The 71607-nt window shown below is 40.8% G+C and overlaps 3 protein-coding genes, 1 long non-coding RNA gene and 2 pseudogenes across 8 annotated transcripts; all 6 read right to left on the bottom strand.

The window, feature by feature from the left end:
• LOC121323445 overlaps nt 1-3184 on the bottom strand; it is a 43600-nt pseudogene extending 40416 nt beyond the window's left edge.
• Nucleotides 3185-3799: 615 nt separating this feature from the next.
• LOC121322630 lies at nt 3800-7034 on the bottom strand. Its single transcript, XR_005951062.1, has 3 exons — nt 6916-7034; nt 6109-6152; nt 3800-3835 (listed from the first exon to the last, which is right to left on the bottom strand). It is a non-coding gene; the product is annotated as an uncharacterized LOC121322630 (long non-coding RNA).
• Nucleotides 7035-8264: 1230 nt separating this feature from the next.
• On the bottom strand, nt 8265-14561 carry LOC121323405 (uncharacterized protein C2orf72-like). 2 transcript variants are annotated; one of them, XM_041264457.1, is made up of 3 exons: nt 12299-13973; nt 10965-11078; nt 8265-10230 (listed from the first exon to the last, which is right to left on the bottom strand). In XM_041264457.1, exons 1-3 carry the CDS (start codon nt 13164-13166, stop codon nt 10127-10129), a joined length of 1086 nt encoding a protein of 361 aa, XP_041120391.1. In that variant the 5' UTR covers nt 13167-13973; the 3' UTR covers nt 8265-10126. The 2 variants fall into 2 exon arrangements, with proteins under 2 accessions (XP_041120391.1, XP_041120392.1); XM_041264458.1 differs by lacking the exons at nt 8265-10230; nt 10965-11078 and adding an exon at nt 11126-11526 and having other exon boundaries at nt 12299-14561.
• Nucleotides 14562-20335: 5774 nt separating this feature from the next.
• Nucleotides 20336-27797, bottom strand: eif2b5 (eukaryotic translation initiation factor 2B, subunit 5 epsilon). The gene is made up of 16 exons (XM_041264594.1): nt 27427-27797; nt 26452-26576; nt 25990-26175; nt 25489-25666; nt 25230-25310; nt 24981-25058; nt 24517-24829; nt 23885-24030; nt 23450-23597; nt 23256-23357; nt 22934-23041; nt 22388-22478; nt 22006-22129; nt 21634-21759; nt 21154-21264; nt 20336-20578 (listed from the first exon to the last, which is right to left on the bottom strand). The coding sequence occupies exons 1-16, from the start codon at nt 27589-27591 to the stop codon at nt 20513-20515; spliced, it is 2148 nt and encodes a 715-aa protein (XP_041120528.1). The 5' UTR covers nt 27592-27797; the 3' UTR covers nt 20336-20512.
• A 4624-nt stretch (nt 27798-32421) lies between these two features.
• LOC121323446 lies at nt 32422-33011 on the bottom strand (annotated as a pseudogene).
• Nucleotides 33012-50965: 17954 nt separating this feature from the next.
• On the bottom strand, nt 50966-57662 carry LOC121322722 (receptor-type tyrosine-protein phosphatase eta-like). Of its 4 annotated transcripts, none has more exons than XR_005951075.1 (8): nt 57540-57662; nt 56628-56768; nt 56267-56347; nt 53646-53903; nt 53056-53372; nt 52269-52526; nt 52055-52143; nt 50972-51623 (listed from the first exon to the last, which is right to left on the bottom strand). XR_005951075.1 is itself a non-coding variant. In XM_041262966.1 (8 exons), exons 1-8 carry the CDS (start codon nt 57595-57597, stop codon nt 51579-51581), a joined length of 1188 nt encoding a protein of 395 aa, XP_041118900.1. In that variant the 5' UTR covers nt 57598-57662; the 3' UTR covers nt 50974-51578. The 4 variants fall into 4 exon arrangements, 3 of the variants coding, with proteins under 3 accessions (XP_041118902.1, XP_041118901.1, XP_041118900.1); XM_041262966.1 differs by having other exon boundaries at nt 50974-51623; nt 53115-53372; XM_041262967.1 differs by lacking the exon at nt 53646-53903 and having other exon boundaries at nt 50968-51623; nt 53115-53372.
• Between the last annotated feature and the right edge of the window lie 13945 nt (nt 57663-71607).

Here is a 71607-nt window from a genome sequence, read left to right on the forward strand (position 1 = left end):
TTGTTATTTCGTCCACCTTCATGCATTTTGCCTTGCTCAATCCAGGTCAAAGTATGTTGACTCACATCCCGAGGTGGGACGGTTTCTCACTAAGCAGGATTGTGACCCAAGGTAGCCAGAACCCGGGTCCAGACCCGGGTAGGAGTGTCAGTGTGAAAGCAGCTATAGAGTGTGTTCTATAGAAAGATGACCTACACCTGTTTTACAGATTTCCTTTAAAAGAGCAGTACGAACCTATTTTGTGTATTAGTGCAACATTCAAATAGAAATGATGGTTCTACTCCTCTTTTGAAGAAAGGAAAAAAGAAAAGATGTGGGCCTATTTGTCATGACATATTCCTGGTTTACACAATTGTATCAAAAGCAAATGGATTATTTATTTATTTTTATTCAACTCTGTTCAAATGTTTATCCACATTGGATCATTAGGCTCTACTTTAATTGCAATAACTGGAAGAGACAGGATTAACCTAGTACTGTGTGACCTTGAGATACACAAACCCTGGGCAGCCACACACTGCTGCACTCACCTGTCCTTGTCTGCAGTGGGCACAGTGCCGGTGTTGGTGGAGCCAGGCACGCTGGGGATAGGCGTGCCGACAGTGCGCAGGTTCTGGATGACAGAGGATAGGAACTGCTGGCTGGCACTCTCATACAGGTCGAAGCAGATCTGATAGGCCATCAGCAGGTTATCCTCCTTCACAAGCTTCTCCAGGATATCACTCACCGCCTGAGGGTCATCCAGGAATATCAGACACTGACCAGGGGAGGCAAGAGGACAGTCAGCGGTCCACAGGGTTCAAACAAATACCTTTCTACAGTTTACCGGAGCAATAACTGCATGGTAAGAATCTACAATGCATGTAATTCTCCATCACTGCAATTACCATAATTTCGGTCTTTATTCTAAACCAAATTCATTATACTACAGGGACAGAAATAACATTCATAATGCATAGCGGTTTTCCCCATTCCAGGTTTTAATACAAGCCTGATTGGCCCAGGGTTATAGGTAACAAGCTCAGATGTGTCTTATTAAACTCACAGTAAAACCAGGAATGGATCACTCTGCTATGCAATGGGAGCCTTACTTCCATCCCTGTACTACACAACTGACCAACGGTATTAGTAGGTATACAAACACTGAAGTCAGCATGCTGAATATTATATGCACTGTTCAGTGCTCCTTCAGGTAGGTGCAGTACATGGCAAACTTTGATGAAGTCTGGCTTCTCCAGGTTCATGTAGAGCTTGACCAGCACTCTGAGCATCTTGTTGCGAAACTGTTTGTTCTGCACCAAAGACATGCAAACCTTCAGGCTGTAGGCCAGCATCCCTCCAACATTGGTCTGGAAAAAACAAAAGTTAAAAAAAATGTATTAAAAAAGAACACATGTTTACACACTATTCAAAAAGATCTTCTAGTAGTGATCTGGTCTAAACAACATACTTTACAGTACTAATTCATTCCAGGACACACTATACTGTTCTAAAATTGACCTTGGCTGTAATGTTCTTACTGCTCACAGTAAAGTGCATTTCCAAGGTAGGACAGTGGCACTTACAGACTCGAGGATGGTCCTCTCAAAGATGTCGAGCCTGCATGTCTCAAGAGCGATGCTGATGGCCTGCTTGTACTTGTAATCTCCTAGGCAGCGCAGGAACATCTTGTTGACAATGCCCTCCAGACGGGGGTCGATGCTCTTCCTCTATGTTCTCAACCCGCTCATTTGTGTAGTGATCGATGCACTTTGCTGCAGGGTGTGGTGGGAAAATTACAATGTTGCTACTGCTATGATTGTTTAGGGTTTCCAAGCTCAGGTTTAAATGCTATCACAGGTTATAAGATTTAGGTATAATATAATAATAATAATAATGTATTATGTACTGGTACTTGTCTTTGAACATACTTCCTCTTTCTTGCTGCAGGGCAAGCGACTCCTATAAGGAATGTAAAAATACTGACTACTAGCAAGAAAGAGGAAGATCTTTTTATTTAGCAACCGCAAGCTGCATCTGTGACAGTTCTCAGAAATGTCACCAGCTTAGTTAGAATAGGTCTAATTATAGGATGCTTGCAATTTAGATAAGTTGTTATTGTTGCATATGATTGGTCTCATCTTAATCTTTCAAGCTGTTGCTATCCAACGCATACTGAGTTAAGCTTCTGTGATTGGCTCGCAATAACTGTAGGTTACAAGGTATATATTATGCTTACTGGCTCTGTGTAGTCAGAGCATAATTTGGTATTCCTAAACACCTACGTGTGTTGAGTGTGCTCTTGGGTTTGCAAACTATTAAACTTGTTTACTCAATCTTGTTTGTTCTACTAAGTCTCTGTCTTACAAGAGTTTGAGGTGTAAACTTCCATGACAAGGGCAGTCAGGGAAACAGGCTTACACTTCAGGATTACAGACTCACAACAGCGTCAATGATTGTCATAGTAAGATTACAGTGGCCTGCTGCACTGTATATCTGCAAATGCTGACCTTGAAAATCCCTTTTGGATTATTCCTCCTTTTTTTTTTTAATCTTCATAATGTTTTATGACTTAAAGATACCTGGCCCTTCAATAAAGAGTTTTACTCACAGATTATCGTCTCCACATATTAAGAGTCATCTGAGACGTTGAACAGATCCCCGGCACCCAGTGCATAGTTCAGGGCTTCCTCGAATGCACCAAGATGATAGAACACTTTGGAGGCCACCAGAGTAGCAAACTCCCGGCTCCGGAAGGTCTCATCTTCATACAGAACCTCGCTGGAAGAGACAGGGCAAACACACACATCAAACATCTTTTCCATACAGTCACAGTGGAAAGGTTATTAAAGAGTACGATTGTTGCTGTTTGCATCGTGACCCCAAAATGACACACATGGTCCTGGCACCTACATGTATCCAACCAACTTATAAAGCATTTCTCCTGGAAAGTCCAACTGAAGGTTGGAGATAGTATTTATTTATTCAATCATTCATTCATTCATTCACTCGCTCGCTTGTTAGTTTTCTTCATTTAAAAATAACTGGGTTTGTTGTGGTATTCTTTACAACTGCAAAGCACAACTCAATATTGTAATTTTAAACTAACTCATGGGGCGCAATAGAATTCTTACATTTTATCAACAGACTCTGAAATCTCAGCCCAGAAATCACTGACCACAGTATCCAGCTTGGGCAGGGCAAACTCCTAAAGTTAAAGAAAGAAACAAGAGTTTAAGAATAAAGCCCATATTTTTGCTACATAAAATCGATTATTTATATATATATAAATTTTATATATATTATATATAATCTATATATATATATATATATATATATATATATATATATATATACACACACACATACATACATACATACATACACACACACATATATATATATATATATATATACACACACACATATATATATATATATATATATATATATATATATATATATATATATATATATATACACACAGTGCCTTGCAAAAGTATTCAGACCCTTGACCATTTCTCTCATATTACTGAATTACAAATGGTACATTGAAATTTCATTCCGTTCGATATTTTTTTTAAAACACTTAAACTCAAAATCAATTATTGTAAGGTGACATTGGTTTTATGTTGGGAAATATTTTTAAGAAAAATAAAAAAACTGCAATATCTTGTTTGCATAAGTATTCAACCCCTGTTCTGTGGAAGCTCCCAGTTTGCACCGATGAAAGAAATTGCCCTAACGAGGACACAATTACCTTACTATTGGCCTCCACCTGTGAACCATTAAAGTTGCTGTCACATTTTCTGGATAAAAACCCCACTGTTGAAGGATCATTGGTAAGGCTGTGAATCTGAAGGAAAATGAAGACCAAAGAGCATTCTACAGAAGTTAGAGATAAAGTAATACAAATGCATAGATTAGGGAAAGGGTACAAAATAATATCCAAGTGTTTGGATATCCCAGTGAGCACAGTTGGATCAATAATCAGGAAGTGGAAGCTGCATCACACCACCCAGGCACTGCCAAGAAAAGGCCTTCCCTCAATATATACACATACACACACACACACACACACACACACACACACACACACACACACACACACACACAGTACTGTGCAAAAGTTTTAGGCAGGTGTGAAAAAATGCTGTAAAGTAAGAATGCTTTCAAAAATAGACATGTTAACAGATTATATTTATCAATTAACTAAATGCAAAGTGAGTGAACAGAAGAAAAATCTAAATCAAATCCATATTTGGTGTGACCACCCTTTGCCTTCAAAACAGCATCAATTCTTCTAGGTACACTTGCACAAAGTCAGGGATTTTGCAGGCATATAGTCAGGTGTATGATTAAACAATTATACCAAACAGGAGCTAATGATCATCAGTTCAATATGTAGGTTGAAACACAATCATTAACTGAAACAGAAACAGCTGTGTAGAAGGAATAAAACTGGGTGAGGAACAGCTAAACTCAGCTGACAAGGCGAGGTTGCTGAAGACAAAAGTTTACTGTCAAAAGTCATCCACCATGGCAAGACTGAGCACAGCAACAAGACACAAGGTAGTTATACTGCATCAGCAAGGTCTCTCCCAGTGGGATCCTGGTACACCCATCTACTGTCCGGAGAAGTCTAGTCAGAAGTGGCCTTCATGGAAGACTTGCGGCCAAAAAGCCATACCTCCGACGTGGAAACAAGGCCAAGCGACTCAACTATGCACAAAAACACAGGAACTGGGGTGCAGAAAAATGGTAGCAGGTGCTCTGGACTGATGAGTCAAAATTTGAAATATTTGGCTTAGCAGAAGTCAGTTTGTTCGCCGAAGGGCTGGACAGCGGTACACGAATGAGTGTCTGCAGGCAACAGTGAAGCATGGTGGAGGTTCCTTGCAAGTTTGGGGATGCATTTCTGCAAATGGAGTTGGGGATTTGGTCAGAATTAATGGTCTCCTCAAAGCTGAGAAGTACAGGCTGATACTTATTCATCATGCAATACCATCAGGGAGGAATTTATTCTGTAGCATGAAAACAACCCCAAACATACAGCGAAAGTCAATAAGAACTATCTTCAGCGTAAAGAAGAACAAGGAGTCCTGGAAATGATTTTATGGCCCTCACAGAGCCCTGATCTCAACATCATCGAGTCTGTCTGGGATTACATGAAGACAGAGAAGCAACTGAGGCTGCCTAAATTCACAGAAGAACTGTGGTTAGTTCTCCAAGATGTTTGGGCCAACCTACCTGTCGATTTTCTTCAAAAACTGTGTGCAAGTGTACCTAGAAGAATTGATGCTATTTTGAAGGAAAAGGGTGGTCACGCCAAATATTGATTTGGTACAAGGTTGTCCTGGAAGAAAACTTGCTTTCTTCTGCTCTGACAATGTTCCCCAACTGAGGATTGGTTTTTCCAGCAGGACAGTGCTCCATGCCACACAGCCAGGTCAATCAAGGTGTGGATGGAGGACCACCAGATCAAGACCCTGTCATGACCAGCCCAATCTCTTCACAAGCCATCAAACAAAGCCGAGCTGCTTGAATTTTTGCGCCAGGAGTGGCATAAAGTCACCCAGCATCGTTGTCAGTAGCTTATAGAATAAAACAAAAATGTTCATTTTACCCAAACACATACCTATAAATAGTAAAACCAGAGAAACTGATAATTTTGCAGTGTTCTCTTAATTTTTTTCAGAGCTCTCTCTCTCTCTCTCCTCTCTCTCTCTCTCTCTCTCTCTCTCTCTCTCTCTCTCTCTCTCTCTCTCTCTATATATATATATATATATATATATATATATATATATATATATATATATATAACAAAAGAAACCTCCAAAGCTGGAAAGACCACATCCCGTCCCAAGCATAAACATTGCTCTACATTTTCAATTCCAACAACCCCATGTCAAGGCAAATAAAATGCAATTGCAAGTACTGTAACTATACAACAGCTGCACAGATTTGCTTTCTCAAGTGACAGTAGGCTGTTAGACTTTCATTGCACAACTCTGATGTGTTGACTAGTCAAATTTAACAACTCAAGTATTTACTAATATGAAGGACACCTGTCCAGTTCCAAAAAGACTTCAAATAAACCCCATCAAGTGCCACTAGGGATAGACTTACCTTGAGATGAGGCTCTTCCTCATCTATGAGAGATATAATTCCAGCTGTAAAAAGAAAAGGGCAATCTTACTGTAGCTTGCAGGAGGAGAAGAATACAATAACTATTGCCTTTCATTCAGGGACAGGCTCAGCAAACAAGACCTAGGCTTCAGTGGTTTAAAATAATGTATGACAAGTAAAAAAATAAAATAGACAGCCATTTACACATGGCTGGAAGAGTAACACACTGCCCCGCTTTACACCACAGACAAGCTGCCAAAATGGGACTATATTCTGAGACGAGAGAAATGAAAAGTAACACTTTATTATCTAGAAACTATCTGTTCTCTTTCTTTTGAGGGAAACGTTCTTACGCCAATTCTAAACAGTGGGAAGTGCCAATATTATGTCTTCCCGATTTATGTGATGTGTGTGACATCTGCTTCAAAACAACGAGGTATGTTTTCAGACCTGAAAACATTTGTGCTACTTGAAATTTAGTACAAATAAACTGCAGAAAAGAACCCCAGATGCGAGGAATACAACACATTCTTCAATTCCAGCATGTGGAGCCGATTAAACCTGAACTCCGCGTTTCTTAACAAAATCCGTAGGCCACTGTTATTGCTAAGAAACGATAATGATGATTGATTTACCATTACACAGTACAGTACAATACAGCATCGCAGTGTGTAGATACAGTATTGGGATATGCAGATACTGAAGCGAAAGACAAAGTTCAAAACACAATGCGTCTCAGATCATCGCTCTGAGTAGCCCAATATTACTGAAGTTAACCATTGAAGTGTCTCTACTTAAAGAACGTACTCATATGTTGTCATCTGCACTTCAGCCGCTGTATAAATACATCTGAAATGAACACCACCACACCAATAAAAACACAAATAATCCTTCCTTCAAAGTTGACTCACAATGAAGCTCACAGGGAAACAGGGGGTCTTCTGCTCGCTAGGCTGCCTGAAGGAACCGCCTGACCACAATATTGCAAAACGACAGGACATGGACTATTTCACGTTGTATTTTTTATTATTAAAAATATAAGCGTATAGATATTTTGCGCCTGAAATCATATTATTATTATTATTATTATTATTATTATTATTATTATTATTATTAATAATAATAATAATAATAATAATAATAATAATAATAATAATAATAATAACAACTAAATCTGTTTTGACATGCAATTTATGAAGCGGCTAAAAAGTGCTTTTGTCTTAGTTGCTCGGCCAGTGGTACTGCGAGATTATTGCGTATTCTGAAGGCAAGAGGGCAATTGTGCACTAAATAAATTTTCAGACGACATTGACACAGTTCTGAAACGTGTTCTGCTGAGTTACTTTATAACTCCTATGCACTATTTACAAACTTTATCCAATGAGTCATTTAAAGAAAGGGATTTTCAAATGTATTTTTCTTTTTAAAGTAAATGTCTAATAATAATAATAATAATAATAATAATAATAATAATAAAATACAAAACTATCTACAACACACAAAATCATAAAGGTGTCTTAATTTTGGATTGGTAATGTCGTTAGGTGCTAAGTGCTTATGATAATTTGGAGAAAAAAAGATTGAAAATTTCACCCCCGAGTGTGGCAGCCCGTGTGCTGCAACTCTCCATGACCACTAGATGGCGGTGTAAACCCTTTTTTGAATGCTATGCCAGACATGTGCCAACTGTGGAGGTGCCGCCTGTAACCTGGGAATTCAACCAAAAATAAATAAATACACAAATAAATAAAAACAACGAACACGGTTAACTACATTGTTTTCCTTACTACAAAATCAATGGTGCTGTGTAAGATTTTGGCAGCTAATTCATTGGGTTTTTTTTTTTAAGTTTGGCTGTGTATGAGGAAATTAGACAAAAACACACATCACTTGACTATTAAATCAGCATTTAATTAAATAATAATTAAAAAAAAAACCTACACTTTAAAACAGAACATATACATTTTACAAATTTTGATAAAACATTAAAAAAAACTATGAGAAATAAAAGCTCTGTATGTTTTATTTTAAAATAAGTAATTCCTAAGGAAAAAAAAACAAAAAAAAACACCTTTATTATTACAAGTGCCTTGGCCAGTACACTGCATGTTGGCAGTGTTTTTTTTTTTTTTTAAATCTATAACTTCAAGAAGTTTAGTCACAGTTCTAAGATAAAACTATCAAAAAATCAAGTCACATAGACAAACGTTTCTGATGCTGGCTTCTAGGACACAGTTAAAGGACACACAGAAAAGAAAAAAAATTGTTCAATTGATTTATTTGATTTACTTATTCACTCTTTAATCAGGAATTCACCAAGCGTGCTGCCTCATTTACAAGGACATCCTCTCCTGATCAGATTTATTCATTGTTTTAGGGAAGGCAGAAAAACAGTATGATGAATCTCCAGGCAATCTCCACAATGTCCTGGTCTATTGTAGCCAAGAACTTTAAACCCATTGCCAAGCTTCACAGTCTACGGCCCACACTCTAACCAACATACTGCTTCCCTAACCTGGTCATGTCAGGCTGCCATTCTCTGCAATCAGACACTGCTTGTTTGTTTAGGATGTTTGTACAAGATAGCATGCCAAGTTCCAAAGATCACATTAAAAAGGTTCATCCTTCAAAGGCAACATAAATAAAGCCAGAACAGCAATAACTTTCTTTCACCTCTTAACCTCCAGTCATATAGGACTCAGAACAGAGCAGTGAGGACTTGTGCATATGGAATCCCCTCCAAACTGTGTCCAATACCTCCGTACTGCATTGGAAACAGAAACAGATCTCAAGAGTTTCAAATCAGGACAAGCAGCTACTGTGTGCGTAGGTCTCACGAATCCAAACTAGCAATAAACATCTCTGTGTGATTTGCTACTGGAATACAAGTTGTTTTTGAGTATTTTTATTTTTAGGTAGAAAATGTTGTAAACCTTAGCGCTGGCCCTCCCTTTGTGTCAGGAAACCTAAGTGAACAGATCAGTCAAAAGCAGGTGGAGGTTGATGTGAATGAACTACAGGAGCATTTGGCACAGTGGTGCCAAAGATCACACAATAGTGAGGCTGAGATTTCTGATCAACAGAGTTCCGATCGATCTTACAGTTTCAAACTGTCTCACAGTTCTTATCCATTTCTTTTTTTTACTTTTAAACCAGACATCTCATAAAAAAAGGACAAAACAGCCCACTACGGGGCAGACATCTCTTTGAAGTGATCAGAGTGTTTTACAATTATGGACACGAGATTCTTTTGACCAGCTAAACATGGTAAAGTCAAATATTGCAACATAACAACAACCTTTACTGTTACCCAAATGTCCGGGACAGAAGAATGCTAGACTCTGTGTAGAGCCGCTATGACAGAAACACAACTCGCTCCTATTGACAGACCTACTTCATATGTAATCATGATCTGCCTGAACTAACATAGTTCATAATTAATTAAACAAAAAGTAGTGCAATACTTTATAGACCTCCTCTATGTCACTATTTGATCTAACATTACTGTTGCTTTTAACAGCATCGCTTTACAATAAATTGCCCGGTTCAGTGCAGTCTAGTAGTGCACAGCAATTCATGTAAGGTAAGGCAATCACGGCCACACCAAACCCCACTATCCATCCCATAAATGGGTGCTCTCTTTATAAAGACATATATGCCTGTTTGAGTTCCCTTGTAAAAGTTTACCCTGGTAAAGCTGCATGGCAAATTTGAAGTTTTCCTATGCTTACAGTACACTATGCATTTACCAAAATTTCCTATGGTTTGTCCTGGTTTTTAATATGCTTAACCATACCTCTCTGGGCTTTACAATCCTTCCCAATACTTTATTATGCATTCATTATATGTTACTACACTTTGCAGCAGGCCACTTTTATAAGGGTTTACTGAGATCTGTGTGATTATCACAGAAAGTTTTAGTACTGCTGCAGGGCTTGGCTCCAGTGGTATTATGACTGTCAGGAGGCTGGATGATGAGGAAGCAGGCGTGAGGGTGGGAGCAGTGTGGTGAGCTCTGTCAGGCCTGGCTCTCCTGCTCGCTCGCGATGCAGGCAGGGCTCATGGGCTGAGCAACAGGGCTGCTGTGCAGGGGGACGGCTTCTTCTCTGCTCTGCTGGACACCTGGACAAAGGGACATGAGACAGGAGAGACATGTTAATGCTGGTTTCACTCTGAGCCGCAGCCTATTCGATTGCTTCGCAAGCATATTTTGTACCCATATTAATAACAGAGTGAAACAAAGTGTAGTTAACTTTCAGTCCTGCAAACAAGAGTTCTAGAACATCGATCGACATACCTACGTTACAGGGATGGCTGTGAACACCATGGTACACGCATATTAACTGAAATGAATACATTTCTGTTCAACCGCATTGACGTTTTGAGCTTTGCAATGAGAATTAATCAACTGAAGATATTTGATTCGATACAATCACAGGCACAAGTATGCTTATAACTTACTAAATACGGGTCCGGAAAGCTTCAAACAATAACCCAGTACCTCTGATCTTTCCATGAAGCATCAGTCATGGTTCCAGTCTAACAGAACCAGAGAATGAAAGTGTAGTTAACCCTTTGTGAAGTGTAAAGGCATACTTGGGACTGGGTGCAGGTCTGCACAGCTCTTCCTAGCTACTGGACTTCTTTACTGTTCGCTCAAGGATATGCATTGTGTTGCATGGAATAAAGGTTGAAAACCACAAGCTTATGCAGAAAATAAAACAACTATAAAAACACATTTATACTAAGCTGTTAGTGTTAAACGTTAATTCAACAAGGAGTGGAGTAAGTGAAAGGGCATGCAGCTCAGCACACACACAGCAGGTTGTCTTTATCCCAGTGGCTGAGAGAAGTACCTTGCCGGCTGGAGCCGGAGCTGCAGTTGGCTTGCCTCCTCCTGTTCTCCCGTGCCTGCCAGGGGAAGCACTGCCGAACCCAGGACATTGTGCCTCCTCTATCTCTGCTGCCCCCTGTGACAGACACACAGAGAGAGAGAGACACACACACACACTGTTTGAATAAACAGCAGTTTAGGCAACTCTAAAGCTTGAGGGAACACAAAGACACTTTTTCAGGATCAGTGGCTTGAAACCTGGTTCCAGGAAACCTAGTATGAGGCCTTTGCTGAATCAAGCCCTGTCTCCCCTGGTATGCCATGAAGTGGCCTGAAACCAAGTTCCAAGCCACAAATTGGCTTTGTGTTCCCTCAGTTTAATAAATCAAGTTCCATGCAAACATTATCAGATTTACATTTATATTTAGACAATCATGTTCCCCAGTAAACGAGCACCCACAACTTGAAGGCTAGAGAGTTTTACAACAACTGTAGTACCTTGTTGGTACTCTGAAACTGGTTCACGGGATACGACAGTTTGCAAGGCCCCCTGCTGAACACACTGTGGGTACTGGAACATGGCCCTAGGGATTCAGAGATCACAGCAAGTCTTGTGACATAGTGGGTGACTTTCATTATCTTAATGTGGTGATGATGATGATTCGGTGAAGTTCTGCATTACTTCCAGAGGTTTGTTTGTGTTCAGGCACATACATATTTGTCACAAATATTTGCTGAGCTGCATATAAAATGGGGACACAACAATGCAAGCTCTCACAATGCAAGCTGGTGCCAAATCTGTGGCAATTATGGAGAATCTGAGAGGCCACTTCTCAACAGGAAATGCTGAGCTTAGGGTGCTGCCAATAAACTTACAATTGTTGGATTATTTTTTAATTGCCAGGAAACTTTCAGTTTCCATGACTACCAATCACAAACAGTCTAGTCTGCTCAGTACACTAATTGCATTATTAAGGGCATGTCGATTTACAATTTGTGCTTTTTTCTTCCCAGTCCAATTAATTATTTTGTTATAACTGAATGTTTTTTTCTCATATACTGTTATATTCTTTACTTTACACAACTACACTACACTGTACAGATGTATTAAATTGCCTGTTTTTTCGTCCTGTCATTTCAGTCTAGAATTTCCAGGACTTTAGTTATGCAGTCTGTAAAACATGTTGCATAACAATTGATAATTGGCCTACTACTGTACATTTTCATTTATAACTAACTTCAGTTGCACACATCTTTAATTTTGGTACATATGTTTTTCACTGGTAGCATGAACAATACATTTAATTAAATATAAAACAAAATTTTTGGGAGACTACTTATTTTAAATCACTGTACCTGTTTCTGCGCAAAGCGAGGCTCGGATGGCTTTGCAGGCATTTTTCTTAATTTCGAGTATACACTCCCGCTTCTTCGGTATGAAGTGACCAACCCACGTCGCCTCGTCGGGGTGCCCCTTGAAAACTGTCTTCAGCAGCTGTTCTAGCAGCCGGACTGACTGCCAGCTGTCCCTGCTTTCGCTTGTCGAGTGCACCAGCCCAAGCAGAGCCGGCTGGACACCCGCAGTCCGACTGCGACTCCTCACGTCCTTGAGAATCTCCTTCAGGCAAACCCTGTTCCGAGGATGAAGCAGAAACTCGTGCCTGAATACAAAAACGATTAACGGGCTGTGTATAGCTCGCTGTGTACCTTTGCATGCTTTGCCATACGCCCTGCGCGTTTCGACCGCCCGTTGTTGCTGTGAGCACTTAACCAGACCGGTCGCCGGCGTGGCAGCACTACATCTGGCGTTGTCGGTGGAACATTGATCTGCTTCGTCTTTTACACCTGGTTGTATTTCCTCGCCAGGAATACCGACACAGTTGCTTGCATTGACGTTGCCGATGACACTTGGAGTCCCGTCACCACCGCCTCCTGCTGAAATTGAACCGTTTTTTATCTCAACGCAAGTTTCATCATCACTAGTACCTGTTGTGGTTTTTAATCCAGATGGGAACATCTCATTGACGAACTCTTCCATCGAGCCGCGTTCGCTCCCGTCGCCTTTCTCCAAAACATCGCTAACTAAGAAAATCCTTTCCCTGCCACCGATGTCTTTTAAAGCCTGCTGGAATTCCTCCTCTGTCGAGTCATAGTCTCGCTGAGATTCACCTAAGATCTCCGAGTCCGAGCAGTGAATCTCGCTCTCTTTCTCCTCCACCCCCATGAAGCAAATGCGGCTTTATTGCTTAGTTTTATACTGCAGAACCACCGCTACTCTCTATCCAGTGCTGCGCCTCCTGTCTGGTTCTTGAAAAATGATCGCCTCAGGGAGACTTGATTCACGAAATCCTAGTTCCCTTGTTCGCGGAGTACCATACACGTCGCTGGACATGGCATACCTTTTGAAAACACACACACAAAATACACGAATCACTGACAATTCAGTTCAGGGGGTGGGTTAGCAGAGGATTCGTGGCAATTGGTTTGGCTGTGATTTTGAATGGCGGCCAGAGAGGCGGATACGATTATGTTACAGGCTGGAAAACACACGATGACGTTTAGGGGCTGTCACGTAGAGAAATGCAAGTTATAACATTTATTTGCAATTAAACTTTCATCTTTCGGTGTTGGATTGTTACACAAGCCGGGCTGTCCACATCATGTTTCAAAGTTATTTACATGACAACAACACTTTTTTTTTTTTTTTTTTTTGACAAATTAAATTAGAAATGCGAGACAAATCTGGAAACCACCGCTGCAAATGATGAGCATGCACGCTGCTACACGCGTTGTTGAGGTTTACTAAGTTACAGCAATACAAAATGCATTCATAACAACCAAACAAATCCTATAACTCGACCCCCAGCCCATACCAGTAAAGTGACCGTTCCGGCTGCTCTTTCAGTGTATGTTCTGTTGTGTGAATGAAAACCAGCCACTGTCCTCCACGAGTCTTTTTTTTTAATTTTTTTAATTTTATTTGTATTTATTTTATACTAGTGAAATATTGGTTTAAATAGTAAACTACCGTGATTGTTAAATCTCTCAGATGTATACGATCTCTATCTTTGTTTACGAGTGGTAGAGTATTAGTCAGCAGTTAATCATTTAGAGTCTAGGTGGTTCAAGGGCAGAGTGCTGAACTACTTGTCACAAAACAACCTTAGATTGGTTGGATGTCCCTTGTCCCAGGACACTGCGCAGCACTGGAACAAGGACCGTGTATGAGTTGTAACGTTTTAGCTTGCACTCTCTCGCGAGAAATGTACCTGTGGGGGGCGTGGCACTTAGCTCTCCAGGCGTCTGGTTCGTAGCCATTTGATAGAATATTTGCGATATGAAGGCTATGGGCTCAGGGAAGAGTTTAAACTTAAAAAGAGTTAGAAAATAAAGTTGTAATTGTTATTAGTACTGTATTGGTTTCAGGCTTTCCATAAATACACCTTTAGATAGGCGATGAAGGTGCAAGAGCATTATGCACAGTTTTCAAGATTAATCTCAGTACTGTTTTTTTTTTTTTTAAACGTGTGTATGTACCCGTGGATGAGTACAAGTTTTACAGATGAGCCAAATTCACTTGAATCGTTGCATTATATTGTGGCGATCTCGGTTAACGCAGGCAGGCGCATCACACAGGTCGAGGCAATCCACACACAGGCAGAGGGCGAGAGTGAACCTGGGACCCCTCGCTCTAAAGTATAGCGTCTGCCTGCGTTAACCGATATCGCTACATAGGTGTCAGTAGACGCAGGTACCCCGGCACGCACTCGTCGGACTGTAGCCTGAGCAAGTCTGGGGCAGACTTGAGGCTGGCAGGGGAGAGTGTAGCGTGCATGGGGAAGGCAGCAGCAGGATTGGTATAGCGGTATCTGCGCTATAGTGTGAGAGGTACTGGGTTCGCGCCCGCCCTCTGTCTGTGTGTTGCACCGTCCTGTTTGAGGCGCCTGTCTGCGTTAACCTAAATTGCTACAATATGATTTACAGCGACCCCTAGAGGTGAAATGTACGCAATCCTAACAGGCAAGTTTTTTTTTTTTTTTTTTTTTTTTATATAACTTTTTTTTCAAACCCGAAAGGAGGAAATGCGAGAGCGGTGTCACAAGGGTTATTTAACCTTTTGTTTCAGATTCTGTTCGGGAAGCGTTGTGGTTTTGTTGAGTGTAGTTTTTCTGTATTTAGAGCACGAAAAATAATTTGCACATTAGTAAATGAAAAACATTAGCTTTTCCCTTCTGTAGAGGTGATAATCCATATTTACTGAATATGCTTGTGTAGTGGAAGGCGTGATGATGGCATGCAGAGGGAACGCCTCCCATAAGCATGTAAACATGACGTAGAGCGAGACTTCATTTGTACTGAATCTGCTTAATGAAACAATCCTGTTTGTGCATATTTAGTAAACATAGTATAACCCATTATTAAAACAAGTCAAACAGCTGTTTTGTGATTTTCACTGCTAGGATGAGTGATCGCCCGGCTAGTCCCCTGACTGATCAGTGTCGGATCCAGCTTTGTATTCTCTGGGCTGTTTTACCCTTTGTACCAATAGAAGGGACAAGAAATACACAAACTGGAGGTACATACAGCAGTTTGAATCTTGTCTCCCCATCCCCAAGCCTCTCTGAGCCATTACCATTGATTAAACTTCCACGAGCTATATTTTGCATAAAGAATAAAATAAAAATATATTGTTCTTTTTTTCCATGGAATGGAAATCCCGAAGGTTCAGCTGATAAAGATATTGGCTGCGTCGCGCTGGAAAAGGCTCGGATATGCTGTCGTGGAAGGTTATTTACTTACTAATGTTGGCAACATATTTATAAAGGAGATTTCTACACTGAGGTTCCTAGTGTTCACAGCAACCCTCGTGGACAGCAGCAGTACCCAGGATACAGTATATACACAAAACCCCGTTTAACAGGCACATGCAATACTGTTAAAGGTGTGCTGGTTCTTTGTATTTTGTCTTTGGATTCTGAATATTAAGAGATCTCAAAGACAACTCTACAGTAAATACAATAATTCCTTTTTAAAATTCTCAATTCCAGTGCCTTCAAATGAATTGATATTTTCGAGATGTAATTGTTCAAATGCTTTCATTCGAAGCCAATTTAATCGACTTAACAGTGACTTAAATGTAAGTAATTTGCTGTCACTGTGAGAAGACAATATTGACAGAATACAGCTAATTGTAATTTCGATCAATGATGTGTTGGAAACTATTAAAATGGAATTGGAAATTGATTTTTAAAAGGAATTAGAAATGGAATTGATAAACAGAACTTGACTGACTGAAGACGACACTCGCTGCTGCTCCATGGTGGCCAATTGCTTCACCTGTTGTAGTTGAAACACCCTTCAATGTTGGATCTGCAATCAGACCATGTAACCTACAGGTAAAAGTGTGCGATAGATTCTCTATATGTGCATATCCTTCAGTAATGTAAAAAATAACTGCGATATTTAGCACAGCACAGTAAAGATGTTGAAAAAGCTAATAGGGGTTAACAAAATGGATTGTATTTCTTTTAATCTGTCAGTGTGGCGCATCCCCATACAGAAAATGGATGCTAGTGTGGTCTTGCCATGGGTTATTTACACCCCCTCCAAGCACCCACTGTGGGGAAACTGCTTGTGTTGCTGGGTTGCCCTGGGTAAGATGGTTAGCTTATCTTTCCTTTACCATCCCTTCCAAGAATAGTTCAGCCAGAGGGGGAGACCCTGGACAGCCAGTATGTGCCCAGGTGCTTCAGAGTCATTCCAAACGTCATTGTTCAGGAGAACAAGGCGGCCTGGAGCAGCATCACAAACACATGGTCAGCGTGTGTGTATGTGTGTTGGGGGCGGCAGGGTATATAATGTGTAGACATTCCATCCATAACTGTTGACATTCGACAGTTTTACACTTTGAAATACAGAAGCTTAATAAATGAAACGACAATTTATGAAACAGATTATAAAAGGAACAAAAGTGAAAATCCTGCAGTGAACGGCATTCTATGTTTTTGTCCCCTCCCCTTCCTTCAAGAATGCAGAATAGCAAGGACAGCACTGACACAGTCCCCTTCAGCCTGGTCCCCAGTGGATGTGATGGAGGTGACGGGGTCTCTGTTCGGGTGGTCTCCCTGCTGGAGAATTCAAACCTGTGCCTCGAACCACCCATGTACTAGCGCCAGCGCAAGGCCCAGGAGGGCTTCACGGGCTACATAGCGCAGGGGCTGAGTGGAGAGATGCTGCAGGTTGGGGCCACCCTGACCGGATTTGCGGAACTGGTCCTGGAGCCTGGGAAAGTCCTGAAGCTGTAGCGCCCCAGGGACGGACAGGAGCATCTCCTGCTCCTCTCTGACTACAAGAGCTTTCTGCAGCAGAATTAAGCATCCCTCACCATGTGGAAGGTTCTGACAGCTCTCTTTGGGCTCACAGGAGCCTATCTGCTGGCCTACATTCTTTACAGGAAGTATCGAAGGCAGAGAGGCAACAGCCAAGCCTGAACCCACTGGCCTGTATTTTCCTATCTGTGCACACTGCAGGCAGATTACCTCTCCATACTGAATGTATGATGTGGACAGTTTGCACACAGTGGAAAATTAGATCCATCAACTATATTGGGTCAATTACAATGGACTTGAGAATTCTGACCTTGGTTCTGTACTAAGGTGGGTGCTGGCTGGTAGAGTACTTAGTGCATTACAATTGGTAGTTCTGCAGACTGTCATGGGTATATACAATTGTTACTGAAAATCAATTGCAAAATAATGTGATCAGTAATTTCTGAACAGAATATTAGTTCTTTTTTTCCCTCCAATGTTAAAATTGCTGTTAGAATGGCAGATAATTTCACAAAACTTGGCAGCATTTTACTCATTTATTTTTTACAGCACCATTAGCAGTGGTGATCACATTGCTGATCACACCCTACTGTACTGTGATAAGGAATGCAGTCAGAGTGACAGTGCATGCTAGTATGGAATTCCCTCATGCATTGTACTGCAAGATGTATATGTACTGTCAAAGTATGCACTGTACCATATTTTCATTAACACTGCCATCTCCTTTAGTATGATAGTAGCATGTATGTTTTGTTTCCGCATCACTCTGATGACAACATTAATTCCAGGGTAGCTAGCCAGCTGTGTGGATAAAAGGGATACGACAGGAGACATGCAGTATCATCCGACTGTGTTAGTGAATCTGTATGGTCTTACCAAGCCATCTGGGATCGCTGATTTACTTTGCAAAGAAACCAAAAGTAAATTAAGTTGGGGGATGGGAATCTATCTATCTATAGTGCCATGAAAAAGTATTTGCCCAGTCTGATTTTCAGCGTTTTTGCCCATGTTTCACCTTGAATTTGGTCAGATCTTTTTGTTGACTGTAGTAGTATACACAGGGAGGCTGAGAGAAAAAAATGACACCAAAGTTTTGTGCTTCTTTCATTTGTTTGGTGTGCTAGGTAATCACCCCCCCCCCCCCCCCCCCCCCACAATCAGGCCTGATTTGGACCAGCCCTGCCCAATACAAATCTGACTAACTTAGGCCCTTACCATCAGAGTGAAGTTGTCAACACACAGGTTCTAGAGGCATCATGCCACGATCAAAAGAAATTCCTGAACACCTCCGGGGGGAAAAAAAAAAAAAAGTCTGGAAAGGGTTACCAAGCCATTTCTAAGGCTCTTGGGCTCCACCAAACCAAAGTCTGATCCATATTGTCCAAATGGAGAAAGTTTGGGACAGTAGTGAATCTTCTCAGGAGTGGCCGTCCTCCTAAAATCTCTCCAAGAGCAAGGCGTAAAATCATCCAGGAAGTCACAAAGAATCCTAGAACAACATCCAGGGATCTGTAGGCCTCTCACGCCTCGGCTAAGGTCAGTGTTCATGACTCCACCATCAGAAAGACACTGGGCAAAAGTGGGTTTCATGGCAGAGTAGCAAGGCGGACACCACAGCTCAATAAGAACATGAACGCTCGTCTCAAGTTTGCCAAAATGAACCTGGATGATCTTCAAAAGCTCTGGAGCAACGGTCTATGAACAGATGAGGCAAAAGTGGAAATTTTTGGCCCACATGGGCCCCGTTATGTCTGCTGAAAACCAAACACTGCATTCCACAGTAAGAACCTCATACCAACGGTCAAACATGGTGGTGGTGTCATGATTTGGGGATGCTTTGCTTCATCAGGACCTGGACAACTTGCCATCATTGAAGGAACCATGAATTCTGCTCTGTATCACAGAATTCTACAGGAGAATGTCAGGTCATCCATCCGCGAGTTGAAGGTGAAGTGCAGCTAGGTCATGCAGCAAGACAATGATCCGAAGCAAACAAGCAAGTCTACATCAGAATGGTTGAAGAACAAGAAATTTAAAGTTTTGAAATGGCCTAGTCAAAGTCCAGACCTAAACCCCATTGAGATGTTGTGGCAGGACCTAAAACGAGCAGTTTATGCTCAAACCCACAAATGTCACCGAGTTGAAGCAGTTCTGCATGAAGGAGTGGGCCAAAATTCCTCCACGGAGCTATGAGATACTGATCAATAACTGCAGGAAGTGTTTGGTTGCAGTTATTGCTGCTAAAGGTGGCATAACTAGTTATTAAGTCTAAGGGGGCGATTACTTTTTCAGATGGGGGCATTGGGTGTTGCATAACTTTCTTTAATAAATAAATGAAATCAGTATCAATTTTGTGTTACTTGTTCACTCAGGGTCCCTTTTAACTAATATTAGATTTTGGTTGAAGAGCTGATAACATTCTGTGTCAGAAATATGCAAAAATGCAGCAAATAAGACAAGGGGCAAATACTTTTTCATGGCACTATCTATTTATCTATTTATTTATAGGAAGCCTTATTTCAATGCTGTGGCAGAAAACAAATATTCCAATGAGTTGATCAAAGTTAGATGTCACTTATATATATATAGATAATATATATAAATATATATATATATATAATATATATATATATATTATATATATATATATGAAATTATTATATATATTTAACTGTATAAATTGACTACTGATTTAACTTTGATCAACTCACTGGAATATTTGTTTTCTGCCACAGCACTGAAATAAGGCTTCCTGTAAATAATGCAATTCAAACATAGTCTCAAATAACATGGTATGCTATAAATATACTAGCACACTGTATTAAAGGCGTTCTTACATGGCTGAGCTGTGATATTTACTCCCCATTTTCTCTGCAGGCTTATTTAATTTTTCATATTATTGAAACTTTATTTTTATCTTGTGCATGTCTTTGTTGCAGAAAACAAATCTGGTTCACTGCAGAATTTGCAGCAGTTTATATCTCCAAACATTTTTTTTTTAATTTCCTTATTTAAAAGCAAATGCCTCGGAAATATGTTGTTTTACAAACTGAAAAAAAACGACTGTCCAGTACACAGAGAATGATGCTGCTCAGCACCACATACCAAGTATTCCTTTAACTGAGTCGGATCTCCTCGTAAAATGCTCACAGCTTCTCAAGAGCTAGTCAGACGCATCTACAGATTGGGAGGGTGTCCCTTTAAGCGCCGGGAAACACCTACACCCTCTTTAGAAAAGCTTTTACTTTCCGTCTTCTTCAGAAGATTCATCCTCTGCTTCTTCCAACCACTGGATAAATTTCTGGATCTGGTAAGTGGATAAAAAAAAAAAAAAAAAAAAAAAAAAAAAAAAAAAGCAGAGACATGTCAGCTACGGGGAGAGTTATTTCATGTGTAGGCAATGGAATAGACACTTGCTTCCCTTAGAGCACAGAATGAGTAAAGATCTAAATTGGTAGTACTTCAGATTATGGGACATACATAACCATGTAATAACTGGATAACTACCATGGTTTCTTATCTTACCTACTAACCACTAATGAAATGTGTGTCATTAGTGTACCATGCTGACACCAAGTAATTACATCGGGTAAAACGTTAAATGCTACTACCACGTGATTACACAGCAGTTCTCATGTAACAGCAGTTATTGACAGTTAATCACCCAGTTATTACAGTGCAATTACCCGGCACCAATACATGGTGGTATTCAGTGGGTTTGAGTTGCAATTGCCTTCTTTGTAGACGTGGTTCGACATGCCCTTCACTGTACCTTACTGTGACAGGATCAGGACCCTCACTCCAACTCAGCGCTGACTTACCCCCGGTTTTGAACCTTATAGTGAGGATCTGGACCTTCTCTCCCACCCAGCGCTGACTTACCCCCTGGTTTTTGCGCAGCAATTTGCTCTTATCTGATGTCACCCCCTGGGAAAACCATCGGAGGATAGCTTCTTCTGCTAAAATTTCCTGCTGGTAGAAAGCCATCAAGACCTTGGAAAAGAAAAAAAAAGAAAGCAATAAATCAATCAATCAAAACCTTTATCCAGATGAGTCAATTGAGAATTCTCATTGACAACTACAACCTGACAAAAGGCTCAGTACACAGTCACAGGAAACAACATCAAACACAACAAATAGAGTATAAAAAACAAACACATAATCAATCATAAAACACAGCAGGGACAGAGCAATGAGTCGAACCTGTGGCTAAAAGCAACTTCAGATATGAATTGTACTAATTTTAATTGCAAATAATTCTTCTGGGACCTCTGCACCTATGCAGTACTTATAAGAAAAACAAGTAAAACAACTGCTTCAGCCAAGACCCATGAGTAAAAAGAAATAGAAAGTAGGGCTCACTTTGACCATAGCTGCCCACAGTGCATCTCGCTCCAGGAAAAACTCTTCAATGGCAGCCAGGCAGTCCATGTGGTCCTGTGCTCTCTTAACATAGTTTTTAAACACAGGGGTCCATCTCTTCAACAGCTGAAGGGATAAAAAGAACCAATCGAATTAAAACATGTACACACGATTGGTTCACAGCATTTAAGTCTTCCAAGTGCATATTGTGTACATTTTTAATACGTCAACTTAAGACTGCAGGTTAGAATCAATTGCATATGTTTCTATACAAATTAAGGAGTTGAAGTGCTCGGTTTTGTGTTCTGACTCAAGTTTGAACTGTAGGGGTGGGGACCTCACACTCCTCTCTCCAGTCTCGTGGATACGTACAGGAAAGAGGAGGGGGTTGTACTGAGAGGATGTCAGTTCCTGTCCTTGCTGCTGTATCGGAAACTCCAAAACCACTTTAGTGAGGATCTGCATCACCTCCTTCAAAGTGATGTTGTAGGCGTACCTAAGATCAAAACAAATACATATATTTGCAGGCATACTATAAATATGATTACAATATTTTCATTGTTGCTGAAATACTTTTGCAAGGGTGTTATTTTGTCTGTGTGAAGCTTGCCAGTTAAACTCTCTTGAATATAAGCTGCTGTTTCATAAGCCTGTTCACATTCAAGGACAAGACAGAAGAGCTGGGGGTATTAAAATGGACAGTTCTTTTCAGATTATAGGAATGAAGAAGCCCTGGGACAGGGGTATGGCTTACTTCAGGGAGTTTATCTCCAGTACTAGATTGTCACAGCCAATGCTCTCCTCCATGCCCCTCTGTAACGTCCCCATCACCTCCACCTGGAAAACTGCAGAGACACACACAAACAAGTTTCATTGTTTTCCTTTCCCGTTTTCAAGTCAGGTGTTCTTGTGCATTTAAGTAGTGGTGGTTGTGCTGTTCAGCAGACTGATTCCGTGCGAGATCCAATACTTATATTATCTGATCTGGCTCCAACAATCACGCGAATACACACACACCAAAAAGAGATGCCACCGGATGTAGTATTAAATTAGTTTTCCATGTAAATCACTATGCCATCTTCTTAAGGACAAATCGAAAAGGTTTTTTCCAGCTTCTGGTTTCTGTGGACGTTAGGACATGTGAATTTCTTTTCATAATTTTATATAGGCTAGACATGTACCAAAAAAAGTTATGTTAAAATCCAAAATATCTTAACTTGTAACTGTTGAAATTTGTACTTTTTGAAATGCTAGCCTCAGTAATGGTAAAGGAGCCTCTGGGATCACTTGGCCCTCTCACCGTTGATATCATCAAGCTCGGGAGATGCGGTCCTGCTGTCCTGCTCCTGGGAGCCCTCGCTCACTTCACTTTCGCTCTCACTCTCTGGGTCTGGGTTCACTGTCAGACCTGTCAGGACAAGACGCAGCCACAGGACAAAACGTTATCTGCTCCAGATCAACGAGGGGAATTACAGGACAGAAAGCTGCAGTACATATTGCAACAGCGGTCAAGGCATTAGCATAGAAATATATTTACTCTGCAGAGACATTAATAAGACTGTAGAACCGTTTGAGCAATTCCAGGTTTTACTGGGAGTTTAACTAGAGATGTCGGAACGTACCCCACAGACCCTGCGATAACTCGTCTTCTTCTGCCTCCGACACATTGACTGTTCTCCAGATGTAACCTTTGCCCTCCGACCCCACCTCAGCAGAACTGTAACCTGGCAACAAACACAAGACCTCAATGTACAGGCTTAAAAAACAAACCCACAGGGCCAAAGACAGTGTTCTGCTTAAGAGTCCAGGCCTATACCTTTAGTTTTTGTTTTTAACGGGTCATTGTTGACCCCAGCGTCATCACTAAGGAACTCATCTTCGTCGTCATCCTCGTCCTCTTCATCGGGATGGTGCATTGAAACTACAGTCCCTTCTGGGAGAGTCAGATTTGGCCCGACTGCCACCTATCAACGGGGGAAACAAACACACATATCCAGAACTGTTCCTATAACCACTGGGCTCTCTCAAATACAAGGTTACCATAATCATATCAGAGCAAAGTGGAATAAAGCATAGGCACGCATTGTAAAGAACAGCGAGGTATGGAAAAGCATATTAATAAGCATGGCACGGTGAACTGTGGTCAATGCACAGTATGACCATGGGAAAACGCATGGGGAAAATACTAACATACCATGAAACTTTTGCAAGGACTGCACTCACATGTATACGAGAGTATGCAAAGACTCACATTAAATGCAAGGACGCAGTGCTGCTTCAGGGTGACCCCCTGCTTCACCTCCACATGGTCACAAAGCACGCACTGTGTGACGTTAGAGTTGTTGGCGATGCACACATTATTCCAGATGTAAGCCCTGTCCAGGATTACATTGTCCCCTGTAAAAGAAGTCAGGAACTGAGCATATATTCACAACAAAAAAACAGTGGCTGACAGAAAAAGTTCAATCACCTGATGAATCATAAAAAAATAAAATGTTAATTCACTAATGTTTCTTAATGAACTGATTTTTATCCACTGATGTCAAAATGATCAGATATACCAGCATGGTTAGAGAACATGATTTTTTTTTTTTTTTTAATCTTATTAAAATTGAAGCTGGAAACAGATGGCAAGATAATTCAATATCAGAACAATGTTCTTTTTATAACCTGGAAGCAGGGAAATTAAGTTAAATGCAAAGGCAAATGCATAGCAGCAAGTCATGGGATCCAACTTGGTTAACTGTGCTGGCTAGAAAGCTATTGGTAACCCAAAGAAGCTTGTGCATGCCATCCCAACACTAACTCAACTCAATGTTCTGTATTATACAGCCAAAGGATTTATTGGAATTGCATGTTTATGTTTCGAGTGTTTCGGTATACCGATGGTACAGTTGTTGCCGATGACACTGTTGGAGATTTGGCAATTGGAGCCAATGATGGTTCCCCGGCCAATCAGCACGTTCTCCACCATCTGGCTGCCGTGACCCAGGCTGACGTCGGCCCCGCGGTACACATTGCGCCGGGAGTGGGTGCAGGCCTGCCCTTCCTCGTCTGTGAAGTTCATCTCCGGGGTGAGAGGGTACACCCAGCGGCGCACGACATCCGAGGAGACGGCATCGTACATGAGCAGGTTAGACACCCTGGCGCCGTACTGCTCTCCCGTCACGTGGAGGTGGATCTGGTTCCCTAGAATCTGAAGCCCCAGAGAGAGGCAATGAATTGCACTTCAAACAAAAATGCATTACGCTAATGTACCTACACACTTAAACAAGAGTCAATCTGGAATAAAAGGCCTAGCACAGGTTACTGTCATGACAACTTTGAAAGCAAGTTAAAAGGAGTACCTCTTCATTAACAAGAAGCCCCCGGACAAAGTCATTTCTTGTCTGGTAGTCGAAATTGTCTGTGAATAACTCTGCAACCTGAAAATAAATAATTAAGTAAATAATAAATCATTTAGCCCCTTTTTGGAAATTAGCCCAGTATTTTTTGTAGCTTAAGAGGGTTTATTTTGCATTCATACAGTGAGCTTCTGTTTCAAGCATCTCTGGTCCTATAATGGAGAGTTCAGCCACTTGAAGAGGCAGATTTACCTGCGGTGAACAGATGCTAATGTGGCAGTCGAGCAGGTCGTAGCGAATTTCAATCTCGTTACTTCCATTATGAAAAATATTCTGCAAAAAAGCGGAGGAAAAAAGTGTGTCATGACTGATTTGAAGAGAAGACAACAGTGAAGCTCACTCTACAGTATGAATATAATGCCTCATGCTCCTGTACAGTCAGGCATTTAAAAAGCCCTAAATGCACCCTAAAGAAGACTGGGCCGCACCCAAGCCCTAAAAGCATGCCTACCATTGGGAACTGGAGTTTTTTCAGCCCAAGAGTTTTCTGGTAGTGGAGAACCCGATTGGTCTTGCTTTCTATGGCAACGATGATGTCATCCTCCTGACAACGAGACCTGTGGCCTGGAGTGGACTCTTTGAAAATCATGGTCATCACGGAAATGTTTTTTTCCTTCTTGCGACGGTTCCTTGGCGAGAATAATAATAACACAATAATAATAATAAAGTATAAATACAACCCTGCAGGTTGGACAGAGCTGCCTGGGGAGTGTGTGCAACAGGGATGAACACAGCCATTCCCATCTGCTGTGACCTCAATTGGCCAATATGCACAGTATAGGAAAAAAATGTCAGTTGTGCCTAAAGACAAAAAAAAGGTCTTAATAGAAACCTAGAACTGACTAGGTAACACTCCGGTGTGTCTGATTATACTCACAGTACTGCTATGCAATGGGAGTTTCTATGACACCTGTGGTCCGGTGCTGGGTGGTGCGTTGTGATTCACACTCACCTGTGCTCCTGAAGGGCTGGCGTGATGTCAATGTTGGACACGACATCCCCGCAGACAAGGAGGAAGTCAGAGCGGACGAGTGTTTTGGCGTCGACGTCCCGCAGCACATCCCCCAGGGAGCGGTACAGCTCTGAGGTGATGATGTGCACAGTGTTAGAGGAGGTGGGCCGGCACCACTTCGATTTCCTGTACAAAAACAAAACACATCTGAGGTTTGTTTGTGAAGGACAGATACATAGAATCAATCATATCCTCCCTCCAGTGACATCTCAACATGATGTCTTCATTGACAGACTCTTGTAAACAAGGCCTCGTCTTTATGCGTGAATCTCCTGGTTGAATAATCCTGATGTATTATTTTTAATATATGAAGCCTATGATGCATTAATGTGGATGGCTTTTCAATAAGAGCCAACTTGCTTAAAGAGGCTCATGGATGAGCGATAAAGCAGAGCTGCATACTGGAGGTGCTCTTTGATTTTATTGGACATCCAGCAGAGGAAGATAAAGGTTTCCTGGACGCCGGCGGCTGTGAGGAACTCCAAGGTGTAGTCGATCATCGCCACGTTGGCCAGTGGAAGCAGAGCCTGGGGGTGCGAAACAAGACATCGGTTTAACTATTCAACTGTTCATACTGTCCAGGGATGGAACTCCCATTGCAGCTGTTTGCGCCCTTCCTGGTTTTACTAGGAGTTTAATAAAATACACCAGAGATTGTTACCTACACACACTGTGGCTAATCAAGCTTGTAATAAAACCTGGAATGGGTGAAACTGCTATGTAATAGGAATCTTAATCCCTGCCCTGCAGTGTCACAGACAGAAATTAGAAGCTTGGGAGGGCTAAATGAAGTGGATAGTAAAATCCTGGGATGGCTCAAGCTGCTTGAGTCTCATTTCCATCCCATTTTTACTTTTTTTTAGATGATGCGGTCATGCTCCTTAAGCCAAACAAGCCAGCAATGGAGGCCATTGCACGCTGATATAGATGCACAACTTAAGTGTATAAACACGCTGGTGACGAGTGTGCTGTGATCCACATACAAACTAGAACTACTGGTATATAACACCGCTGAAAACTGAGGGGAAAATGTAACTTTATCAAATGACAATACATAGCGGGAGGTAGTATGTAGTAAAAACACAAATGATCCTGTCAGATGACGGCACAGTGTGCACAAACACTGTATGATATACGATAAACCACCACTACAAGTACTTCAGTGTCTAGTGCAACTCGGTAAGTCACTGAAATGATGAAACAACGTCAAATAGTAAACGCAGGGGTCCGGTTTTTGCAATACAGAGGGTTGCGTGTACAGTGTGAAATGTGCTAAAGCAATAATAACGAAGTGCTGAATGACAGCTCGACCGCTTCAGATTACAGTACAATCTGTTGCAAATCCAAGCACGATACAGCAACCATATGTTTACTGACCCTAGGCTGGTCCTTGGAGATCGGGAAAAACCTCCTGTTGAAGCTGTCAGCAATCAGAACTGCCTGCAGCGGCTGCTCCTCTTCATCCTGCCCGACAGGACCCCTCTTGCCCGGATTAGCAGTGTTGGGATTTGACCGGCCCTGCTTTGCAGCTCTGCCTGCCATCTTTCTTTGCTCGTATTCCTCGCTCTTTCTGTGCAGTGTGATAACTTCCGTGTGCGCCTTTTAATGACGTAATATTCCTCGATGATGCGTGTTCAGCGCTGCAGCGGGGTTGGTGAAGTGAATGAATGTAAACGCTTTTTCTGGACTAAGTGGCGACTAAAGTTGTTTTATTTGGGTTACAGCAGCGAGATATATGACGAGGCTGCTAAAGTCGCACTGATAGCAGAGAAAGTGAGATGAAAGGAAAGGAGAGGGAGAGGGAGAGGGTATTTGTGGTGTTGTACCGCAAAAGGCCAGTAGATGTCACTATGTATCGATACTACACAGGAAGTGAAAGAGAAAGGAAACGTGTGTTACTGACCTCATCGTTCATGCTGCTGGCTCCTGTGTTGTTGAATTAAACCTGTTGGATTAAGTTACGTTTCCTCAGTTCTCACAACACAACATTATTACAAAATTAACCAGGGTAAAACAGAAGAGAAGAAGTTATTCTAAGTAGGTTAATTATAGGTCATTGCAATTAAAATGACTTCAATGGACTTGTACAGTGAAGGAACTAAGGGCTGCCTATAAATGGTCAGAATTTCCAGAAAGCGTACAAACACGTGCATTTTTATTTATTTATTTTTTTTATCAAACGAAATATTCACTTGCCTTCCCGAACTAGTATTGCAGTCACTTGAAATGTCACCACGACACTGTACTTCCCAGACAGCAAGCTCTCATTGAATCAACGTTGAAACGACATTGACAGTTACATTGATTCAACTTAGTTTTTGTTCATCGAGTTAATTCTGTATCAACTTGGTCTGTATAAATCATTTTCAACATTGAAACAACATTATTACTATGCAATATTAAAAAAAATGTGGTGCTGTTAGATTTAAATTTTTAACTTTTTTTTTTACAGTTAACTTTTTAAAAAATAAAAATTGCTCAATTTTACAACCATGCAGATATGAAATATAAATAATAATAATAATAATAATAATAATAATAAATAATAATAATAATAATAATAATGCAACACTGAACAAATTAATAAAGAACTTAAACAAGTGGACCACCATCGCAAAGAGTTTTACAAGATACAAGACTAGTGTGTGTGTGAACTATGCATCAGCTGCAGAGTCACTTACAACAGTGTCTCACCTGAAAGACAGTACAAAGAGGTTAAGTGACTTGCTCAGGGTCACACAATGAGGCAGTGGCTGAGCTGAGATATGAACTGGGTACTTCCTGGTTACATGGCTGTTTCTTTAACCACAGGACCACACAGCAATAGATAATGACACAGATAATGCCCTGATTTCAATTCACTCTATATACAGAAAGAAAGATACAAGGTGCCTGGACAAACAAAACTAATTTCAACTGCCTTGCTTAATAAAAATAAACAGACCTGCACACAGAAGTCATTCACTGCACAGCTTCAAACGAATGTATTCAGTCTGGTCTGACGTTTTTGAGATAGATAGATGCCTCCATGTTAATGTTTCAACATGAATTATATTATTATATTAAAAATAGAAATGAAAGTGAACACTTTGAAAACATAGAGTAGGGGATACATAAAATTGTCCATGTGTATTTTCTTGGCATTCGTTTCTGATAGTGAAGTGATGGTTTTCCTGAGAAGACTTGTAGTGAATCAGAGTTGTTTTCTTCAGTACGAGTTTAAATTAAACCTGTTGTCTGCAAGATACTGCTCAATATACTTTTTAAAAATCTGCAATAAAAGTAAAAACATCTTTGAAACAGGTTTGTTTATGGCTAGACTTTGTTGTTCATTTCATATGTGTAACCCATTCAAAAATCAAGCATGCTGTAGACATTCTATTGCATTGAAATAACCATCATTTGTAAAATGAGAACTTCCATGTATTTGTCACGGTTCACATACCTTTATCCAGGGTATTTGATATAACTGACACTGACTGACATGCACAAAGCTACATACATATTTCTACTTAAATCTCAGCCCATTCAGAAATAATGAAATACAATTAAGCTGTGTGTGTTTTTTTAATTTTATATATATATATATATATATATATATATATATATATATATATATATATATATATATATATATATATATATTCTTTGTTTAAATGATGAAGTCTGTTGTGACAGGTACAATTATGCCACTGAAATAACCGCCTACAGTACCTCTGGTAAAATAATGCTTTCCAGTTCCTTTTCTTGTTTTATGGCTGATGCAGAAACAGATAATTTCATTCTCAGAGTAACATTCAGCCCACCTGCAGAAATCATAAAACAAACATCTTAAAGTGGAACAAAATCTTTTACTGACTTACTGTAAAATAGTGAAATGTTGCAAAGGATGTCTCTTTAGTAGAAATTTTTTATCACCAAACTTGTAAATGTCACTATTGCTACTGCATCTCCTCCTGTTACCCTATCTGCAGCCAGAGCGATGACCCAATTGCTAATTGCTAGCAGGGTGCAGACAATGATATTTGTGACTAAAGTGTTCACGGTTAAACGTTTGATTCCTGATCGATTTAATTGAAATATCTACCTTTTTTTTTAAATTTAGTAGTCGCCAATTATTTTTTATAATTTTCTCCCAATTTAAGTTATCCAATTATTATTTAAGCTTGGCTCACTGCTACCACCCCTGTGCTGACTGTGAACAGAATTAGTGGAGTTGAGTATCTTGGTGTAATAATACAGAATATCTCTGATGTAAGTGTATTGCTAGAAAACAGCTTAAGTGTGTACAGGTACATTGCCACAGTATCGGTCTTGTACCGGAGTTGAAAAGTGAGTTAGGACAGAAAATGTAATCATATCGGTATATACTAAACCAAAACGTATTGTATCAGTATCGTTAGTCTGTTACCTGTTGTTGTTAATATTGTAGTTGGTGCAGATGCTGATGTAGTTGTTTCAGGTGGTGTTGTAGTTGGTACAGGTGTTGAGGTAGTAGTTTTAGGTGTTGTTGATAAAGGTGCTGTTGTTGTTGATACTGGTGCTTTTGGTACAGGTGCTGTAGTTAGTGCAGGTGTTGTTGATGAAGTTGCTGTTGTAGTTGATACTGGTGCTTTTGGTACAGGTGTTGATGTAGTTGTTTCAGGAGTTGTAGTTGGTGCAGGTGTTGTTGATGACGGTGTTGTTGTAGTTGATACTGGTGCTGTTGGTACAGGTGTTGATGTAGTTGTTTCAGGAGTTGTAGATGGTGCAGGTGTTGTTGATGAAGGTGTTGTTGTAGTTGATACTGGTGCTGTTGGTACAGGTGTTGATGTAGTTGTTTCAGGTGTTGTAGTTGGTGCAGGTGTTGTTGATGAAGGTGTTGTTGTAGTTGATACTGGTGCTGTTGGTACAGGTGTTGATGTAGTTGTTTCAGGTTGTTGTAGTTGGTGCAGGTGTTGTTGATGAAGGTGTTGTTGTAGTTGATACTGGTGCTGTTGGTACAGGTGTTGATGTAGTTGTTTCAGGAGTTGTAGTTGGTGCAGGTGTTGTTGATGAAGGTGTTGTTGTAGTTGATACTGGTGCTGTTGGTACAGGTGTTGATGTAGTTGTTTCAGGTGTTGTAGTTAGTGCAGGTGTTGTTGATGAAGGTGTTGTTGTAGTTGATACTGGTGCTGTTGGTGCAGGTGTTGATGTAGTTGTTTCAGGGTTGTAGTTGTGCAGGTGTTGTTGGTGAAGGTGTTGTTGTAGTTGATGCAGGTGTTGGTGTAGTTGGTGCAGGTGTTGTTGTAGTTGGTTCAGGTGTTGTTGTAGTTGGTGCAGGTGTGTTGTTGGTGAAGTTGTTGTTGTAGTTGGTGTTGTTGTTGTAGTTGGTGCAGGTGTTGTTGTAGTTGGTTCAGGTTGTTGTAGTTGGTGCAGGTGTTGTTGATGCAGGTGTTGTTGTAGTTGATACTGGTGCTGTTGGTGCAGGTGTTGATGTAGTTGTTTCAGGTTGTTGTAGTTGGTGTAGGTGTTGTTGATGAAGGTGTTGTTGTAGTTGATACTGGTGCTGTTGGTGCAGGTGTTGATGTAGTTGTTTCAGTTGTTGTTGTAGTTGGTGCAGGTGTTGTTGATGAAGGTGTTGTTGTAGTTGATACTGGTGCTGTTGGTGCAGGTGTTGATGTAGTTGTTTCAGGTTGTTGTAGTTGGTGCAGGTGTTGTTGATGAAGGTGTTGTTGTAGTTGATACTGGTGCTGTTGGTACAGGTGTTGATGTAGTTGTTTCAGGTGTTGTAGTTGGTGCAGGTGTTGTTGATGAAGGTGTTGTTGTAGTTGATACTGGTGCTGTTGGTACAGGTGTTGATGTAGTTGTTTCAGGTGTTGTAGTTGGTGCAGGTGTTGTTGATGAAGGTGTTGTTGTAGTTGATACTGGTGCTGTTGGTACAGGTGTTGATGTAGTTGTTTCAGGTGTTGTAGTTAGTGCAGGTGTTGTTGATGAAGGTGTTGTTGTAGTTGATACTGGTGCTGTTGGTACAGGTGTTGATGTAGTTGTTTCAGGAGTTGTTGTAGTTGATGCAGGTGCTGTTGTAGTTGATGCAGGTGCTGTTGTAGTTGATGCAGGTGCTGTTTAGTTGTGTAGGTGCTGTTGTAGTTGATGCAGGTTGCAGTTGATGCAGGTGCTATTGTAGTTGATGCAGATGTTGTTCTAGTTGATGCAAATGTTGTAGTTGATGCAGGTGTTGTAATTGATGCAGGTGTTGTAGTTGGTGCAGGTGTTGTTGATGATGGTGCTGTTGTAGTTGTACTGGTGCTGTTGGTACAGTTGGTGTTGATGTAGTTGTTGCAGGTGTTGTAGTTGGTGCAGGGTGTTTAGTTGATGCAGGTGTTGTTGTAGTTGATACTGGTGCTAGTTGGTGCAGGTGTTGATGTAGTTGTTTCAGGTGTTGTAGTTGGTGCAGGTGTTGTTGATGAAGGTGTTGTTGTAGTTGATACTGGTGCTGTTGGTACAGGTGTTGATGTAGTTGTTTCAGGTAGTTGTAGTTAGTGCAGGTGTTGTTGATGAAGGTGTTGCTGTAGTTGATACTGGTGCTGTTGGTTCAGGTGTTGCTGTAGTTGGTTTCAGGTGTTGTAGTTGGTGCAGGTGTTGTTGTAGTTGGTGCAGGTTGTTGTAGTTGGTGCAGGTGTTGTTGTAGTTGGTGCAGATGTTGTTGTAGTTGGTGCAGTTGTTGTAGTTGGTGCAGTTGTTGTAGTTGGTGCAGGTGTTGTTGTAGTTGGTGCAGGTGTTGTTGTTGTTGTTGGTTCAGGTGTTGTTGTAGTTGGTTCAGGTGTTGTAGTTGGTTCAGTTGTTGTAGTTGGTTCAGGTGTTGTAGTTGGTGCAGGTGTTGTTGTTGGTTCTGGTGTTGCAGTTGGTTGAGTTGTTGTAGTTGGTGCAGTTGTTGTTGTAGTTGGTTCAGATGTTGTTGTAGTTGGTGCAGGTTGTTGTTGTAGTTGGTGCAGGTGTTGTTGTAGTTGGTTCAGATGTTGTTGTAGTTGGTTCAGGGTTGTTGTAGTTGGTTCAGGTGTTGTAGTTGGTTCAGGTGTTGTTGTAGTTGGTTCAGATGTTGTTGTAGTTGGTTCTGGTGTTGGTGTTGTGCAGTTGTTAGTTGTTCAGTGTTGTTGTAGTTGGTTCAGATGCTGTTGTAGTTGGTTCAGATGTTGTTGTAGTTGGTTCAGTTGTTGTAGTTGGTTCAGGTGTTGTTGTAGTTGTTTCAGGTGTTGTAGTTGGTTCAGTTGTAGTTGTTTCAGTTGTTGTAGTTGGTTCAGTTTTTGTAGTTGGTTCAGATGTTGTTGTAGTTGGTTCAGGTGTTGTATTTGGTGCAGCTGTTGCTGTAGTTGTTGCAGCTGTTGTTGTGGTTGATGTAGTTGTTGCTGTAGTTGCCGTTGTTGGCAAATCTTTTGTTGTTGCTGTCAAAGGAGAAAGACTGAAATGTAACATTTTTAATTAATGCTGGTTATTTTGTAGTTAACCTTTATTGCATTGACAGGTGATATACAGTAAAGGGAAACTGTTTGGCCCTGCTGTAAAATGTGTTTGTTTTGTATTGTTTTTATTATATATCAAATATGACGACGAAAAGCACTTTTTATTTATTTAAAAATACAATGTGTTTGCTTTGTTATTGTTATGAGGTTTAAATGGGGTGTGGCAGATGTGATGATAGCAGCTCGTATCTGCCAGACAGTTTGTGAGAATGTGGCTGGTGCTGTTTATTTAATTATTGCTTGAGTGTTTATAATTATTTGTCAGGGTCACATGTATAAAAGCTTGTACCTTTCACCGTTCGGGGTGGGTGTGGCACAACCGTGCTTTTACCTGAGTTTGTGGTTTCATTTCCCTGGTCTGACATCATCCACCAGCCATCACTCTCACAGTAGGATTTAGGTATTGTCTTATCATGGAGATGAATGTAAAATATATATTGTTTCTGTGACATTGGGCTAAAAGAGTTAAACTTTTATTGTGCCTCCTATTAGTAGTTTTTAAAATGCAACTGCATTACAAACTAAAATTTTTGGGGGGCAAAAAGTGTTGGCAATTTACCTGCCTTTCTTTTCATGATAAACTGCTATACAGGTATGAAAGTTATGGATAATCCCATGAGTCAAACTTGAGAAAGTAGGGCCCCTTTTCTGGCAGACTGAACTGTGTGACCATTGAACTGGGTGACATCTGGACTGGATTAGGCAATGAGAGGACAGTTGACTTATGTACAGATAAATCACAACTGAAACAAAAAGCTGACGGCAAGGAAAACATAAAGCAAGTATGTCCGAGGTGGGAGAAGACATTAAAAATCAAAGGAACATGAATAATCAGACACAAATCTACAAATGACCTCGTGGGGAGAGCTAGTATAAGAGAAAAGTGTCACCCTGCTAAGCAAAGCTGCAACTCCGGTACTCCGACCAAGGACAGATTCAAGGGAGAGGAATAGAGTTTCATATGAGTCAGCTACCAAAGGCAAAGAAACCAAGGCCTGGTTGGAGAACTACTGCCATAGTCTGCTGTAAGCCACAGTAATCATAAGAGACTGTGCCCAGCTGGCTACCTGCGTAGCTAACGATTCAGTGTAGAGAACAGAATGGATGAGTACGGGTTGTTGATCCTATCAGGGATTGAAGACTTTGTTGCAAGAGAGAAGAATCTTTCACTGTACACGTTAACAGTTTAGTTCCAAACCAGCCTACCAAGAGTCTAAGCTTCAAGGAACCATTGAGTATAATTCCAGTTGCATTTTCCTCTTATGGAACTAAATGAATTAATTGTAACACATTCACATATAATTTAACTATTAATTGTTTAATTAGCACACCTTGCATGTGAAATAAGTTTTTAGTGAACTGAGTGTACAAAACATTAGGAACACCTTCCGAATATTGAGTTGCACCCCCTTTTGCCCTCAGAACAGCCTCAATTCAATGGGGCATGGACTCTACCAGGTGTCGAAAGCGTTCCACAGGGATGCTGGCCCATTCTGACTCCAGTGCTTCCCACAGTTGTGTCAAGTTGGCTGGTAGTGGATCTCTACTCCGAATAGCTCGTTCCATCTCATCCCACAGATGCTCAATTGGATTGAGATCTGGTGACTGGGCAGGCCACTGCAGTAAGCTGAATTCACTGTCATGTTCATGGAACCATTCCTGGACAATCCTAGTCTTGTGGCATGGGGCATTATCCTGCTGAAAAAATCTATTAGCAGATGGATACATTGCTGCCATGAAGGGATGCACCTGATTGGCAATGATGTTCAGATATCCTGTGGCATTCACATGTTGCTCCATTTTTATCAAGGGGCCCAATGTGTGCCATGAAAACACACCCCACACCATCACACCACCACCACCAGCCAGCAATGTTGACATGCAGCATGATGGATGCATGTACTCATGTGGTTTTCTCCATACCCTAGTCCTCCCATCAGTGTGAAACAGCAGGAACCGGGATTTATCAGACCAGGCAATATTTTTCCAATCCTCCAGTGTCCAGTGTTTCCGTTCCTTAGCCCACTGCAACCACAGTTTCTTGTGTTTTGCTGAAAGAAGTGGAACTCTGTTAGGTCATCGGCTGCCATACCCCATTTGTGTCAAAGTACGATGAGTTGTGCATTCTTTTATGGGTCTTTCGGGTACCAATGTTGTACTGGACTCAGTTGACTAATTGTAGCCCGTCTGTTGCTCTGCACAATTTGTGTCAGCCTCCTTTGGCCTCTTTCATCAATGAGCCGTTTTCGACCACTGGCCTGCCGTTGGCTGGATGTCCTTTGGGTGGTGGACCATCCTTTATACACACAGGAAACTGCTGAGCGTGAAAAACCCAGCAGCGTTGCAGTTCTTGACATGCTCAAACCGGCGCGTCTGGCACCTTCTACCATACTACCCCATTCAAAGGCACTTAAATCTTTTGTCTTGCCCATTTACCCTCTGAATGGCACACATACACAATCTGTGTCTCAATTGTGTCAAGGCTTAAAAATCCTTCTTTAACCTGTCTCCCCTTCATCTACACTGATTGAAGTGGAGATGAAGCTTTCACCTGGATTCACCTTGTCAGTCTATTTCATGGAAAGAGCATATATATATATATATATATATATATATATATATATATATAAGAAAAAGAGAGAATTGTGCCAGTCACATCTAAAATCCAGACCTCCTGCAGACTCATGTCACTAAGTTATTCAAACAGCTGCAAGCTAAAGTACAGAAGTATAATTATTATTATTTTTTGGTTTCTCCATCAACCGTGTGTGTGTGTGTGTGTGTGTGTGTGTGTGTGTGTGTGTGTGTGTGTAAACAATACAGTATAGTACTACCTATACATTACGGCAACGTTGGGCCGTATCGAAGAATTTGATAGTGAGGGTCTCCTGAGTGATGCATCCAGAAAAGTGCTCTGCGTAGAGTACAGGATGCGCCCTATAGCCTGGAGATCGCAGGTTCGAATCCAGGCTATGTCATTGTCGACCATGACAGGGGGTCCCTAGGGTTCCTACTGTGATATCAAATCCTGCGACGGAACCAGAAGTTGGGGTGGGAAAATGTGTACGGTGGGAACTATTGTTTACAACACCCGCACTGAAGCGCTGTAGTGGGCGTGGATTGAAAGTCAACATCCCACGTGACTGTATACCAGACCTGGGCCCTGTTCCTCATAGCTGGCTAGCTGAGTTAGCTGGATAACTCTCAGGATAACTTGACAGAAGTCTGGCTTTTTCTGTTCCTCGCAGTAAGCTTAAAGTCTAGCCGACTTAATCTTAAACCTGCTCCAGCGCAGGGTAACATAAAGTTAGCCGGATCTGTGTATAAAAACTTGTACTTCTACCCAACGAAAGCACTTGACACACCCCTCTAAAATGGCAGCGCCCTTCCTTAGAGATCCCATAGATCAAGGAGTAATTTTAATTAGATTAGCTTTTTGTAGGGAAAGAATATTGAGAGATCGCCATGATCCTTTGCATCATTCAGATGTTTTGTATTTGAGAGCTATAGATTTGGTTGGCAAGGTATCATTTACCTACTAAATCTACTTGAGCCATTGCCCATACCACCTGGTGCTTTTTTGCTAGTGGCGCATTCCTATACTCAGGCGGCGATGCTGAAAATATCGGCAAAGCCGCTGCATGCCGTGCAGTCCGAAGAGTCTATCTCGACCTAAAGAGATTTCTTAATGTGTTCATCACATTTCCGGGACATACAAGGGGAAACGCCATCAAAGAGGGTTTCAATGCAGTCGCAGGTAATTTACTAGGTAATATGCAATTTAATGAATAGGTAAACCCATCATTATTGTTTATTAAGTAGGCTACATTATTATGCATTTGTTCCCCAACGTCACTGGTGATGTGGACTGCAGTCAGATCCCCATCAAGGCACCCTGAGGACCAAATAAGGTATTTTGTGAACAGGAAATCCTTTCACAGCATTAATGTACAGGTACTTATGACGTTATCACTTACATGAAATTAAAAATGAGCTACAATTCAGCAACTGATGCAAATAATCCAGCATTTTAATGACAATTATACAATGCCAGTGCTAGACAGTAGGTGTTAGACTTTGGATAATACTGTACATCATCCATGACTTGACCTCAATTATTCTCAGATGATCTGTGACAGATAATGCGACATCACTGTTACATGTTCGGTGCTCCATAAATTAAAAAAAAAAAAAAACTTACGCATTTACAGTAGCTTATCTGCAATTTTTTTCCATGCTTCCTCTCAGCAGCAGGAGTGTTGCATTTAGTTGTGATAATGCTTTTATATTCCTCAAAACTTTTCATTATAAGCTCTTGCTCAGTCAGGCTGAAAAAAGTTGCTCACTCTTTTGACGTTATCTTTCGTGAAGACCATTGTTTCAGTGCTCTGAGATTCTCCCCTTGAAGAGCACGAGCACGCGCAATTACCCGGATTTCTTAAGTCGGAATCGAGTTAACGAGACACTTTTAGCCTGTACTTGCCGAGGAACGGAGATAGTCTGACTTCAATTATTGGGTTAATCGAATCATGCTAATGTTAGGTTATTACCATAACCCTGGTTCCCTGAAAGAGAATGACAACCATTACCGAATGTGAAGTGCCTCTCTGACCATCAATCTCTGAGCAAATATACAAAAGCTGCCCTATCAGGGCCCTGCTGTGAGGGGAATGTCCCGCCCACCTCCTGCTGCAGAGGGACGTCCTCACTGTAGCACATCGCCATTTTCTTTTGAAATCAGAGGTCAGCTGGGGACACGACCTCGAAGGGTAATGGTTGTCATTCTCTTTCAGGGAACCAAGGTTATGGTAATAACCTAACGTTCCCTTTCAATTAGAATGACAACCATTACCAAATGGGAAAGCTGTACCAAAGCTGTCGTGGCTCTAGATTACCGACAGTACAGCCCCACGGCGATAGCAACAGAGCCCACATGATGCCTAAGGGCATGCCGTCTGCAAAACTCTAGAGCCCAAAGAGGGTCTCGTTCGGTTTGTCACATCAAGGCGGTAAAAACGCACAAATGTCTGACTACCTGTCCATGTAGCACCATTGCATAACTCATCTAAGGAGGCGCCATGAAGGGAAGCCCACAAAGTTGCCTGGCCCCTGGTAGAATGGGCCATAATGTCCCCCGGTAACGGGGAGTCTGTCTATTCATACGCCAAGCATATCGCATCTGTCACCCAGTGCGCTAGACGTTGCTTCGATAGGGCCTGACCTCTAGAGCGGGACCCGTAGCAGACAAACAGCTGGTTGGACTGTCTCCAGGATGCTGTCCTATCCAAATAACACCGCAGAGCCCGAACTGGGCATAGCGTATGTTGTCTACGGTCTTCCTCTGACTCGTGCATGGGAGGTCTGAAAGTTTCCAAAACCAATAATTGGTTAATATGGAATGAGGATACCACCTTTGGCAAAAAGGATGGATTTGCTCTAAATGTTTCCCGCGAGTCATTTCCAGTGAAAGCCATACATGTGTCATCGATGGACAAAGCAAGAAGCTCACTTACTCGTCTGGCAGATGTAATGGCTATTAAAAATGCCACTTTTAATGAAACAGGGCACAGTTCTGCTGACGCCATGGGCTTTCACTTACTCGTCTGGCAGATGTAATGGCTATTAAAAATGCCACTTTTAATGAAACAGGGCACAGTTCTGCTGACGCCATGGGTTCAAATGGAGGACCCATAAGGGCCCGCAGTACCAGTTCTAGATCCCACTTGGGGACCATACTTTTCATGGGAGGACGAAGCCTCCGAGCCCCTTTAAGAAATTGCACTGCCAGGAAATGTGCCTCAGGGGACACCGAGTCAATTTGGTCATGGCCCACTGATATTGCTGCCAGGTATACCTTCAAAGTGGATGCTGATTTTCCTGCGTCAAACAGGTGTTGTAAGAAGGTTAATATCATCTCAATCGAGCAAGTCACCGGATCTTGACCTTCAGCAAGGCACCAGTCTTGGAAAACTTTCCATTTATATGAGTACTGGGCTCTAGTGCTCGGCGCCCTAGCAGATGGTAGTGTTTCTACTACTGCATCTGGCAAACTTCGTCTGAATAGACAGCTCCGTTCAACAGCTAGACCCAGAGTTGGAGCTGGGCTGGGCTGGGTTCGGGTGCCATAATACCCCCTCCGCTTGGCTCAGGAGCTCCTTGCGCAGCGGGAGCTGCCACGGCTGATCCGACAACATGTCGGAGAGGAGAACAAACCAGGGGCGCCTCGGCCATCTGGGTGCAACCAGCAAAACCTGTGCTTTCTCCACCCTGATCCTCTCTAGTGTCAGGGGTATCGGAGGGTGTCAATGGTAGCGGAGGGAACGCATACAAGAGCCCCTGTGTCCAGGGGTGAGCTAGCGCATCTACTCCCAGGGGACCCCCGTGTCTCTCCCCTTGGAGAACCATAGGGGGCAATGAGTGGACTCGGCTGTGGCAAAGAGGTCGACTCATGCTGGCCGAAACCTCTCCCAAATCTGTTCCACCACTTGAGGATGCAGCCTCCACTCCGAGCTGTCTGGAGCTCCTCTGGACAGGAGGTCTGCTGCCTTGTTGTCCACACCAGGGAGGTGAACTGCCCTGATGGAACCCAAGTTTCTGTGCGTCCAGGACAGGAATCTGTGCGCTGCGTGGTGAAGGCCCAGTGAGTGCAGGCTGCCTTGGTGATTTATGTAGGCTACCACTGTGATGTTGTCCGTCCAGATCAGCACATGTTTGTGCGCCAATAGCTGGTGAAAATGTAATAATGCCAGACTCATTGCTTGCAGCTCTTGCGCATTTATTTGTGCTTGCTGCCAATGTCCCTTCCACTGACCTCTTATTCCTCTCCCGTTCCAGATCGCTCCCCAGGCCAGACTGGAAGCGTCTGTAGTGATCACTTCCCTTCTGTGAGGGTATCTGAAGTGAGATCCAAGGCGCAGATTGCCAGGACGGAGCCACCACTCCAGTGTCTTCCAGCATTGTCTGGACACTCGCACCAGCCGGTACCGATCTCAGACCGGGTGCACCTTGAGCTTATTCACCCAGGCTTGAAGTGGGCGCATTCCCAGCAGCCCTAGTGGAAGGATTCTTGAGACGGCTGCCATCAGCCCCAACAACCTTTGATATAGTTTGACCAGTAGGAGAGCGTCCTCTCTGAATAAGGAGAGTGTGGTCTCCAGAGACCGAATCCTGTCTTCCAACAGTGAGGCAAGCATGCTCACAGAGTTCAGTTTGATCCCCAGGAACACTGTGGACTGAGATGGTACGAAGTTGCTCTTCTGTTGATGTATTGAGAGCCCCAACTATGCCACATGATCTATGACCTGTTTTTTGTGCGCCTCTGTGCGTGCTTTTGACTGCGCGCAAATCAACCAATCGTCCAGATAGTTTAGGATCCGAATACCCCATAGCCTGAGTGGAGCCAGTGCTGCATCCATGCACTCTGAAAATGTGCGGGGCGCCAGCGAGAGGCCAAATTGCAGCACGCAGAATTCGTACACGTTCTGGTGGACCTATGTGGAATTGTAGAGCGCATCCGTGTCTCATAGTCGATAGCACCCAGGAGTCCTGGGTGCAGCCTTGCCATGGGTCATTGCCATTGGTCAGTCCAGATGTGGGGGGGTTTGGTGGTGGTCTCCCTTGGGCTTGGGAGGGAGTGGGTCTTTCTTAGTTCCTGGCCTTGGTCTTCAGTCGGGGAACCGGTTACCCCTGGCCTGCGGTGGTCCCCTGCCGCTGGCGCTACCTCTGCCTTTACCTGATTGTCTACTCTGGGGTGGAGGGCGATGTTCAGACCCTTTTACCCCAGTAGGCTGTGCATGCCACCTTGGGCGCTGGCTGTAAGCTGGAAGGCGTGAGAACTTTGAGGCGACCTCTGTGGACTTGTAGGATCTCTCAAAGCTCAAATCAATGGTCGTCCCGAAAGTCTGCCCCGGTGTAATGGGGGCATCCAGCAGCGCCACCTTCTCGGTCTCCACGACCTTGGCTTGCGTCAGCCACAAATGCCGGTGCGCGGCCACCATTGCCACCAGCGACCTCCCTGATGCCTGACCTAACTCCTCTATTAGGTCAGTCATCGCCTTAGCCACCGCCTGGAGCTCCCCTGTGTCTGCCTCCGTGGCTCTGTCCTGCAGCCTCGCCGACAACTGGACAGCACCAGTATGGCCATGACGTTTGCTGCTCGCACGGACAGCGCTGCCAGTGCGTATGCCTTTTTTAGCATTGAGTCCGTTGTTCTGCAGGGCTTTGACGAGCATGTTGGGACCTTATCCCCCTTGGTAAAGGTGGAACCTTGCACCAGCATCGTAACCGTGTCGCCGATGGTGGGGAATGCGCCTAGGCCCGCTTCTTGAGCTCCTGCGGTGTGCAGCAGAGACTCCGCTGTTCTGGAGGCCGAGGGTGCAGGTGCTGGGTTGCCCCAGGAGGAGCGTACCAAATCCAGGAAATCCTGGCATAAGGGGAGGGCCTACTGTTTATGTCCTCTCTACTGGAGGAAGCGGTACCCCTTTCCCTCCTGTTCCGCCGGCCATGGGACGTCCGTGGCTGCAGCTGCCCGCTGCATTAGCGCCCGGAACTCCTCACTCTGGGACACATGTGGCAAGGGCGGTAGTGTGCTCCCCACTGTGGCTTGCCTGATGGAGGTGGCGGGGTCCGACACATCCGACCTGGACGCTGTGAAAGACAGCTCACCTGGGCTAGGTGATCTCGGCAGAGGGGATGGGGAACGAGTCTTTGAGGGCTGGGGCTGCCCAGTGGTAGGGGGCAGCCTGCCCTGGGGTTTTAATAGGGTCTCCAGCATAATTTGCTGAGCCCTGACAGTCTCCGCCAGCTCGGCGAAGCGCCGCTCAGCCGAGCTTGAGCGCATCCGAGGCGATAGCAATGGAGAACGTCTGCGCCTGCATGGAGAAGGTGAGCAGCGCCTGCGTGGCAACCTCCTGCCCTCTAGAGAAGGGGAGCCGTACCTGCGCGGTGACCGTTTGTCCCCTGGTGAGCGTCCCCTTGAGTGGTACCACCTCGGTGGTGACCATCTCACCTCCCCTGAGAGGTGCCTGCGCCTCTGTACCAGTGGTGGGGAAGGGGAGGGTGACCCGGTTGTGCGGGAGAGTTCCCTGGTCACTGTAGCAGGGGGGGTTCCTGAATGACCTCTGCGAGGCCCTTGGACCACTGATCTCATTCTCCCCTGGCTTGAGGAGAGAGATTCTGCTGGAGATAGGGCTGCTCTCCGTCTCTTTGTTCTCCTTGAGAACTTCCTACAGGGAGAGCAGTCCAGCTCTCCTGCCAGTGCCTTGGCCGCGTGTTCTGGCCCGAGGCAGCTGGCGCAGGATCAACCTGCCTGGCGTGTTCATCCTGCCTGGGCAGCTTGGCTGAGCACCAGTCACACTGATGGATGCCCGCTGATCCAGTTGACTGCACCGACATGCTTTTTATATGATTCACCGGTGCTGAATCAGTCGGTACCGGGATCGGCGTCGAGGCGAGCGCTGTCAGTGCCGAGGTAGGCATCGAGATGTGCATGGTCGGCGTCGAGGTAGATGCCGACGTGTAGCGCGGTCGGTGCCGGGATGTAAACGGCCTTGAAGCTACTTCCCGGTGCCGAATCAGGATCGGTCGGAATCAGGGTTGAGAGAACGCGCTGTCGATGCCGAGACAGTCTGTGCCGGGTGGACCTGTTCCAAGATAGGTGCCGATGGCAGGCACGATTGGTGCCGAGCTGTAGACGGCGCCGAAGATGTTCACGCCAACTCTGGGTCAACCGGTGCCGGTTGGCCGCTGTTTCTCTCAGCCTCGCAAGACGGCGGGAAACCGCGGTCGGTGCCGAGGTAAGCAGCCGATTCAATTGCCGTGGTCGTCGAGGGCAAGCGCAGCCGCGCTAGGAGAGCCCGAGGCTTGAGAGGGGCGCTAGGCCCTAGCTTACCTCACCACAACAGCTCTCACATGGTGTATCAGCTACACAAAGCCTCGTGTAGTGACAGTAATGCCGCTCACTAAACCGTGAAGAGGGGTCGAAACCAGCTCTAGCCAGAAAACTGATGGGGGACTATAGCGAGAGCAGTGTTACTTGAAAGCGTGATACTGTGGTTTAGAATTTATTTAGAGCACCAAATAAACCAGCCAAATTCGGATGTAAACACTGAAGCAATTCACGATCTGTCTCAGAGATATGAAAGAGAAAATGCCGATGTGCTACTGTGAGGACGTCCCTCTTCAGCAGGAGGTGGGCGGGACTTCCCCCTCACAGCAGGGCAGCTTTTGTATATTTGCTCAGAGACTGATGGTCAGAGAGGCTCTTCCCATTCAGTAATGGTTGTCATTCGAATTGAAAGGGAACCTCTGATTAGCCTGAATTAGTTAAAACAGCTACGAGGAATAGGGCCATGTTGGGTATTTTTATTGTCGGTGTTACGCGCTTTCATTTTTTTCAAATACCATGGCTGGTCAAGAACGAGGTAGTAATTGGAGACCTGAAGAAGTTAAGGAATTGTTATTTTACAATTCTAGGAATGTTTATCTATCTATCTATCTATCTATCTATCTATCTATCTATCTATCTATCTATCTATATCGATTGTGTGTATGGGTGTTTTAAAGGCTCTTTGAAACGTCTCTGAGACGGCACGGTGGCGGTATTTGTGTGTGAAAGCGGTATTATTTTGTAAAGATTTTGTGTGAAAATGTTTGTTTACTGCACTGAAGTAGGTCTGTCTTACAGCACAGTAATATTACAAAACACTCACAGCCGTCTCCTTACATGGTCCAATACCGGAAACACACAAGTATGACCTTGTTTTAAAGCTCTGATTCTCCTGTTTCTATGTGGTATTGCAAGCAGGGCTACCTGCTCTCACAGTGGAAGAGTAAAAATATTTAAAGGGCCAGGTCGCAGGTGCGATATTTAACATTAGGCAGACCCTATAGAGTTAATAAAATACTCAATTAAATATTTTTATAACAGAACTAATCAACCTGGATAATACTCTAAACTGTCAATTAAAGAATTGTTCTTACAGTACACGGTTTAACTGTGCTTGTCAGCACTTGCAAAATGTTACATCTTTTCATTGCACTTTCATTCACTTCACAAATAATAATAATAATAATAATAATAAAATAATAATAATAATAATAATAATAATAATAATAATAATAATAATAATTGGATTCTTACCTGGAATCTGCGCAGCAGAAAATGAAATTAAAAACAAAATCAAATAAAGAATCTTCATGTTGTTAAATGATAAGTACATCTCTGCGTTACAGAACATACACCTAGAACATTGTGGCGCTGCTTCATGCAGACAGCAGTGACCTCATGCCTGTCAATGAAACCTGAAATATTACTTGTATTTAAAGACCTTTTACTTCCTTGTTTGAAAAAAACAATTCATATGGCCTTAGTCAGGCTTCATTAAAATAGGCGATACACATTTCTGGGGCGTTTGACATGATGAATATCATTTCGAACAAGCCTAGTTTTATTGTTCCTCCTTTAATGGGACAGTGTATATAACCTGACCCAAACACACTGTAATGGGGCTGTGTACAGTGGATCTCAAAAGTATTCACCCCCCCCCTTGGACTTTTCCACTTTTTATTGTGTTACAACATGGAATCAAAGTGGATTTAATTAGGACCTTTGGTGAACAGCAATTTGCAAGTGTTTCCACATATTGTCAATTAGTTTGAGGTCCGGGTTTTGACTGGGCCACTCCAGGGCATTGACCTTTTTGTTTTTAAGTCACTCCAGTGTGGCTTTGGCTGTATGTTTGGGGTCATTGTCCTGCTGGAATATGAATCTTCTTCCAAGTCCCAGGTCTCTTGCAGACTTCAACAAGTTTTCCTCCAGGATTTCTCTGTACTTTGCTGCATCCATTTTGCCCTCTATCTTCACAAGCTTTCCAGGCCCTGACACAGAGAAGCATCCCCATAGCATGATGCTGCCACCACCATGGTTCATGGTAGGGATGGGATGTTAGGCTTGCACCAAACATAGCACTTAGTGTTGAGGCCAAAAAGCTCTATTTTAGCCTCATCAGAATAGAATCTTCTTCCACTTGGTCTCAGAGTCTCCCACATGCCTTCTGGCAAACTCTAGACGAGATTTGATGCGAGTTATTTTCAACAATGGCTTTCTTTTTTCCACTCTCCCATAAAGGCCAGTTTTGTGAAGCATCCGGGCTATTGTTGCCGTATGCACGGTGTCTCCCAGCTCAGCCGTGGAAGACTGTAACTCCATTAGAGTTGCCATAGGCCTCTTGGTGGCCTCCCTGACTAGCGCCCTTCTCGCCCGGATACTCAGTTTTTGAGAACGGCCTGTTCTAGACAGATTCACAGTTGTGCCATATTCTCTCCATTTCTTAATAATGGACTTTACTGTGCTCAGGGAGATATTCAATGCCTTGGAAATGTTCTTATATCCTACCCCTGATTGGTGCTTTTGAAGAACCTTATTCCGGATTTGCTTTGAATGTTCCTTCGTCTTCATAATGTAGTTTTGTAGGAAATGTACTAACCAATTGTGGGACCTCCCAGAGACAGATGTATTTAACCTGAAATCATGTGAAACACCTTAATTGCACACAGATGGACTCCATTCAACTAATTATGTGACTTCTAAAGGCAACTGATTGCAACAGAGCTTATTTAGGTGTGTCATAACAAAGGGGATGCAAAGGCAATCAATTATTTTCTGTTTTATATTTGTAATTAATTTAGAACAATTTGTAGATTTTATTTTTCACTTGGACTTTTTTGGTGTTGATCAGTGGCAAAAACTCCTAATTAAATCCATTTTGATTCCATGCTGTAACACAATAAAATGTGAAAAAGTCTAGGGGGGGGTCTAGGAGTGCCACAGTATATAACCTGACCCAAACACAGAAATACAAAATTTGCAAACACAGTGGCCAATAAGGTCAATAAAAAATAAAAAAAATAAAAAAAATAAAACTAGAACCTGATTTCAGCACAAACATGATTTGAAAATGTTAAAAAGTATTAACAAAGTCACTTAACCAACAATCAAAACCAGCACACTGGATCCTATTCCAACAGAACCACAAAAGACACATGAGAGATCAATCAAAGTGTTCAAACACCATGACACTAGCTAGAAACAAAACACTGCTTCACTGCTCCTTCCTGCTTTCTCAAGCACCAGGTTGACAATGACAAGCGTGTGTTGTGTCTTTTAAATACAAATATTTTGACATGAAGTGTATGTACTGTTGCTGCTCTCTTCATTGGACTTTTGTCTCCTCTGTAAACATATACATCTAACATATCATTTTAGAACCACTGAGGTGAAAGAAAGTGGGCTGAACACGAAGGGGTTCGGGTTTATTCTTATTGTTCCTCATCAAATCTAATACCTGAATTTACAAAACAGCTGTCTCTAAATCATTCTCAACGCTCCCTATTCTTTAAAGGTACAGTGGAGGGCTCAGCTTTTCCCAGATAGATTGTGCCCTGCTCTCAGCAACACTCCCTGCTTATTTCTGTCCACTCATATGTTCATTGGCAGGCATCATTCAATTATTGAAACAAGTTTAACCAGCTGGTGACACAATGGAAATTTCCTGTAATTTAAATAGTACAGGAGCAGCTTAAAGCAAGCTGGGTTTTACATTTCTTCTCTGTAACTTTTCTTCTGAGATTATTTGATGTTGAAAAAAGTGAAAGTTTATTTTCAAACGACTATATTGTGCAATGCCTTGAATTGAGAGTATGCATGTGAAAGATGCCGTTCTATTACATGTACAGTGTATGCATGTATGTAGAATATTTACACAGAGAAAACTTTCTGAGATATAACACATTTCAGGATTGGTAATCCAGTAAAAAAGATGTAACACAGAAGCGTGTCCATGGAGATTAGAACAGAAGACAGCACTGTAGACTTGGTAGAGCGTCTCTGATTGGAATCTCTTTGCATTCTAGAATGAAGCAGAAGTCTAATTGTGGTGTGCTGGCACAGGTATTTTGGTACATTGCAACAGTACTTCAGGCAACCAGGCTGTTACTTCAAATTAACCAGGGCAAAACCGAATTGAAGAAGTTATCCTAAGTAGGTTAGTTATATGTAATTACAATTTCAATTATTCAGTAGCCTTGCACAGTGGGAAGGAACTAAGGGCTGCCTAAACATGATCAGCATTTTCAGAAAACGTGCACTTTGTATCAAAAACGATACCACTTTTAGAAGCTGGAAATATTCACTTGCCTTCCCGAACTAATACTGCAGTCACATGAGATGTTACTCCCACGATACTGCACTTGTGTTTGAGAAAACGTTTCCTGTCAGCACACGTTTCCATTTCACACAGCGCACAGGAGAGTGAATCATTTGAAAGGCAATGCAGAGTTAACAAGCCCCGGTTATTTCTCTCAGTATAATTTTTTTAACTTTTCTTGGCCGGTCAAGTTCCTTTCTGATGAAATGTGTTTGTCAATAAAACGTAATAGTGTATACAGTAGCGAGCAGTGGGTTTTCCCGGTAGGTAATGTAGCAAGACTATATGAATGTAACATTAGATACAGGTCGGCACTGGTAACCAAAAACTGGGTACCCGTCGAGTTTTAAATTACCCAACACAACCCGGGTCCAATTTTACTACCCAGGTATCGATTTATTAATTTGAGAAAATATGTCATTGATTATTTATTTATTTTTCTCAGTACTTTATTCGTATACCACAACCCAGGAAAGGGAGGCACTAGGATCCAGTGAAAAGGCTAGCCTGTCTGCCTTGGTTGCAGCGTAAAGGAATATCCGCTAGAAAGTGTCCTGAGGGCATCAGATGATTCTAGGGCAGGGGTCTCAAACTCAATTTACATGCGGGCCTATGTCGACCCTGAAACCCTAATGTAGGGCCAATGACATCACCCAAGATGGTATTTGTTAAAAAAAACTTCTTTCATGAAGTATTACACTGAATTGTCATAGAACTTTTTTTACAATTTGGGTTTGCCAAAGATTTTTTAGTGTTTGCCAGACACCTGGCAACGCTTCAGTTCTGCGAGTCTGTTGATGTTTGGCCTCAGTGACTGAGCAGTTGAAACCTTCAGGATTGCAGCAAGGTGTGTATCAGATCATTTTGTTCTGTATTTTGACTTGTTTATATTCATACTGGAAAAAAGTTTCTCACAAATTTATGTGCTGCCGAACAGAGCCATGGTTTTTCTGAAGCTTTTGCAAAGCTGTGGGAAAGATAGTGGTAGCTGCTTGAAGAACTGTGTGGCATCTTATTCTTCAAAGGTGTTTTGCACTGAAGATCAATGAGCTCCACCCGTAAATCACTTGATGATGTTTTCACATCAATTAAAAATGGATCAGCAAACAACTGGAAGCTTACTCTTTGCTTTCTGAAATCTGCAAACCGCTGATCAAATTCTTCCAAAAGCAGGTCAAGTTTAGCAGCGTATTCAGCACCACTGAACTGCATTTCAATGTCCAGCTCTTCCAGAAGTGACTTGCATGATGGGAAATGAGTGAGATTACTCTGATCAAATCTGATTTTGTTCCACAGTTTCAGTTTAGTTGTGAATGCTTTCACATCATCACTGTTGTCACAAGCTGACCAGGACCTTCTAGCTTCAGGTTCAGGTTATTCAACTCTTGGGTGATATCAACAAGGAAAACAAGATCCATCATCCATTTTGTGTCTTCAAACTCTGACAGAGGCATATTAATCTCCTCCATGAACCTTTTCACCTCTGTTTTTAACTCAAACAATCTCTTTAAAACAGTGCCCCTGCTCAGCCAATGCACCTCCAGGAGTACAGCAAGTCACCATATTTGGATTCAATTTCCTCCAAGAAAGCACAAAACTGTCTGTGCTGCAAGCCCCTGAAGCAAATGTAGTTCACACATTTCACAACAACAGGCACAATGTTATTGAGCTTCAAAGATTTACTGCACAGTGCCTGCTGGTGAATGATGCAGTGTAATGCTACTGGTTTCTCTGCGTTTTGTTCTTCCATCTTTTTTTGCACAAGTGCTACCAACCCGTTCTTTTTCCCAATCATTGCTGGGGCTCCATCTGCTGTTAAGCCAGCTAAAGAATGCCACTGCAGACCAGCGTGTTCTAGTGCGTCTTTAAGGTTTTGAAAGATCTCACTTGCTGTTGTTCTACCGCGCATTGTAGAAATGCTTAGCTGTTCTTCCATGACTTGAAAGTTATCATCAACACCTCTCACAAATATCGTCAGCTGTGCACTATCAACCAAATTGGTGCTCTCATCAAGCGCCACAGAATATGTACTAAATGCAGAGCTGCTCCTGGTGTATGCCTGGTGTATAAGATCTTTAGAAAGCTCAACAACATACTCTGCTACTGTATTTGCAGACAGTCTAATATTGCTCAAAACGTTTCTCTTGTCAGGACATACGACCTCAGACAGTTTGATTATACAGTCTTTAATAAATCCACCATCACTGAACGGCTTCCCAATCATTTCACTCACAACATAACTTACCAAATCTGCTGCCTCTGAAAAACTATTTCTGAAAAAGCTGTTTCTGCAACACTAATCTGCGCCCTGGTTGGTGCGCAGTGCATTATGGGGCGCTCCAAAGGCACAAACAATAAAATCTCTGTTTTAAGTGTCAGACTAGTCAAGCAAAGCTTTTATGCACAAAAAAAGATTATATAAAGACAGAAAGACACATTTTATATTGTAGTATTATCACAACATTCTTGGTTTCCTGATTGGCCATCCGATGTAAACTTTTATTTATTTATAAATTATCTTACAAGTTTTCAAAATTGTACTTTCAGATACAATGTATGTTGAAAACTTGTATTATAAATGTAACATTTAAAACCAATTTATAAATCTTTTTTAAAACTTGTTAATCTGAGTTTCCAACAAATAAATCTTTTTTGTTTTTACACTTGGTGAGTCAACATTTACATAACAGATACATCTGAAAAACATTATCGGTCAGCAATTAAATCTGAAAAATTAAATCCGGGTTTTCACAAAAAAAAAAACAGTTAAAATATAAATAAATGGAAGTCGCCATTTGAGCTCTGTTCAATGTAGTTTCACGGACACTCGCCACTTCAAACATAATGTCTCCGGTTCTAGAGTGGCCGTCAATGGCTCATTTGAAAGGTAATAACTTCGAATAATTAGCTGTCATTTACAAAAACAAAAAAAATTCACAGAACAGAACTGCCTCTAGTCATAGTCACGCCTCTCTTGCTGACTTGCACGCAAGTCACTTTGCGCACCACGGCTGAACGCTAAAATTAAAAGATTGAAGTTTTCTTGTTTCTCCACAAGGGGGAGCAAGAAAGCTAACACAATTAGCGGTTCAATAGCAGGCATGGATGAAACAATCTAACGAGCTAGACAGACAAACAATGAGGCCACAGGAAGAGTGTAAATAATGTTTTATTAGAAACCAAATTAAAAACAGCAACAACAACAAACAACAACAATAATAATAATAATAATAATAATAATAATAATAATAATAATAATAATAATAATAATAATAAACTAGCGTCAGTGTTAGAGAGAGATCTTCAGTATTCACAATCCCATACCCACACCACAAATAAACAAACACAATGTAAATATTATAATATATACAAAACAGATTAACAAATATGAAAGAATATACAAGAACAGTGTAATTAAATAAAAGCAGAATAAACCACTAAAACACACCGATATAAAAACAGGGTCAGAGACAGGCCCCTTCTTATTATTTCATTGTCATCCACCCATATCCCTAACAAACATAAACATGAGTACAATTATGTACATATGAGAAGGGATCAGGACCAGTCAGTTTACCAATGAGAAAGGATCAGAGCCAGTCAGTTTACCAATGAGAAAGGATCAGGACCAGTCAGTTTACCAATGAGAACGGATCAGTGCCAGTCAGCTTAGAAATGAAACTGAACAGTTTGAAAACATAACGTAGGAGATAAATAAAATAAATTGTATATGTGTATTTTCATGGTACTCATTTCTGATAGTGACGTAATGGTTTCTGAGGAGTCCAGTGCGGTAATGTTTGTTGTGGCTGAAGGATTTGTACTTCTTTGTTCTTTCCGAGTTAAATTAAAACCTGTTGTCTTCAAGATACTGCTCAATATACTTTATTAACTGCAATAAAAGAAAACATCAGTTATTAGACATGTTTCTTATGGCTAGACTTTGCTGTTCATTTCATATGTGTAACCCATTCAAAAATCAAGCTTGCTGTAGACATTATAGTGCATTGAAATGACCATCATTTGTAAACTCAGAACTTCCATGTATTTGTTGCAGTTCACATACCTTTATCCAGGGTATTTGATTTAAACGGCACTGACTGATATGCACAAATCTACATACATAGTTCTACTTAAATCTCAGCCCCTGCTTTCAATGAGAAATAATTAAATACAATTAAGCAGTGTGTGTGTGTGTGTGTGTGTGTGTGTGTGTGCGTTTTAATTATCTATTTTTTTCTTTGTTTAAATGATGAAGTCTGTTGTGACAGGTACAATTATGCTACTGAAATTAATTAGGTCAAGAATAACCGCCTGCAGTACCTCTGGCAAAATAATGCTTTCCAGTTCCTTTTCTTTTGTGGCTGATGCAGAAACAGATAATTTCATTCTCAGAGTAGTATCCAGCCCACCTGCAGAAATCATAAAACAAACATCTTAAAGTCTAACAAAGTCTTTTACTCACTTACTTTACTGTAAAATAGTCAAATGTTGCAATGGATGTCTCTTTAGTGCAAGTTTTTATAACCAAACTCACTTGTAAATGTCACTATTGCTACTGCGTCTCCTCCTGTTACCCTGTCTGCAGCCAGAGCGACGACCTGCAGGGTGTAATTGCTAGCAGGGAGAAGCCCAGTAATATTAGTGAATAAAGTGTCCACTGTAACAGTTTTGTTTGGAGTTCCTATTGCTTCAACCCTGTATCCATGTGCATGTCCTTGGGGTGCACTCCACATGAGGGTTATGGATGTTCTGGTGATGTTTTTAGCAATCAAGTTGGTAACAATATCAGGCTCTGTAAGACAACACATAATGTGAAGAGGTTTAGATGAACTACACATGTTGGGTTTAGATGAACACAAAAGCTTTTCATAGTGGACCACCATCACAAAGTGTTTTACAGAGGCAGGCTGTGAACTGCGAATTCACTTACAATAGGACATTGATTTAACATGTCAGGAGGTTAAGTGACTTGCTCAGGGTCACACAATGAGTCAGTCAATGGCATAGGTGGGGTTTGAACCAGTGACCTTCTGGTTACAAGCCCCTAGACTTTAACCACTGGACTTCCTGTCTCCTTATGAACAATAAAGCAAAATTACATTGTAGTAGCCTCTGACAAGACAACAGTTACTCAACGTACTTTATGCCCCCTTTTTAAAAAAGATCTTCAGCTTTTATGTGATCATTTCACAACCCAAACTCAGCTTTCAAAACCTTTGAAACACAGTAACAAGTGAACATTGTTCTTTTATAAGTATTCACTTGTTCATCATTAACAATAATTTTCACTGAAAATACAGTATCCAAAAAAAAAAAACAACCTGTTTTCTCTATTCATTTTTATCTGGTTTTAATAATAAAATGTATTTTCCAAACATACTTGTAAATCTAGAGATTGTCACTGCATCCCCTTCTGTAACATTATCTGCAGCGAGGGTGATAACCCGCAGTGTGTAATTGCTACCAGGTACCAGTCCAGTTATATCAGTGAATAAAGTGTTCACAGTTAGATTTTTGGATGGGTTGCCTACTGCTTCAACCCTGTAGCCAGCGGCATTGCCATTTGGTGCACTCCAGCTAAGGGCTATGGATGTTGTGGTGATGGTACTGATAATCAAACTAGCAACGACAGCAGGCTCTGTAGAAAAATAACAGAGATGCAGATATTTCAATCAAACAGATCCAAACTAAAGACATACGTTTATTTTCAAAATGTAATTAGCTGAGATATCTTTCAAAATACACTTTTTAATTATACATAAGAAAATGTTTTATTTATATATTATATATATATATATATATATATATATATATATATATATATATATATATATTTAGTCATGTAGCAGTTTTTAAAATTATTTAAAAAAAACAAAATGGCTGTAAAGAAACAGATGTTTTTCAAACTTACTTGTAAATCTTGAGATTGTCACTGCATCTCCTTCTGTAACATTATCTGCAGCCAGAGCAAAAACCTGCAGTGTGTAATTGCTACCAGGTACCAGTCCAATTATATCAGTGAATAAAGTGTTCACAGTTAGATTTTTGGATGGGTTGCCTACTGCTTCAACCCTGTAGCCAGCGGCATTGCCATTTGGTGCACTCCAGCTAAGGGCTATGGATGTTGTGGTGATGGTAGTGGTAGTCAAATTGGCAACAGTATTAGGCTCTGTAGAAAAATATCAGAGATAAAGGTACAAATATATGTAAACTACAGTACCATGAAAAGTACTTGCCCAATGCCTGATTTTCTGCATTTGTTCATATTTTGACATTGAATGTTATCAGATCTTCAACCAAAATCTAATATTAGATAAAAGGGACCCTGAGTGAAAAAATAACACAACATTTTGACAGTTATTTAATTTATTTATTAAAGAAAGTTATGCAGCACCCAATGCCCCCGTGTGAAAAAGTAAGCTCCCCCTTAGACTCAATAACTGGTTACGCCACCTTTAGCAGCAATAACTGCAACCAAACGCTTCCTGTAGTTATTGATCAGTCTCTCACAGCGCCGTGGAGGAATTTTGGACCACCCCTTCATGCAGAACAGCTTCAACTCAGTGACATTTGTGGGTTTTCAAGCATAAACTGCTCGTTTCAGGTCCTGCCACAACATCTCAATGTGGTTTAGGTCTGGACTTTGACTAGGCCATTCGAAAACTTTAAATTTCTTTTTCTTCAACTTGCTTGTTTGTTTCGCATCATTGTCTTGCTGCATGACCCAGCTGCGCTTCAGCTTCAGCTGACAGACGGATGGCCTGACATTCTTCTGTAGAATTCTCTGATACAGAGCAGAATTCATGGTACCTTCAATGATGGTTAGTCGTCCAGGATGGCCACTCCTGGGAAGATTCACTACTGTCCCAAACTTTCTCCATTTGGACAATATGGCTCTGGCTGTAGTTTGTTGGAGCCCCAGAGCCTTAGAAATGGCTTTGTAACCCTTTCCAGACTGATAGGCATCAACAACTTTTTTCCAGAGGTCTCCAGGGATTTCTTTTAATCGTGGCATGATGTGCCTCTACAACCTGTGTGCTGACAACTTCACTCTGATGGTAAGGGCCAAAGTTAATCAGATTTATATTGGGCAGGGCTGGCCCAAATCAGGCCTGATTGTTAACCAGAGTATTCAAACAGCTGACCCTAATTATCCATTTAATTGGGTTGAGCTAACTAGGGGGACAATAACTTTTTCACACCTGAAGATTGCATGTTTGATTACCTTGCACACCAAACAAATGAAAGAAGTACCAAACTTTGGTGTCATTTTTTTCTCTGACTTCCTCTATATACTACTACAACCCACAAAAAGATCTGACCAAATTCAATGTGAAAAATGTGCAAAAATGCAGACAATCAGACAACAGGCAAATACATTTTCATGGCACTGTATGTATAACTATGCAAGAAGGAATAGTGTTATTTATTTTGTAGAACAATAAATTATAAAATGTTGCCAGATTAGTGAAGATAAGAGTTTTCAATTACATTTTTAAAATATTAGCCTTAATTCAAAATTCGGGGGGTGGTAGCTAGGCTGATTCATGAATTAACATCTGTCATCATTAACCTCCTATTTAAACCCCAATCTCACACTCCTTCTGTCTAGTGTTTTGCTTTCTTGCAATCGTTGCGACCCGTTCTCTGCACAAAATTTAAAGCATTTAATTTTCAGCATGAAGCAACTCCAGTTCAGATCAGGAAACCTCCCTGTCGGATTCTCCTCAACAATATCTCATTCATTCTCAGTTGGAAACTCAGTACCGGCTACTTCTAATGCAGACTTCTCCCAGCAACCAGACCTGCTGCCCCGGCACTATGGAGGTCAAAACGCCCCTGCCAGCAGGCTCAGCCTCCGGAACAGCTGTTTTACAAGGATTGGCCACTTGCCTAACTTTTAAAAAACTCTGCATGACAACAACATCAACCTCCTGGCTGGAATAGTATGGCGTTGTTCAATACTTATTGTACCTGTTATATGCACTACACCATGCTGCCTGCTTCTCAAGTGCACTTCCGCAAACTTGCTCGCCCAGAGCTTCAGGATAGCAGTGTAAAGGAATATCCACTAAAAACAGTCCTGATGGCATCAGATGATTCAAGGGCATTTGCCAAGCACTCCCACCTTTCACTTCCATAGCTAGGCAACTCTATGAAATCAACCTACCATGACCTTAACCCAACCCCAACCCTAACCTTAAGCAACCCCTGCTCTAAAACCTAACCCTAACCAGAATACCTAACCCTAAACCTAACCATTAAAAATCATCGATACCCTCAGGACACTTTCTAGTGGATATTCCTTTGTGCTGCTTCAGGAACAGATTTATTCGACATTATCATCGTTTACTTCCTCAGAGCTCTGTGTTGCTCAGCAGATCACACCCACTACTCTTAATCGCTCTTCACTTCAGCAGATCTCGGCTCCCTCTTCAGATCTGTGTACTGTTGCAGCAGGCAAAAGTTGCTTTAGCTTACTGCTTAAATCTACAACTGTCCTCCTCCAAAGCTCCCAACTCTTAAGCTTACCTCCAAATATCGGATCGTGGCAGCCATTTCCACTTGACTCATTCAGCAGTCTAGTCATATTTTCGATCTTCCTCTCAGGTACTACAAACATTAATACATGGTGAGAAATGTGGTACGAGACTGGAAATCTGTCTTGATTATGAGTTAATGGGACCTTTTTATTTTATTGTATTACATGTTCCCATGTGTTGCTACAACTGTTTACGTAAGGTGTGTGTATTGTTTTTTTCTTTACATTTTGACCACATTTTAAAACTTTTAAATTGCATTCCCTGCTTCACATGTACCTTTTTCCACTGCAAGCAGGTAGTAACAAACCTCTGATCAATCCTATACTAACTGACATATAGGATAGTCTCACCACTCTCGTCTCCAGAACCAGCTTCCTCCCCAATCAGTTGAGCAGCTACTTCCGCTGACAGAGCCAACATCGATTTCCATCCGATCGAGGAGCATGGGGCATGCTGCTCTGCAGCAGTTGATTCATACATCCGTTCATCCCCTAAAGACATAGCAACAGCCATTAAAAACTAGCTAGCATGCCCAGAGTGGGGGGGCTCCCTGACTGCTGGGGCCACCAGAGGTTTTCCCCTTCTAGGAAAGTTTTTTTCCACTCCACTGAGTGTAATAATAACACTGAAAACATGTTGATTATGCCATTCTTAAAAATGAAAGTGGGCACATTATTAAAAAAAAAAATAATCTTGCATATATTTTTGTACTTTAGTTTTTTCTTTAAATAATATACCTAGCTGATTTAAACCGAAGGGGTGCTTCAGCTGCCTCAGTGTACATTACACCCAGTGTAGTCCAAAATCCATAAGTACTGGAGCGCCAACAAAATATAGATTTCGCATGCAACTTTTATAGGCTACTCCCCTACTCCCCTAAGTTTCCAGGCAAATTTGTTTTGTTTTGAAGGCGGCTTGTGGGTAAATACTGCTTTTGATCGTTTAGTTCAATTATTATTATTATCTTTTTTTACCATGTTTTGCATCGTTAGGGTTAGATTGCAACATTAGACTCTACTCTGACACAAAACTAATTACTGCCATTAGCTGTTAGCGTGAACATCTTCACTTTACAGAACAAACCTTCAAAATAGCAGAAAACACACATCTTCAGGCAGCAATACTGCACTGTTAGTGACTGCAGGACTGCCTTTGCTGGTACACTGTGTAACTGAGCTTGTCAGCACGGGCAACAATTTACATTTGAAATGTCTTTCATTCCACTTGTCGCTTTATAGAGAGAACAAAAAAAGCGTTCTTACCTGAAGTCTGCTCAGCAGAAAATATCAGTAAAAACAAAATCAAATAAATAATTTTCATTTTTTGGAATGGTAGGCACAACTGTGCTTTACAGAACAACACACCCCATTACAGAGCTCCTTGATTTAAACCACAGTGTTACCTCCTGCCTTTTAATGTAGGGGGTGGGAATCTCTCAGGTTTCCTGTCAACCGACTGTAAACATTTCTGGTAAGTTTGGTTAGAGGAATGTTGTTTCATATTTGCTTTTCTTTCTTTAACAAGGAAGTCAAATGTCTTTAAATACAAGTAGTATTTCATATCTTTTTTATTTATTTTTTTGTGTTCAATGTACTCTTATGCAATACTATCTGTGCAAATATAAAAACAGTTTAATTTTAATTCTGGGGGCTACACAAATCAAGAGGTTAATCTATTTAGTATATATTTAAAAAATAAAGGTGGGACAATACAAAATTGAAGTTTGTGTCCTGACTTGACCCAAACACACTGTAATGGGACAGTGTATATAACCTGACCCAAACATAGAAAAACAAAATTTGCAAACACAGTGACCAATAAGGTCAATAAATTAAAAAAAAAAAAAAAAAATTAAACTAGAACCTGATTTCAAATTGTTAAATCAAAACCAGCACACTGGATCCTATTCCAACAGAACCACAAAAGACACATGAAAGATCAATCAAAGTGTTCAAACACCATGACACTAGCTAGAAACAAAGCACTGCTTCACTGCTCCTTCCTGCTTTCTCAAGCACCAGGTTGACAATGACAAGCGTATGTTGTGTCTTTTAAATACAAATATTTTGACATGAAGTGTGTGTACTCTTGCTGCTCTTTTTTGTAAATCAAGTGATTTAAATCGACTTGATTTAAATCAGTCAACCCTGGGCTGGACAAAGCCCTGCTGTAAATAAAGTATTAGTGTCGTAGGTTTTGGTAGTGGTTAGCAGGGATGGGATTCATTCCGATCCCTGACAAATACATGTGAGAATGTGACTGTTCACAAATAAGATAATTGGTTTCAATTGGGAACAGCCACAAAGTATAAAAAGAGTACTTGAAGCTCCATTAGGGAGGAGACTACCAGGGAGCTAGGAAAGAGAGAAATGTATAGTGTTTGGTTAAATGTGTTAACTGCGTGTGAGACAAGTGGTTTTGGTTGGTAAATGGGTTAGCAGTCCAGTGTTTAGAACTCCACGTGGGAGTTAGGTGTTCCGTGTCTGGGTCTGCTGTGTAATGGTATTAACAAGCCGAGAAGAGAGAGGTTACATTACTATATGTACAGTGTATGCATGTATGTATAATATTACACAGAGAAAACTTTCTGAGATATAACACCTTTCAGGATTGGTAATCCAGTAAAGAAGATGTAACACAGAAGCATGTCCATGGACATTATAACAGAAGACTGCACTGTAAACTTGGTAGAGTGTCTCTGATTGGAATCTCTTTGCATTCTAGAATGAAGCAGAAGTCTAACTGAGGCATAGCGTCCAAAGGTAGTGCCTCTTTTTTTGTCACATTGTGACCGTACTTCAGGCAACCAGGCTGTCACTTCAAATGTACCAGACTACATTTCTTTGATATATTTTGCCAGCAGTGTTGCCTCTTTGAGAGATTAAAATGTATTTACTGCTGCAGTGCAGTCAACAAGAAAAAAAAAAAACACATATGCGAAAGAAAGTTATTACTGAGTCTGCAGGAATGTAGAATTATGTAAAAAAAATGGGATTTACTTTATTGCATCGCAAATTCATCATACTAGAAATTTTAGCATTTTCTAGACTTGCAGGCCCTGTGAACAAGATGGCTTGAGCAGTGACCTCAGACCTGGAAGAACACAGGACACAGACAGGACTGGTGAGCGATGAAATTGTGCTAATGCTCCGGTTTATTGTAAAATAAAAAGGTTTAACAAAACACAAAACACTGAACAAAACAAACAGCATGTTGGCCAAAGAGACAGACAAACAAACAATGGACGAAACAAATAGATACAGAGCAGGTACCATCCTGGCTCCTCTCCCAGCATGCATAGCAATTGTTATGATTATGATTATAATAATTTACTTCTCTCCTCTCTCTCTCCTGTTCTCCACTGAGAACACGAGTGAGTGAAACACTGCCTCTTGTATGCAGCTGTACCGAGACTTGATTGCTAATCAATCATTAAATTGGAATCTCGGTACATCTGCACGTGAACTAAATGTGCTTCCAAACTAATACCCACTTAAACTGCACATGAAGTGATTGTGCAATCTTTGTGCCAAAATACAATTCTACATTTTACATCACCCGTGCTACATAACCCGCACTCTGTGCACCACTATATGCACATATAAAAGACAACATGAAACACACCACATACAACATAAAACACAAAATACACACAGGGGCTAGGACACCCTGCCTTTTTCACAAGGGCATGATTTTCAAGAAACAGCCACACACTTTCTTAAGGGTTAAACGTTATTATTACCATCTGCTACAGATCACAACCCAGTCACATGTTTTGCATAATCAGGGGCCTGTTGCACACAAGTGGTTTAAAGAGTTATCCTGATAATTTCCAGGTTTAATTGTGAAAGTCAGGCTTAGCCTATTGCACAAAACAAGATAATAATAACTCAGGCTTAAGTCCATGGTAATACATCATGCTTAAATAATCCTGACTTTTAAAACTGAAAAAAATAAATAAATAAATGGTGTCACCTTTTATACTGAGAGTGGTAGATGTTGGTGCTATAATTATAAGAAGGGCTTTTCGTGGGGAGAGGGTGTTCAGCGATCTGCAGAATCCGATTAATAATCAAAATTCTACCCTGTATGATACCGCTTCTCTAGGGATAGTATCCTGTATCTGTCGGATCTCCTAAGACCCTCCCTTGAGCAACCAACCCGGCTGAGCAGAGCCCTTACTCATATACAGGTACTCTGCATAGCTCTAGGATTTATGGCCTGTAGAACATTTTTTGTATACAGTCGGCGATGCCGAAAATCTTAATAAGGCAATGATATGCAGAGCTATAAGGAAAGTGTACCTTGTACTGAAGAAGTTGCTGCCAGTCTTCGTGAAATTTCCCAGACATTGTCCAGTGAAGCGGAACAAGGAGACGTTCTATGCTGTTGCAGATATTATTATAACATATATTTAATGTTTTTGTCCATATAAATAAGGCAAAAACATCTATATAGTACCTATTTCTTTTTCATTACTCAAAATACAGTGTGATATAAATACTGTATATATACAAATAATAAAGCCCGGGGATTTGTGCTTGTGTACACGGAATACGACTATATTCTTATGGATTAACAGCAGTAGCAGTTTTTTTTTTTCTTTTTTGATTTATCATACATTGAAACTAAAATGTGTTGCTCTGAAGCAGTAAAAAAAAAAAAAAAGTTGCCCTTTTGTTTTCTCCATTTTATCAGATGACTGTTAATAAAGATTACCATGACAACACACTCAAACATTTGGCTCCAGGTGCATAGATAGAAACATTAACCTGGCTGGCTAGACTAATTTAAACTCTTGCAACAGAGTTAGCCAGCTAAGTTATATCCTGTTAACTCAAACCAGATAACGTAAACTAAACCTGGCTTTTTTAAACCACTTTTGTGCAATAGGCTCCAGGTCTGGGAGAGGCACCATATATTGTTATTATCAGTATTATTGTTGTTATAGAAGTGAGCCTTTAGCATAGGCTTGGTTCACCCTGGCTGCAGGGCTGGATTAACCTATACCCAAAATGGGCCCACAAATGTACAGAAGCATGCTTTTGGTTATTTTTGTTATTTTATGACGGCTAGGTATCTCTTTCTCGATTTACAGCATACCTTGTCTCTGTGTCTCTCACGCAAGCAGATTCCTGCTAATGTACAAAACCAAATGCACCATGCCCTCTACCTCCTGGGAAAGAGCCATCCCTAGTCCTATTAAAAAGATGTATCTTTGCAGTGGAACAAAAAATGTGTCTGTTTTAAGTATAATATTACTATTACTTACCTCGCTGTGACAGAAATAGAATGAACCTTGATTGTAAATCTCCCTCCCGACCTGTGAGAGTACTAAGCAAGGACAGAATTTTTTTTTGACTGGTTGGCTTGACAGTTCTTTTTCCGGGTCAGGAAGTCGGTCAGTCTGGAAAAAGGCTAGAGACTGTTGCAAGACCGTATGTACCTGGAAGGGAAACAATGTAGCAGCCGCAGATTGTAAAGGCAGCTGCATTCGTTTACCAAGGGGTCATGTGTGACAGCATATAAGGGGGATGGAGAATTGTAATCTGTTCCTTCGCTTTGGTTTTGTAGTGAGTAAGAACCAGAAGGACAGTGAAAGTGTATTGTTACAGAATATTTGTGAGTGTTTTGTTTGTTTGTGTCTGTTAGTAATTGTCTGTGTTTGTAAATTACTAGCCGGCTTTTGCGTTCTGGAGCTGTCGCCAGAGGCCAGCACAAACCCGGGACAGCACTTCACTTGTATCACTGTAAACTGTATTGCACCACAATCACTAATTCATGCACTAAATGGACTAGTGTATGTGTTTTGTGTTTAATGTGGGGATACAATAACGGGACTATTATTTCGGGACGAGCCCAGGGATTATAAATGTAAGTAATACACGCCTCTGTATTGCTGACCAGCATTATTATTTACTGTTTGTTTTTCCGTCCAGCACTAGACATAAAAATAAATAAAATGAACCTTTTCACCTGGATTACAATTGTCTGTCTGTTCTTTAATCACCTGCACTCTATCAACCACTTTGTCACACTCACACTCAAAGTGCATACACAGTACTGGAGCATACACAGGTATTCGTAATATACAGTTGATGATGTCCGCAATATAAAATAGAGACACTCCACTGATCAATCAGTGCTCACAGGAAATGTATACCTCAGAGATCATATCACCTAATGTAAGACATCACCTGCAACCTGAATGTGAGTAAAATACTCTGCTTGGAGGACACCGCATGTGTTGTGATACCAAACTATGTGCACATGTATAGACATGGGGAATATGCCATGGCTCAGGTTATAGCCAAGCCATTAAATAAATCTGATATTGTCAGTTGGGCCATGACGTGTTTCCATTAATTACATTGACTGGTTTTGGTCCTAATCTTGCAAGAAAAGACATATATGGCTAGTTACTCTATCATCTAATGACAGCAAAGTGTTAGCCAAGCCATGGCTTTCTTTATATCTGTGAGAATGAGCAAGTACCAGTGGGGAGCTTTTACTGTTTTAAAAGTCTACGTGGACTATGTAATGGATCCCCTCCTTGCGGCTGATGAGTTTATATATACATTCCAGGTCCAGACTTTGCGTTGAATTCAGTCTAATGAGCTGAGATGGCAATTCATTGCAATTACATTACCCTGAATTCACTTTAAAAGCATGACCTAGGCCTGTCAGTATGTGTGGGTGTGTATGTATCAATAACATAGAGACAAAAATAAACCCTGAGGTGTTATAGTTTAAATTTGCTAGAGTTAAGAGTTCCGATCCTTCAATGCATGAGACACTGATGCTGCTTTGTAATTATGTAAATTACTACAAAATAAAGACTGAGTCCGGTTTTAAAATCTGCCTAATTGTGTTCTGCTCCACATGTATTTTTTTTTTTATTATTCTTAAATAATATATTTCTGTCAACCCCAACCTCTCAAATAATAGATTTCAGTTGTCACCATAGTATATATATATATATATATATATATATATATATATATATATATATATATATATATATATATATATATATATATATATATATATATATAACATGTCATTTTCTTTGGGGGCGTTTGAAATGTATAATTTAGAAAGCGAGCCATTGCCGCAATAACCTTTTCACCTTTTTTTTTTTGTGTGTTACGATACCCTCTGATGCTTTAAGAAAACTTTTGAAATTCTGGAAATGAAACCACACTGTACAACTTGAAGGTTATCAAGCAGAAGCTTCATAACTGCACGCAGGTGGAAAGTGGTTGGTGTTTTCTGTAGAGACAGTTTACCATATCCCTTTTGTTGCAGTGCAATCAGTGTGGATAAAGGTTATTGCAATTTACAGAGACCATATATACTATTAATACTAAACTAAATAACAGTTTTACAATTGCATTTTTGTTTATTAATCTAAAAGGCAATGCAGATCCTAATGGGACAGCAACATGGTCACTCAGTTAGGATTGGTGCTCAGTCTGGATTGGTGAGGGTCTATGGCAAAACTACAAGATTTGTTTGACCCAATGTGTTAATATACATCATCTGTACAGCTGGTAATGGAACTGTGGTTTACAAAAAAGAAACAAACCGTTTCTCTGTGGTTTAGAAAACACTATGCATGATGTCTGTGAGTCACAGTCAAAATAACACATTAAACAGAGGTTATCAGCCCATATATAGATATAAAACAGGATTACAATTTTTAAATACTATGTTCAGTATGAATGTAAAGCTGTTCAAGGCTGTTGTTAAGATAAAATCTGATGCACTACACTATGTGCATATTTTAGAAAGGAACCAGGTCACAAAGCAGAGAAAATGAAAAGCTAATGACCTCAATCACAATCTCAATCTCAATCACATGAGCTTGATTCCACCCACAGGGGCTTGATTCCATCCACAAGTGCTTGATTCTGACCACTGGAGCATAGACTGTTCATATTGATCTGATAAGGTTATCATATTAGCTCATGTACAGTATCCAGCATGGTGTACAGACTAGAGAGAGTGAGACGAGGAGAGTGGGTCCAGACAATTCATATATTGGACTGGGATTTTCTGCATCAGATTGCTACAGACCAGTACCATGATGACATCAAGAGAAGATGGAAGAGTACATTAGTTTGTGATCTGCTGCTGTATTGGTTACCAGTATGCCAACCAACACATTTTGAACATTGGAACATTCATCGAATAGCTCAATCTTTTTTGCTCAAATGGGAATCAATGGGTTCTTGTCTGACAACGTTTTATAATGATGATCTTCGCTGCTTCCTGTTATACTGGCATGACAGCATATTGTTGGTATATACAGAAAACATTTGTGGAATTGGTGGGAGGCTATGACATGAATGCAGACTTTGACTAGAGAGACAATCTGTTAACTGTTAACTTGGTGTTGTGTAACACAAAATTGAACTTTTTAAATCTGCTGGTCCACTTTACATAAAGTATCTCTAATTAGTGTGTATTTTCAGATCTCAGCAAACACATGTGTACTTACACATAATTACAATGTTATTATGCATAGTTACAAGGTACTTAACTTGTTAATCTTATTGCAAGATATATATGTAACTACAGAACTGTATCCAAAAAGGGTTAGGATTATAAATAGGGTTGGGTTAGGGTTAGGGTTGAGGTTAGAGTTAAGGTCAGGTTTATATTAGACAAAAAGGATTTACATATGGTGGTGTGGTTCCCCGCCCCTGTGCATATTTTATGTTTATATGTATGTGTGTAGTGGTGCATGGAGTGTAGGTTATGTAGTACGGGTGATTTAAAATGTATATTTGTATTTAGGAACAGGGATTGAACAATCACTTCTCATGTAGATTAAAAAGGTATGTTGGTATGCGAACACAAGGATGTGTGTGTGTGTGTGTGCACACGTGTGTGTGTGTGTGTGTGTGTGTGTGTGTGTGTGTGTGTGTGTGTGTGTGTGTGTGTGTGTGTGTGTGTGTGTGTGTGTGTGTGTGTGTGTGTGTAGGGGTGGGGGGGGGGGTATTGGGTGACAGGGAGGAAGTTAAAATCTTCCCTGCAAAAACATGTGGGAATGTGGCTAGAGCTGTGAATTGAATAAGTGATTAAATGTTTCTTTAAGGCTGTAGCCACAGGTATATAAATAGGGTGAGCCCCTGTATGATAGGTTTGATGCATACAGGAGATGTGTTTCTTTGAAGCTTTTTACCATTATCTTTCAGTTTCTGTATTAGTTAACACGGTGGTGAATGCTTTGTGAATATGGCCTGCAGTCTGATAGGTAACCAGTAAGTTCATATTCCACTGTGTTTGAAATATGTGAGTGTGCCGTACACAACATCATAGGAACCTCTTAAAAACCTGTTCATTGCAAGGTGATATTTCCTAACTTTTACTTTATTTTCAATTTATGCATTTTTCAGCACCAATCGTTAATAATGAGAAAGCGTCTTCAAGTTGAATTAGATAACTTATCTGAACACTATGTAAGCTTTTTTCTTTGCTGATCATAACAGGGCATGAGGTTTGCTAAACTATGTATGCCTTTATTGCCTTGTACCATATGACAGAAATCACAAAAGCATTAGCAAGTGCCCAATATAACATCCACTGAGGTTAATGGGCCAGTGGATTTATTAGTTTACCAGAAAGTTCAGCAGCTAATAAATACAATAGATATATATATATATATATATATATATATATTATATATATATATATATATATTAGTATATAACCATGTAGATTCATTCCTTCTATGGGCCAGTAGCAGCATTGCATTCAATAAAACAAAACAATGCAGTTTAACAAAACAATGGAGTAACATTTCTATCCTTTATTACTTTTTGGTTTTTTGTTGTAGCGAGAGAAACAAACACTATGGACTTAAACCGTTCTTACCTGCTGCAGGCATCCACATTTCAATTTCCTTCAGCCTCCCACATTGTACACGCTTACATTTACCCGCCTTTTTTTCAAAAATTCCAACCCCCAAATGACAAATGAAGTGCACATTTGAGACAGGACAAGTTTTTTTTTTTTTTAATTGGCTCTAAAACTGAAATAATTTAATACGTAAATTGAGCCTGGTTCATGCATTTTATCCTGCAGACGGATGCCTCTGATGTTATTTAAAATAAACTGGTTGACTCAGAAATCAATTGGTGAACTTCTTGAGATGAATTTCTGATGTCTCTATTGTATGGAAACATGAACAGTATTTACTGGCAGATAAAAAATGAACCACATTTTCCACTGGAGTCATTAATAACATACAAAAAAGTTTGCAAATCGCTGAGCATAAAAAAGACTAATGGGTAATGCTCACTCTCTCTTGTAATGCTATATATTCTTCAAATAAAGATGTGTCTACGCAATCAAACTAGGTTAAAAACCCAGTTTAGAGTTCATTTACATTTGATGTGTTGTCATTGTTTTGTTCATTTGCTTCTTAAAAATATACCTGTACATTTTAGCATAGTATGTCTTACAGATATTTCTTGTCTTTAATTGATGCGATTTAAAACCAGACTGTAGCTATACCGAAATCACATTGATCAAAGAGGTGCACCCTTTTCAATTTTACATGCTGTATGTTAAAAAATGAAAACCAGTGCATCGTTTTACAGTGCATGCAAGGATTAATAGAACTTGCAATTTTACCGTGGCTAATCCGGATGGTAATGGACGTAGCGGTTTTTATCCGAGGACTCGCATTGAATGGCATAGCCCTGATGGTGTTCCGCTGTAAAGAAAGATGAACTCAAATATGCATGACCAATTTAGTGATTTCTGACTATGCCCTTCTACTTTCCCTACCAGTTAAAATGTATTCTTACACACAGCTGGCAATGATCTGTGTGCAATTCTGGGCTCAGTTAACTATGCAGTCATGTATGTGAGTATCCTAACCATCAGAGGTTATGACTTGTGGTAATACGGTATTTTACTGGCACTAAAGTCTAGTGGCAGGGGAAAGCATTTTATGATCTGTATAGTTTAATAAAAGTCTTGAATGTAACCGCAAAGCATGTCGCTAGTCCCTGATTCAGCTTCAAAAAATCGTGGTCAATAATTTCCCTTTTGTGTCCCATTATGTTTGTATCAACCTGAAGAAGCATTTATAGTGTTCTGCACATTCACTCCCCTCAGTGAAAGGTGGTGTATTACAATAGGTCACCACTGCATTGTTTTTATTTACTGCTCATTGCTCTTTGATTAAAACAAGTGATAACAGTTAACAGAATAGCCGTGGGAATGACTGTGTATTTCATTTAATTCTTGTCTGTCTCCACATGCGCTACTCAGCAACGCTTACGTTTACAGCAGCTCTTTTCTCTTTTAGGATATTAGAAAAAAAAAAAAAAATTCTAAAAAAAAATGAACTTCCGTGAACAGCATACTGTAAAATTATACATGCATTTTTAATCTTATACACTAAAGAGATACAAAAAGAAAACTGTTAACATTAATAGAAAACAAGTACTTTTTATGCATTTCAAAATAGCCTATGCTGTATGGGTTTGCAATAGATAGCCGGGGTCTTCGTTGTATTGTTTGAGGTATTCATTTCCTGTCACTGCCATTGTATCTATCATTTTCAGAAGCAAATGTTAACCTCTTGCCTATTCACTGAGTGCATAAGCTTTGAGGTTGAGGTAAGTAATCGTTTAATTCTTATAGCTAACTTTAAAAAAGTTTCCCACAGTAAAATCATAGCACAATATAACAAAGCACAGTGAAAGCACAGGTAAACGTAAAGAATAATAAGGTATAGTATAGCATGTTAATTAAAACGCAAACCAGGGTAAGCTATGGTAAAAGCATAGTATGACCAGGGGAAATGCATGGGAAAACAAAGATACCGTACCGTGCAAAATGCTGTGGTGGACTTTGACAAGGGTATAAGGCAGATAGCCTAAAAATAGTAGTAGTGGAAATGCTCCACTGGAAAAAATGTTTTATCAGTAATGAAACCTGTATTAAAAAAGCATATTGGGTGAAACCAAGAGTCAATAAAATCCATCTGATAGTTAAGCAGAACATATTGAGAGTGTCCTAATAATACAAAAGAAACATTGTGCTAAGAAATAAGGGTAATTTTCTAAAATCAATTAAAAGCAAGTCTTAATTTTCAGGATTTAAAATTTGAACAGCATATCTTAAAATACTGGTTGATTGTAATTATTTTTTAAAGAAAAACTAATAAATAAAAATAAACTTGATCACAGCTATTATATATATATATTTTTTTTTACAGTCTACACAACGATGAATAAAACCTGCAATCTTACGACAGAACTGTGGATAGTCCGGATGGTAATGGATATACTAGTGTTTGTCATAGGACTCATATTAAATACTATAGCCTTGGGGGTGTTCTGCCGCAAAGGAAGATGGACGGAGGCTAAAATATATATGACCAACTTAGTGATTTCAGATGGCCTCTTGCTGATCTTTCTCCCATTCAAGATATATTCCTACAACTACGAGTGGACGTTAGGAAAAGACACGTGCAAACTCCTGGTCTCGGTGTACTACGTGAACATGTATGTGAGCATCCTAACAATCGCCGCTATAAGCCTTGACCGATACATCGCAATTAAATATCCCTTTAGAGCCAAAAGCATCAGATCACCTTTGGAAGCCGGAGTCTTGTGCATTTTAATATGGATAACTGTATGTACGCTGAGTGCCGTTTTGTACGATTACAGTTTTCACTATCAAAAAAATAGTACAGTGTTTAAATGTTTCCAAAAGGACGAGGTATTCCACCAGACTTTTGTTTTCGTTACAGAGATCATTGGATTTGTCCTGCCTCTTATCACAGTGGTTCACTGTTCGGCTCAGTCCATTTATACGTTGCTGAAACGTCAGGGGGAGAACAGCAAAAGCATTCGCATGCTTGCCGCCAATGCAGTTGTTTTTGTGATTTGCTTCACACCCTTCCACGTTGGATTTTTACTCAAATTCTTAGTTCAGATGTATTCTAAAGATAACTGCAGTCTTGATCAGAAAGTGCATACCTTCTTTCACGCTGCAGACTGGTTTGCCAGCACCAACTGCTGCCTGGATGCCGTGTGCTATTACTTTGCAGCAAAGGAGTTCCGTGACAGTGTGCTCTCTCCTGTGCAGAATAATTCACAAGGGAATACCCAACGAGACACTCAATCATTCCTGATGTCTTCAGTGTCAGTTTTTGAATCTTAACACTGTTGCTCTCTTCAATGTGAAGGAAACATTATCATTTTAACCCACATTTCATTGCTCGTCGTGGTGGAAATGTTTCCTACTATACTGTGAAATGCGTTAGTCACAGGTTCTATTACCTAAATACTTTAACTGTATCTGAAGTTGCATGTCTGTAACGTTATTAGTTAGTTCTAAACTGCTTTAGGCATACATTCCTTTGTAACACTTTACATCGTGTCTTTAATTCCTATGTATCTGAATAGCAGTTACTTAGCAAATACAGGTCTACTTACACATAATTACAATGCTATTATGCATTGTTACAACGTTTAATGTGTACAGTTTTTTTGCATGACCCTAAACCTAATTCTAACCCCTAACCCTAACCCTAACTATTTTCTGATACAATTGTGTCTTACATATATCTTGCAAAAAGGTTTCCATATTAAGTACATTTTAACTATGCAAAATAACATTGTAATTATGTGTAAGCACACATGTATTTACTACTGTGCAAATACTCAGTAATTAAAGAGGCTTAATGTAAAGTGTGAGCCATCTCTTTTCCTCGTCTATAACATGCAGTGACTCCACAATGAGCTCATGGAACAAGAACATTTCTGATCAAAAATAGGTCATTTCTGGTGGCTGATTAATCTCAAAACTTTGTCAAGTGGATCCTTGGTCTTCAAGAATCCAAGAGATTCAGCATATAAATATATATATATATATATATATATATATATATATATATATATATATATATATATATATATATATATATATATTTATATAGTATTTATATATAAATATTGATATATATTTATAAATATATATATAAATTGATTGCCTTGTAAAAATTACACTATGTAACCCAATTTTTGTTCCTGGGTAGTAAGTGTTATTTCCTAATTGCTTATGCTTCAAAAGTATAGAAAATGGCTATTATTCCCCACAAACTTTGCTTTTGTGACCAGGACAGTGATATTTTGAAATTTACCTATTTCCAATGAGAAAATGGCGAATTTGTGTCTTTTTGTTCACATAAAGTCAGAAAAAAACAACATATGAATCCAAATTAACATGTATTTATACTAAATACGAATCAGACCCCAAATGTAGTCTCCCATCATGTTCTTGTTATACTGTCCTTGGTAGCGGCGTTCAAAGTCCAATATATCCTGGTGGAAGCACTCGCCTTGCTCCTCCGAGTACGCTCCCATGTTCTCCTTGAATTTATCAAGATGAGCATCAAGTATATGGACTTTGAGGGACATCCTACAGCCCATTGTGCCTTAGTTCTTCACCAGAGTCTCAACCAGCTCCACATAGTTTTCGGCCTTGTGATTGCCCAGGAAGCCCCGAACCACTACGACAAAGCTGTACCAAGCCGCTTTCTCCTTACTAGTGAGCTTCTTGGGGAATTCATTGCACTCTAGGATCTTCTTTATCTGTGGTCTGATGAAGACACCGGCTTTGACCTTTGCCTCAGACAACTTAGGGAAGAAGTCTTGAAGATACTTGAAGGCTGCCGACTCCTTATCTTGAGCTCTGACAAATTGTTTCATAAGGCCCAATTTGATGTGCAGTGGTGGCATCAGCACCTTTGGGGGTCCACCAGTGGCTCCCACTTGATGTTGTTCCTCCCCACAGAGAACTCGGTCCGCTGTGGCCAGTCCCGCCTGTGGTAGTGCGCCTTGGTGTCCCTGCTGTCCCAAAGGCAAAGTTAGCAGGGAAACTTGGTAAAACCACCTTGGAGACCCATCAGGAATGCCACCATTGCAACCTCTTGATGCCATCTCAGAAAAATGCAGATATGTATCCACTTAGGCAGCTGGAACTAAACTGAACTGGTGGGCTTAAGGCCCCTGTATTTATATTACTATTTATATTACTGGAAAGTTCTAGAAAGTTCTAGAAGTTACTCCAAGTTTACTCAGAACTGAATCTATCTGGAATGTTCTGGAAAATAGGTCAATTTCAAAATATCACTGTCCTGGTCACAAAAGCAAAGTTTGTGGGGAATAATAGCCATTTTCTATACTTTTGAGGCATAAGCAATAAGGAAATAACACTTACTACCCAGGAACCAAAAAAAAATAAATAAAAAAAATTTGTTACACAGTGTTATCAACAACATCAATCCTATTGATTTGT

This window comes from Polyodon spathula, chromosome 11 (genome assembly GCF_017654505.1).
Source record: "Polyodon spathula isolate WHYD16114869_AA chromosome 11, ASM1765450v1, whole genome shotgun sequence".
NCBI classification, from domain to species: Eukaryota; Metazoa; Chordata; class Actinopteri; order Acipenseriformes; family Polyodontidae; genus Polyodon; species Polyodon spathula.

Coding starts and splice junctions, on each gene's coding strand:
- LOC121323405 (XM_041264457.1), bottom strand. CDS start 13,166: ATGGGGGTGGAGGAGAAAGAGAGCGAGATTCACTGCTCGGACTCGGAG. Junction 11,079..12,298: donor CTCGCTTTGCGCAGAAACAG/GTACAGTGATTT, acceptor TGTCTGTCACAG/GGGGCAGCAGAGATAGAGGA. Junction 10,231..10,964: donor CTCCGGCTCCAGCCGGCAAG/GTACTTCTCTCA, acceptor CCCTTTGTCCAG/GTGTCCAGCAGAGCAGAGAA.
- eif2b5 (XM_041264594.1), bottom strand. CDS start 27,591: ATGGCAGGCAGAGCTGCAAAGCAGGGCCGGTCAAATCCCAACACTGCT. Junction 25,311..25,488: donor AAAAACTCCAGTTCCCAATG/GTAGGCATGCTT, acceptor GCTTTTTTGCAG/AATATTTTTCATAATGGAAG. Junction 24,031..24,516: donor CGGCAACAACTGTACCATCG/GTATACCGAAAC, acceptor CTTCTTTTACAG/GGGACAATGTAATCCTGGAC.
- LOC121322722 (XM_041262966.1), bottom strand. CDS start 57,597: ATGAAAATTATTTATTTGATTTTGTTTTTACTGATATTTTCTGCTGAG. Junction 56,348..56,627: donor TGGTTCTGGAGACGAGAGTG/GTGAGACTATCC, acceptor TAATGTTTGTAG/TACCTGAGAGGAAGATCGAA. Junction 51,624..52,054: donor AAAGCATTATTTTGCCAGAG/GTACTGCAGGCG, acceptor CTTTTATTGCAG/TTAATAAAGTATATTGAGCA.